Below are 60,948 nucleotides of genomic sequence, written 5' to 3' on the forward strand. Positions count from 1 at the left end.
AAGAGAATTCAGAATGAATTTGTATATTTTTATGGTGTCTGATGTCATTAAAATACTATTATATGGAACTCCAGACAGGGCCCTCTGATACAATCATGGATTACTGCATTTAAATTAGATGTGCCCATTACTCAAATTCCCATTTCTGGACAAAATGTTCCTCTAGTTAAAAAAAACAAAACACTTAAATCGTGGTGAAACTCGCCCCATCTGCGGTAACACTGAGTTTCTGTCACCTTTGCTCATGCGGAGGTGCGGAGTGATCCTCAGCGAGCGGAACCTGTTTATTTATCCGCGACTGATTAATCTTCCAAATGACCACGGAGCAGCGGCCAAACCTCGGGGTAATTACCGCGCACATCTGATCTGTGTTGCCCTCTTTCATGCACAGCCGGCTCCTGTCACGTCTGTTTGCGTGTCTGCGTGCGAAGGTACCGCAGGTAGACCGCAGCACGCCCCTGCAACTTCTGATTACGCGTCGCACGCTGCGGTAAATTGGAGCAGAATATAAACCAAAAATCCACATCCCTGCTTTCACAAACAGTTATTACCAAAATCAAGAGCAGCAAACATTCCCAACCTGGGAGTTTAGAATTCGTGCGGCTGCTGGTGATGCTCACTTTTACCCCTCTCATTATAGCGCAACATCAATGAATAAATAAAGAAATAAAAACCCCTCCCATTTTTACAACACTTCTTTCACTAAAATCCTGACTTTTTTGCTGGCTTCTAAATTCCTCCATAAGTGAATGAGCGTGTGAGTGTTGTGTGTATTGAAATGAATTGGTGAATTAGGGTGGGTGGAGGGATGAATTGTTCATTTCTCTCTTACTTTATCATCAGCGTGAGTGGGTCCGATCGGGCCTATCTGGTCTTTATCTGGATCTAACCTGTCTTGACCTCCTCATTCCGCGGCTCATTATTGCCAAACCAAGACAGACCCTGCACATGTTGGCTGATTACCTCAGAGGACGTAAATCTGACCTCCGCACGTCTAAACGCCAACCGCGGCGCGCTTCCTAGTTTCTCGCTCTGTTTTGTTTCCACAGGTCGGCCAGAAATGATTTATCCGCTCGTGACGTTTCTCGTGAAAATTGATGTGGATCCGGGACCTTTGCAGCAGCTCGTTTCCCTGCTGGCTGCAGTAAAACCAGACTGGGGTCCAGACGCGGGGCAGCACTTGCGTGACTGAGCACACCCCCCCACCTCAGTGCACGTCATGACGCGGCCCCTGGACGTTAAAGCCCCCAGGTTGATAGATTTGATGGCCCGTAGCAAAACGGGAAGATTTACGACAGGCAGTTGCTGCGTGTCAGAGAAAGTTTGCTACTTTTGCACGGAGCGCAGAAAGAGGCCTCTCCCTACAGAAAACAGCGAAGGGGAGACGAAATAAGAGACCCCAAGGTGCTTCGGATTCGCGGGGGGGGGGACTGGTGAAACTGCAAACAACCCACAGGCTCATTTTAGGGGGGGAGGACCAGATGGTGCAAACACCTACGCGGCACAGGGCTGATCCGAAGTGTTTGGGATGAGTATCGGATGCAGGCTCCTGCTCTGTCATGGATCAACGTCTCTCATCGGGTGAAGATGACACGTTTAAAAGGGAGGGGCGGGTCACGACCTGGGGGAGGAAGAAAGGAGGCAGAGGTGACTGATGCCGTGACCTGTTGGAGCACTTAACCCTCTGGATGTCGGCCTCCTCCACCCCCGACTCGCCTTCGCACGTCATGCACAGCGGCGGTGGGATCGCTCCCCTCCTCCGTGTCCCCCCGTGACCCCGGCGGGTCCTCATCCCTCACTCGCCGCCGTCTGAGGCTCCAGAAACAAACCGCCTGCTCACACGCACACAGAGAGGTACATGTTTTATTCAGCTTTGCACACAATTCCCGTTTCACTTCAAACACCAGACGCAATGAACGTGCTTAAAATGAGGTCTTGATTCACGGCGACCGCTTTTATTTGCTGAATGGAACCGCTCTCGATGTCGCGACGGCAAATCTCATGTCGGGACCGATCCCGGAGCTGGTTGGGTCGAGGAATCAACCGGCTACATCGATCGATAATCTCCGACTTTGCTTATTTGGAAGTTCCGGCCGTGTCACATTCTTCAGCTGGTTGTCTGGTCAGGTGAGATTTGTAGTAGCTGTAGTTGATCGTCTACCTTCTTGATATCCACCGTTTCTTTTCGCCTTTTAAAATGGATCTTCAGACACCAACAGACCGCCCTCATCACAACTTGTTTGCTGGGATTCGAGCAGGAAGCGGATGCCTGCGAAGGACCACCGGAAAAGTTTGTTTCTTGGAGGAACAAGTTGAAGAGTGTTTCATCTTTCCCCTCGTCGCTCATTTTTGATGGCTCATGTTTCTCATTCATGGCCGTCTCAGAACATAAGGATGTGGCTCTTTTAAGTGATTCATGTTTCCCTCCCAGTAAAGCGTCCGGCTCTCTGCACAGAGTAGTAGTCGGATAAACCGCACAATTAAGGCCCGACGTGAGTTCATTCGGAAAAGATAAATCTCCCTAGCGTGCTGCTTTGAATGAGTCCATTAAATCAGGCCCTGGAAGGGGGGCTGGGACTCGCTGAGCAAAGGCACATGCAAAAGAAGTTAAAGTGACTGTGAATGTTTCCAGGAAGTCCACCAGGGAGCCAAAACATGTTGTACTTCTTTGTCATACTTTGGTATTTTCTTGAAAAAATTCCTGCTTTTCAACTCATCTGTCATCTCCCACACTTCGCTCTAATTTACTTTCTGGAGATTCTGGAAAGGTTCCCATTCCAAGGGGCTAAAACTTTATTCGGATGCTGTACGAGCGCTGCCAATCTTCCTGTTCGACGGGATCAAACTTGCCGGATCGATACTAGAAAAGATTTTTTTTGCGCTGGGATCCAGCACCCAATTATCCAATCAGAGGTCAAAATAGTCGGTATAACAGGGTATGCGAAACGCTGAAACACACCATCGTGATTTCACAGAAAATAACTTGACACGCCCTAGTTCACTTTCAAGATTGTGACCGGAAGGTCGCCGGTTCGAATCCCGGGGCCAACACTAGATTTGTTTGGAAGCTGCCACTTGCCACTGGGATCACCATCGTAATCATCCTAAGTAATAAGTGAGGGAAAGCAGCAGCAGAACACCTTAGAGCATTTGTTGCTGTTGCTCAGAACTCATAAAAATCCGCTGGTGATGGTGAGTTAACGACTGACGTATTTGTGATGCGGACTGATGCAACTACCCAGCAAAAGCGACTACAATAAAAGCCGTTTTATGATAACTGTGGTGTTCGTTTAAAGCCACAACCCATGGGAAAATGCATCAATCTTCAGCCGTGCCTGGCACGACGCCACGCGTTTATGGGAACTCGTGATGCATCACTGATTCAGGAACGGTAAGTTTCAAAAGGGTCACATAAAAATTTCACGCGGGAGTCCAAAGAGCTGAGCGGCTCCCTGTTACAGACCAGCGTCTGAGTTTACAGACTTCCAGCTTCCAACCCCAAACAACTTGTAGTTGATCCCATCTTCTCCCTGGTAGTGACAGAGGTTAATCCACAACATACCTGGGACTGTGTCAACTGCTTTCCTGCTGTCACAACATCCTGCCTGATTCATGGGCTTCAATCCGCTGCCATTCGCCACGTCTCCTCTCTGTCCTGAGAGGAGGTGCTTTCTGTCTGTCTCATAAACACCTACATGTCTGGATAAATGCAGACCTGGTGGAAATCGCCACATGTACCCTGGTGTGTCTAGCTAATAACGGTCCGCTATCGAGTGTAGAGTGAAGTCAACACAACCAGTAAAAAGCTGCTGTCCCCAGATTAGAAGCACATGGGTTCGGCACACGCTGTGGTGCCCTGCTCTCCGTGACTTTGATTTTGTTATTGTAAAGCTAAAATTGCTTAAGGCCTGTGCAGTTGTTTGCTTTTTTTGAGGGTTCCCTCTGTAAGCTAGATTTTGACCGGCGGCCTTAAACTCGAGGCTAAAAACAGGAAAAGTGCACTGATCACCCGCAAGATTAAAACAAAAGGTAGTTTTGTTATAAAGTAACCCAATAAGTGCTAACACCTTGGGTACCCATGATCGCAGATGCAGTTGTAGTTATTCTGAGGGTCTCTCCCTCTCTTTTAGCAAGACGGTCCAGCAAAAAACACAGCTCACAAAAGCTAATTGTAGTTTGTAGGTTCGTGTGTTAAAGTGCTGTTGTCATTATCCAGAGTCACGCGCCCTCAGTACAATAGAAGAATTTAGCAGGGAGGAAAAAAACGACACGAAGGCTCGCGTGAGCCTCCGTCGGTCTCCGTCAGTGGGAACTGGACAAACCTCAGTGGTCTAGCGTCACCGTCCAGCACCCTTTTCTTTGGCACTCTCTGTGGACGGCTAGCGGGACGGTAAACTCTGAGTGACCCGTCCGGACGCGGCATTCCTCAAAAGCAGTTGCAGTGGGGCAAATTTCCCGTTGACCAGACACGAATGTCACAAATTCAAATAAGCCAGCCGCATAGAGCGCTATCACGCACATGGAGAGCACAGAGGCTTTTCAGCCGCTCATCCTACCATCCCCCTTACACACACACACACACACACACACACACACACACACCTAAGCCATTGCACCACCACTCTAAGATGACCCCCTCCCTGAGTGTGGTCAAAATGTGCCTTTCACACGGGCAGCTGGCCAAAGCAAATAAACCAGCCACATGCCAGCTAACGAGGGCATGAACCGGGTCAGGGGAGGGGGGCTCACCGGGAGGTGCCAGGAGTGACAGAGGGAGGGACATGGTCACGCAAAGAAAACAAGCCCAGCCAGAGCGAGCCAGTCTTCTCACGCAGGGGCCCAGACATGTGTCTTGTCATGCAACAGTCACCCCATCAACCCAAATTAGGGCTGACGGAGGTAATAAAGCAAAGAAGCAAAGGAGGGACGAGAGAGGAGAGGAGCAATTCCCTCTCTCCGATGGTGTAAAAGCGAGAGCAGGAGATATTGTTCGGCATTTAGAGGAGGTTACAAAACAGCTGCAGTGACCTGTAGTCATAAGTTAACCTACAAAGAAAAGAACCCTAAATGACCCTGCAGTGTAGAGCGGGGAGTTCTGTCATTATGTTCAACTATGCCTGAATACTTGTTCAATCAAGGTCTTCTCTGTAACTATTGCACAGATTTGATTTAGTTTCCCACATTAGGAATCAATATGGCAGTTTTGGAATATTAAAGCTGCAGAATTAAGTAATCCAAAGGCTCAAGAATATGGAAAAAATAAAAACAATAAAAGCCTACTAATAATAAAAGCATGAGCTCTATTTTAGACAAAGCACATGCTTTAGAATCAAATACTAGATCTGGAATGCGTGCAGAATTAAACATCCAGGCACCCTCTGAGACATAGACTCCAGAGTCTGCATCCTTAACAGCAGCTCATCATTCATGAGGAAGGTTCCTGCAAGCAACTCTGCAAGAGCAAGTCTGGAGGCTGCACAAGCCGTGGAGGAGCAGACAGGAAGTGGGACGTAGACGTGCAACCAGAAGTCTGGTCTGCTTTTCAAAACTGATCACCCAGCACAGAAATGACAAGATAAGATATGATCTAAGTCGTCCCGCAGGAAATGAGGGTGGTAAATAAGATCAGCATCAGGTGTCCCCGGTCAACAACATTGTTATTATGTAATAAATTAAAAAGTATTACAAGAGATAAACATATTGGTCAGCAGCAAACTGCTCCACAAAATCCTCTGCTAATGAAGTCTTTTTCATTTTTTGCACTGATAATTACCATGTAGCCGTTCCAATAGACTGTGGAAAGATGGTTCGCTAGCCTGCAACTGTGCATGATTTTCGCTTCTTCTGGTGTGAAATCAGGACTTTCATATCGCACGATCTCATCATCTTTGCCCGATTTCGTTTAAGCACTCTGAGGGCTGCTAATGGCTATTAGTCTGCTAACAACTATGTGTTTACATTCCCCCATAAATGTCTGTAGCTTCAAAAACAGAGCAGGCCATATATAGACAAAATCCACTGAGTTTAGCGTTTGAACTTGGCCCAAAAGGGGGGTGGTGGGGGGGGGGGGTCACGGGGGGAGATGGCCGAGATATAAATGGCTGTAAATGTATTTTTTCCTGAACGTCTCAGACTGGTCATACATGAAAGAGAAGGCGCTGTTATGTAAGAGCCATCATGCTAAGCAGCGACTGTGTATCTGTACGTGGGCGTCCTTACATCACGTTGGTATGAATGAGGGGGCCAAAACATTGAGGATTCCATACGGAGGACCAGGTTGACTTGATCATCCCAGTCAGAAACTTCCTGTAGAGAGAGTGGAGGTTCTGAGAGCGATGCTAATCCTGATGCTAATGTGGTGTTCCCTTACGTTCCCCTTAAAAAGAACGAGCCTCTTCAATGCGAGACAGGCCAGAACCCTTAAGAAAGCGACAGATATGTTAATTCTCACTTCCAAAACGCACTGGAGGGCATGAAGAGGGTTTTCTCATCTCTGAAACAGTTATTATTGTATTCATCGCTGGTCCAGCTTTGGGTAATTCTGCTGATTGTGTCTGTTTGGTGTGTCCCACATTTGTCCATATTGTCCTACGAGGTAAAGTTTGGGGTAATTTGGAAATGGTGGAAATGGTTTTGCCAGAATTTTGAATCGGTGATAAGGTTCCTGGAAAGGGGGCTTTTTGACGGGGTCAGGAAGAACCAGAGGTCAAGCTGAGAGATGGAAGGAACAGCTCTTCACTTTCTTGTTCTGCATTAGACATTGGCACAAGTTTCTTTTAGTGATCTACATCCAGATTTTATTCTAGCGAGGGGCCCTGAAGGACACAGGCACGCTACAACCTGTTTCAGGTCCCTAGATCATTTCAACCTGTTTTTGTTGTGTTCCAGCATTTTTTGACTTGGACTTTTACCTCAAATACAAACATCAGGTTAGTTGGAGAACTGGACTCTTGGTGAACTCCTGCCTCACTGCTGCGGCAACGCCACTGGCTCAACTCCACAACTGGAGAGGGTGGGGGTGGGGGGTTAACCCGACCGCTTGCTGACCCCGCTTCATTTTCAGGATGCTAAAATGCACCGAACTGCTCAAGCAGAACATATGGAGGTGCAAAAGAGAGGGAATCACGGAACATTATCCGCCCAATTACACAATGAGAAGAGCAACCCGCTGGTAGTATCCATACTGCACGTCATGTTCATGGGGCCTGTGGCTGAGCCCCCTCAGCTCAGAACCGACCGGCTCAGCCTCGCCCGCATGCAAGACTCCCCGGCTGGGACAGTTTCTCACAAAAAAAACATTGCCTGACACAAAACAGCTCATAAATATTATACGCAAACCCATACAAAATAGGGAAAAGAAACAGGACCATTACGTGTCGTAACCCCCACCTTCACCACCACCACCAAAAAAAATGACTTCATTTCCAATCACTGTGGACTGCGCAGATGCTCGGCAGATGATTTGATGATGACGGAACGGCTTCACGGTGAAGCATTTCAAAGCTTACCGGAGAAGGAAAAGCATATTTAGACTCCGAACATGTGCTGCATTGTTAGAGTAAACAGACTAAACACACAAACATCTTGCACGAAAGCCTCTCGATTTTGTTTTTTTTGTAGCTGGAAATCAGCAGAAAAACCGGGTGGTTGGAGGTGCTCAGTGAAGACAGAAAAGCCTTCGTGCGGAATTTAGAAGATCTTCCGCGTTGTTCCTCAAAGGCGCCCTTTTTGTATGGGAAAGCGATCGTTTTTATAAGCTATTGTTGCTGTTCCGATCCAAAAAAACGTCGCACGCTAGTTGTTCTACCCACTAAATTCAAAGCACAGCAGCAACAAGTGGAATCGGTTAGTGAGCTTTAAGGTGAAAGAGCAGAGCGGGAAGAGAGAAGGACACGGTTCAGATAAAACAGGATAATGCAGTGCAGACAGGTAGCCGTGTCTGGGAAATGACTTTCATTACTGTAATAAAACGTGCATTATTGAGCAGTCCTGACACTGACAGCCTTTATTACCAGCCTTTGAAATCCCAGTATGAAAGTCATCTGCGAGGGCTCTTCTCTCAGTCTCTGGAAGAACTTCTGAGGCCATCGTGAAAGAGACCATCCCTTTTTGTCTCCAGCTGGATGAGAAATGCATGTGCAAGTGATTAATAGCTCAAAACACGTTTGATTTCAGTTTTTGCTTCAATGACCCTAATTACAATGTCTTTAACGAGTCCCTCTTGTGTCAGTCACAGAGGAGCCCTCCATATAAAGCAGGTGAACCAATGTGACCATCACACATTTGTGGCAGATTTTAGCCCCAAAATACTGTAAATTAAGAGCATAAAGATGACATTTAATAACACGTGACTGAAGGCCTGAGATGAGAAGGTTCAGGGTCAGGAACAGGTCGAAATACATTTTCACATTAAGCCTCTTTATTGCTCCAAATGTGGCCGGAGGCCTCCCCCGTGATTTGCTGTACATCTGTGGTGGCACTTAAAGCCGTTCTGTCGCGGGGCAGGAGGTGGGAATCGCGTCCCACTGATTTCCAGCCCGTCTCAGATGAGCTCACGGAGCCGAGGTCATCTGGAAGCCATTTCTACTTGTGCTTTCTCCCTCGTCTCATTTTAATCTCTCAGTGCAGCCCCACACCTCCTCCTCCCAGCCCCCCGCTCCCCAGGGAAGCCGGAGTTCAGTGACCAAGGTCCGTGCACGCCAGGCCATCATGGCACGCAAGCCCATCCTCGTTCCTCTCCCCTAGCACGCGAAAAACTCCATGGGATTAGAGACAAATATTCATATATTGCACATAATACGTGGCTCCTGTCCTGGGTGCCACATTAAGGGGAGATCCATCACGCCGTCTGCACGCAGAGGAGCCGGAAACTGTGCAGCACAGCAGCGTGGGAACGAGAAGAAGAGGCCATTATCCAAATAAATGACATTAATAATAGGAGAAGTCGGGGTTGGGAGACAAATTCATCCAGCTCCGCTTTGCCTGACCCTCACTCACACTTTCTGGAGATCCTCAAGTAAACTGAATTTATAACGAGGCAGCAGAAATCAGGCTGAAGATTCCATGAGAGGTTTTGATCCAGTAGCAGCAGGAAAGGGATGATCCAGTGATTCACAGCATTACGTTTGGGGCTTTTCTGCTGAAATGAGGTAGAAGGATCTGTGGTTGGTAAACAGCTAGGCCGACTCACCTGACTCAGTCAACCGCCGGCGCCGCCGCTGCTGAGGCTGTTCTCCACGCCACCTTGGTGGTTTCACGCTGACCCAAACAGTGGAAGCGGCGCTCTGCTGGGGGATTTCGGATAGCATGCAAGCACTCGGCAATCAAGAGGTGTGATGGCAGCGCTCCAAAGCCTCGCGCTCCAGCATGACGTTATTGGTTGCTTCTCTCCTGCTCCGAGTTAGGAGAATCCCCCCAACTCGGTCAGTCACGAAAACACACGAACTGACACAGGAAATGACAGGCAGGTCGCAAACAAACGCACCAGTGAATCCGAACAAAAACAACTGCTGTAATTGGTTCTGAAACTTGGGGATTGTGTGTATGTGTGTATGTGTGTGTGTGTGTGTGTGGGGGGGGGGGGGGGGGGGGCAGCTTTTAAAAAACAGGGATGCTCCATTATTAAGTTAATTTTGTGTTCTTCCATGGTCCATACCACCCTATTGGCCCTGAAAATGTGTGAGATGGGATGTCCTGGCGAACCTGCCCCACTAACTGCTGGAACACCATCCAGGGTCCCATCTGTGAGGCCCGGACACATAACGAGGAAATCAATGGAACCGTAAAACCTGGTATCCCTTTAGGAGGAGGTCCAGAACAAGGAGTGGGTCTGGAACAATGGCCTACCGCATCTGGAGCTTTGGAGACCTTGCGATTAACCTTTATATACTGTAGGATCTTAAAATTTACTGACATTTTTTTATGCTTGAATGTTGTCTTTTTTTTGAAAGTCTATTAAAGAAAGAGGTTTCTGTTCTGCTCCACAAACTGAAACATTCTATAATGATGATTGTAGCTGATACCTGATAAATTGATCAGTTCTGTCAATAAATACTTGACTTTGTTTTAAGCCTTTTTGTCTTTTGCAGGCCACTGTAGAAACATGGAGGCGCAACACTCTTTCACTCATGGAGGGGGACCCGTGTCAATATTGGTGTAAAACTCTGAAGCTGAGGTAAACAAGAGGCCAGTGACTGCTATGCTAAAGCTATTAAACACTATTAAAACACATTTATGTACATTTTCATGTGCATTACATTCTGTTTCTGACCTCACAAACAGGATCTTAAGGTGTGACAGTAGTGACAGCACTGCTCCGTAGATTCAGCCCTGGAGCGAAAGGCAAAGCCAAAACTTTGACCTGATCATAATGTACAGCTCAAAGTCAATGTTTTTATAATGACGCAGAGGGGAAACTAGGAAAGTTCTCTCCACAGAACCGATACTGCCAGTGGCGACCCGTGTTGTTGCACAGCGGGTCAAACTCAACAGATCTGCCGAAGACCAGCCGATATCTTAAAACAACACTCTGAGGCTTAATCCAATTGGACATGTCAGACCTGTTATATGGCCCGTCTTCTGTGGGTTTATCTTTGGACTTTTATGTGGTTGTGGTCTTTGAAACACGTGAAAAAAATATATAGAGAGAAATTTAAATGAGTACACACACAGAGATATTGAATTTTCAATAATTGAATTTTCTCCAAATCTGGGATTCATTGTGTTATACTGTAAATTATAGTGAAAAATGCTTTTGTTTGTGTGTGTGTGTGTGTGGGTGTGTGTGTGAGTGAGTGCGTTGCGTGCCTGTTCTGAGAAAGATGTTGTTTTGGAAGTAAATGCCAGCATCTAATTGCTTATTTTTGGCCGTGGTGTAAAGCTGGCCAGGCAGGTACCGAGGAGTACTTCATGGTCAGACGATAATTGTCAGTTCCTCAATACAGACAAACACGTTCACATGACGTCACTCGTTTTATCCATTGTTAATAAAAGAAAATGCTGATTAGTGCTGCCTCAAATGATATTTTCAAGCTGTGAATTTCCCCATTTCTCAAAAAAAAAAAAAACACATCTGAACAATCAGTAGGTACGAAGATGACCCGAAACGCTCCTTCGTCCTTTGTGTCGGATTAATTAAAAGCCTGTTTGGTAACTCCTTTGCTTGCCTTTTCTCAGGCTTTGTATTCACAAACAACAATCAGGTCAGACGGCGACAAATTTTTCAATGTGTCTCTGTTTCCTTGTATTGTGGTCTGGCAAGCAAAAACGCTCCCATTTCAAACGCCACCATCCCTAATTAGCAATGTCCGGTGGTTACGTCCTGGCTGCCTGTGACGGTGCAGGCCCACAGGATGCGTATGTCGGGCTCTCTGTTCTGGCCGCTTCTGAGGATATTTAAAAATCATTACTCAGATTCCTGCATCGCTCCTGCTCCTCTCTTTCCCCACCTCTAACTGCCTGTTGGACCCCTTTTTTCTCTACTCTCTGCACACACGCACACCCCCAAAAATCCCTAACCCCCCCCCATCCATCGCTGCTCCTTCCTCCCTGTTGGTGCTGTGCGTGACAGTAGCTCACTGAGAAGTGGAAATGAGACTAGTAAACAATGATTAGTTCCAGAGCCGGAGTGGCCTGTACCACCAGTGGGCCTGCCTCCACACGGGACACGCCATCCCGCCAGCACATGGCATGCATCGCCATATAGACCCCCACTCTCCACCACTACTCCCCCCACTTCCAAATCCTGAGCCAGAGTCAGCGCAGGGTCAGGGCCAACCTTTCACAGCCTGGTTACAAGGGGGTAATCACAGGCAAACACAGCAGCCACACGCAATGTGCACACATGACACCCCCCCCTCCCTCGCCACACGCACTTACATATAAACCAAACAAGGACCCCCCCCCCCAAACTACCCATTCTCCACAGCCACAAACCTGGCTCTGATTAGCATGATGGGGATACAAGTGGCCACATGTGTATGAGGAGCAGACAAGGAGGGGGAGGAGGTGGCAGTGGGGTGTCGGTGTATGTGGAGGGGTTTTTTGGGGTAATGGTGGTGATTTGGGAGGGGGGGGGTATCCCCCTATCGCGACAGAGCGCACTTTTACTACGGTTGCTAAGGGGGAGCTTTCAGGAGGCTTTGGGCCACATCGCATGTCTCCACACAGGCAGCTCTGAGGGGAAGCTGAGAGGCAGCACATCTGTCCACATGTGTAAAGAGCTGCCCAGAGGCCGTGTCCATGGGAACGCAACGTGCAGTATAGCATGCAGTGTTTCCTTTACTGCTGTTGTGTCTGTGCGCAAACTGAGACCATACTGTCATCGTTACGCACAAACAGCGGAAGGGCACCCCACTGCCACCTCTATAAAACGTATCCATCAAATTAAGCACATTTGAATGTATTTTTATTTCAATCTATCTTCTAAATATGTGGGGAAAACAGTAAGTGATTTTTTTTTCAGGGTCATTTTGAGGAGCTTTTGACTTCTGCCAATTCCCATTTTCTTTTCTTTTCTTAATTTTTATTTATTTTCGCTCTCTGTGGGGACTAACTGCAGAGCCGACACGCAGCCGTGGGGCACCAGAAGTTTTCTGTGGTCTGAAGGAAGCTGGAGTGTCATGCAGAAGTGCATCTGATGTGTTCAGCGCTGGTGTTCACTTATCAATATTTTATGAGTTATTGTGCCAGGTTGAAAGAAAGAAAGAAAGAAAGAAAAAAAGAAAGAAGAAGAAAGAAAGAAAGAAAGAAAGAAAGAAAGAAGAAAGAAAGAAAGAAAGAAAGAGAAAGAAAGAAGAAAGAAAGAAAGAAAGAAAGAAAGAAAGAAAGAAGAAGAAAGAAAGACTCTTTTGAGATACAAGGATCAAATTGAATAGTTCTATATAGAATTAGATCATTTTAAAACCAGTTCTCAGCTGTCTGTTGAAGAGGACTTTTAAATATGAATCAAGTGAACTTATTTGGTTGCTTCAATATATTAGAGAATATATTAAATCCTAGATGTGCTGCCGGAATCTGAGCCAAACTTCCTGAACACAGGACGCATTTCGCTGCGTAAAAGCGCGCGTAAAGCTTCTCGATTGATAGCACCAAGGTGGCGACATATTTGCACAACGTACAATAGGATTTAGTAGAATTGTAATAGAGCGTAAACTATAAGTTTGACAAACCGTTTACACTTTTTTTTTCTAGCCAAACCGCGTCCGCCGAGTCTTCTGCAGCCAGAAAATTATTCGCGTTAGAAGAGATACACTTTGAAATGTGCAAACTGAGCCAGTCTTCCAATTAGCAAAACAAATTGGCTCGACACGTTTCCAGCAGAATCGGTCACCAGTTGCTCAGTCGGTTCCTTTCGCTTTGGCTTTCGCTCTCTCTCTTTCTCTCTTTCCCTCTCCCTCCCTCTCCATCTCCCTCTGGAGCGCACGGTGCGTTCACGCCTGGACGCTCGCAAGCGCGCCACTGACAGACAACAGAGACATATTATAGTGGGGTCTGCAGGGCTACCACAATGGGAGGAGTAAGAAAGTTATCCTGAGCCCTGCCCACCAACTCAAAAATATATAAAAAGCTGGAGTGCAGCAATAAACCGGCATTTAATCTTGATGAAAAGACTAAAACTTCATCTTTTCTTTAATATTAATTTTGCCTTTTTTCCCCTCACTGTGACCTCATCTGACTGATGTATTTTATTTTGAATGTGGCATAAAATTATTGTAGTTTATTGACTTTTTTACCCTCATTCTAAATCCAGCTGTCTTCAGGAAAAGTTTCCACGTGTGTGCAGAAATTTTGTGGCGATGGCACTGGACACGGAGTTTGGTGTGAAGAGCAGCAGCATCACCAGGGAATGGAGCGGACAGGTCCAGCCTGCTCTGGTCGCCTCCTTCCTTTTCCTTTTCTGCCTGGAAGCCTGTCTGTGGGTCAGAAATCTTCGGCACAAGAGAAGACTCCCGGGACCCTTCGCCTGGCCCGTGGTGGGCAACGCCATGCAGCTGGGCCAGATGCCTCACATCACCTTTGCCAAGCTGGCCAAAAAATACGGCAACGTGTACCAGATACGACTGGGCTGCAGCAACATCGTGGTGCTGAACGGCGACCAGGCAATCCATCAGGCTCTGATAGAGCACAGCACAGAGTTTGCAGGCAGACCGAACTTTGTCTCTTTCCAGATGATTTCTGGCGGCAGGAGTTTGACATTTACTAATTACAGCAAACAGTGGAAAGTGCACAGGAAATTAGCCCAGTCCAGCCTCAGAGCCTTTTCCTCTGCTAACAAACAAACAAAAACAGCCTTTGAACAACACGTTACAGCCGAGGCAAACGAGCTGGTGCAGGCGTTTCTGCGCTACAGCACCGATGGAAGGTATTTTGACCCAGCTCACGAGTTTACCGTAGCCGCCGCTAATGTCATGTGCGCTCTGTGCTTCGGGAAGCGCTACGGACACGACGATCAGGAGTTTAGGTGCCTGTTGAAGAAGTTGAACAAGTTTGGTGAGACAGTTGGAGCAGGTAGCCTGGTGGACGTTATGCCCTGGCTGCAGTCCTTCCCCAACCCGGTCCGCAGCTTGTATGAAAACTTCAAGAGCCTGAATGAAGAGTTTTTCAACTTTGTGAAAAACAAAGTGCAGGAGCACAGAGAATCCTTCGATCCCAATGTGACCCGAGACATGAGTGATGCCATGATCAATGTGATCGAGGAAAGAAAAGACGGCACACTGAGCAAAGAGTTTGCTGAAGCCACGATCACAGATCTGATCGGAGCGGGTCAAGACACCGTCTCCACCGTCTTGCAGTGGATCATCCTCCTTCTGGTGAAACACCCGGACAAGCAAGCCAAACTGCACGAGCTCATGGACAAAGTGGTGGGCCAAGACAGACTGCCGACAACTGAGGACAGGAGCAGCCTGGCCTACCTGGACGCCTTCATCTACGAGACCATGCGCTTCACCAGCTTAGTCCCGGTCACCATCCCGCACTCCACCACCTCTGACGTCACCATCGAAGGCCTCCGCATTCCCAAAGACACGGTGGTCTTCATCAATCAGTGGTCCGTCAACCACGACCCCCTGAAGTGGAAGGACCCCCACGTCTTCGACCCCTCGCGCTTCCTGAATGAAAACGGCGACCTCAATAAAGATCTCACCAGCGGCGTCATGATTTTCTCATCGGGGAAGAGACGCTGCATCGGAAGCCAGATCGCCAAGGTGGAGGTGTTCCTTTTCGCAGCCATCCTGCTGCACCAGTGCAGCTTCGAGAGCGACCCCTCCGACCCCCTCACTCTTGACTGCTCCTATGGACTCACGCTGAAGCCCCTCAGATGCTTCGTCAGCGCCAAGCCGCGGGGAAAGCTGCTCGGCTTAGTTTCCCCCGCATGAGCACCACATCCTTATACTGTGAGTCAAGACGAAACACTTTGTCACCAATGACATTCATCAATATCAACATACAGTACCTGCACTAAATCCTACTGTTGCAATAGCACCGTATTTAATTCTATTTAACAGATCTCTTGTCACAGACTGTCAATGAAGTATTTTTCCAGGGCAGAGAAGTACAAAGAAAATGATTACCGGTTGTCCTTGAACTGTTGGAATTATCCTTGTTCTGACTAAATAGTCTTACTTGATCAGTATGTACACAATTCTGAGCTGTGTACTTATTTAGGTCCACTATTGAGCATGTACATGTATGGTATGTGTGCAGAAACTATCTAACTGTAAACCTAAACTAATAAAACTCCATATGAAATGTCTGTAAATTGCTATAATGACTGTTGTAATCTGTAAAATGTAAGCCTATATCACGCCTTTTGGCTCTTACAGCTACAAAATACTCTGTTGATATTTTTGTATTTCAGGTATGACGAGAAATGTAATGGAATTATTGTATTTCACCCTCTACTGTACTCAGAGCTTAGGAACACATTAAAGAGCACCGAGTAATGTGGAGCGTCTATTCAGGAGAACATGTTAGATCAGCGAGCATCCATCACAGTCAGGAAGGGACGCTGCCATAAACCAATATCTGACAAACTTCTTGTGCACCCTTGTGAGTTTAATTTTACTGTACAAGCATGAACAGAACATGTGTGTTTGTGTGTGTGCGTGTGTTTGTGTGTGTGTCTTTGGATGGGGGGGGGGGGGGGGGGGGGGATCACTGCAGGACCTGAGAATCAAACAGGCTGGGGACCCATTTCTCTGTGACACCTCTGTTGGCGTTCACGATAAAGGATGCTTTATTGTTACTGAAATGTGGGATTTATATGATGGAAATGTTTAAGAATAAGCTATATTTAACACGAATAAAGAGAAAAGGCCAAGTATTCACGACTCCACTTCATTTTGTCTCCTTTTTGAGATCACCATTAAAACTACACACCTACATTAATGAGCATTTATGTGAAGCACAGACAGACAGACGGACGGACGGACGGACGGACGGACGGGCGGACGGACGGACGGACAGATGATAGATAGATAGATAGATAGATAGATAGATAGATAGATAGATAGATAGATAGATAGATAGATAGATAGATAGATAGATAGATAGATAGATAGATAGATAGATAAGACATTCTTTATTATCACAGAACCGTTCTCTCTTTGCGGCTGCCTTTAACATCTTGGTTGTAAATAATAAAAACGGGCTTCAACAGTCGGGGAAACAGACAAGTCACCTAAACCCAACAGAACCAACAGCTGGTGCGTCACAGCTGGACTTTGGTTCTTTGCTGTAAAATGCTGCTGATCCCGTTTGGTCATTTTTAACCATTAATAAATCCACTTGACTAACTCTGGCAACTCACACCTTTTGGGATAAATGTTGTGTTTTTTCTAGTAAAACTGCCAACAAAATGCAGTAAATCTGACAGGACAGATTAAGTGACGATACTCTCACTTTCCCCTCATCCTACGAGGGGACGCTGCTGGCAGGAGGCCTGTGTGGGAACGGGACGAATGTCTGCTCAGTCTGGTCAAAATGGGAGGGGATCGTTGATAAAAAAAAAAAAAAAAAACCCGTCGATGACCCCTCCCACCATGCAGATACATATAAGCGTTAAGGCTTCAACCTGATCGAGACGTTGTAACTGGGACGGGTGAGAGAGCATCAGACTGGTATTTTCTCCTCTCGGTCTTCATCAGCAGAAATCTCAGAGAAATGATCAATCATTTTTAATCAAATTTGCTTTTTCAAATCCATAGATAGAAGGGAAAAAAGGACTCTTGATTGGGAACATGGAGGAGGATTTTGGTGTGAAGGGCAGCAGCAGCATCACCAGGGAATGGAGCGGACATGTCCAGCCTGCTCTGGTTGCCTTCTTCGTCTTCCTGTTCTGTGTGGAAGCCTGTCTGTGGGCCAAGAACCTCAAGAGAAGGCTGCCAGGACCCTTCGCCTGGCCCGTGGTGGGCAACGCCATGCAGCTGGGCCAGATGCCTCACATCACTTTCAGCAAGCTGGCCAAAAAATACGGCAACGTGTACCAGATACGACTGGGCTGCAGCGATATTGTGGTTCTGAACGGAGCCCGGGTGATACGACAGGCTCTGATAGAGCACAGCACAGAGTTCGCAGGCAGACCGAACTTCGTGTCCTTCCAGAATGTCTCGGGGGGGAAAAGTATGGCATTTACAAGTTACAGCAAACAGTGGAGGATGCACAGGAAAATTGCTCAATCAACAATCAGGGCGTTCTCCAGCGCCAACAGCCAGACGAAGAAAGTCTTTGAGCAGCAGATTGTAGCCGAAGCCACGGAGCTGGTTGAAGTGTTCCTAAAGCTCGGCGCACGGGGGCAGCACTTCAACCCTGCTCACGAGCTGACAGTAGCGGCCGCCAACGTGATCTGTGCGCTGTGCTTTGGGAGGCGCTACGGACACGACGATCAGGAGTTTCGGGACGTGCTGCGCAGGATAGACAAGTTCGGACAGACAGTGGGGGCCGGCAGTTTGGTCGACGTGATGCCGTGGCTTCAGTCCTTCCCCAACCCGGTCCGCAGCATGTTCAAGAGCTTCGAGGCCCTCAATAGAGAGTTCTTTGGATTCGTGCAGCTGAAGGTAGAGCAGCACAGGGAGACCTTTGACCCAGAGGTAACGCGAGACATGAGCGACGCCATCATCAGTGTGCTTGAAAAGTCCGACGGTGAGACCGCGTTGACCAAGGATTACACTGAGGTGACGATGGCGGATCTGATCGGCGCAGGTCTGGACACCGTCTCCACAGCTCTTCATTGGATGCTCCTACTGCTGGTCAAACACCCTGACCTGCAAAGCAAACTCCACCAGCTGATCGATCGAGTGGTGGGGAGGAACAGGCTGCCCTCCATTGAGGACAGGAGCAGCCTGGCCTACCTGGACGCCTTCATCTACGAGACCATGCGCTTCACCAGCTTCGTCCCGGTCACCATCCCGCACTCCACCACCTCTGACGTCACCATCGAAGGCCTCCGCATTCCCAAAGACACGGTGGTCTTCATCAATCAGTGGTCCGTCAACCAGGACCCCCTGATGTGGAAGGACCCCCACGTCTTCGACCCCTCGCGCTTCCTGGACGAGGAGGGCTCCTTGGACCGGGATCTCGCCTGCAACGTTATGATCTTCTCAGCAGGGAAGAGGAGATGCATCGGAGACCAGATCGCCAAAGTCGAAGTATTTTTGTTTTTTGCAGTCCTGCTGCACCAGTGCAGCTTCGAGAGCAGCGCTGACGAAGACCTGACATTGAACTGCTCCTACGGTCTAACACTGAAGCCTTTAGATTTCAGCATCACAGCCAAACTCAGGGGGAAACTCCTGAAAAGTCCTTAGATTTGGACCACAAAGGTGTGGGTGAACTAATCAGATAATCCCATTTCTTCTTTCTGATGACATTTAATATTGTGTCCAAAGATATCAGAGCAACTCCTCTTCGTTACCCAATCCTTTGGTTAACGTGGTAAATAAATTTGCTTTCCATAGCAACACAAACCGCATCACATTTGGAAACAGCGAGGCTGCTCTGTGAGCCTAAAAAAACAGGACAGAAAGTCCAAATATTCTGTGCATCTATACATCACCGGCACGCCGTCAGCAGAGGGAAATCTTTCACCTCTCTGTGGCCAAAGCCGGGAAATTCTCAATAGGCCTTAACTGTACGTTATTGTTAAGTCATTCTGCCTCAGATTGCAACATAAACCAGTGGCAGAGAACACCAGCACTGGTTTTGTTAGTGTTCAGCCCATACTGGCTGTGTGACCCCGGCCCCTGAACGTTTAATCAGTCCTCTTTGTATGTGCCAAACTTGTTTATTTTGTTTTATCTTAATAAAAGTACATTTCTGTTGGCCTAAACCAGCCATAATACTGCTCCATTCTGCCCATTACTGGTAGCACATGTGTAAACGGATATTTCTAGATTTGCTGCACTGAAATCCCAGGATGAATGCAGAAATCATTCCAAGTGCTGTTGAAGATCCGTCAACACACCGCCTGAGTTATTAGCGATGTTCCACTGTCAAGTTTAAATAAGTGTGTGTGTGTGTGCGTGTGTGTGTTGTGATAAGTCGCTCCAAAGTGTTGCAAAGAACGGAGGCCAAAGAGGTCAAAGGGATAATAATAGATCCTGATGTCTGGTCTCGGGGCTTTAAAAGATTAATATGGGTTACGGGCCCTGCGTGTTCTTGTTCTCTCCCCCCCTCACAAGCAGGGTGTACATCAGTTCAGGCAACAGTAAGCAGCCACTCGTCAATATTTAAAAGCGAGAGTGCTGCTGAGGTCATTTCTGAGAAGATGCGTTCGGGTTTTGCCAGGTCAGTGTTATCTTGTGTCAGTGGCGCCGCGCTCCTTCCTCTGGCAGACACAGAAAAACCTACCTTTGTGTTTTTATACCACTAATATAAAAGCGCTGACTAAAAGGTCAAGACTAAACAATGAAAAGAACTTAAGTCTCTCAGCAGTTCCAGTCAACACCTTCCTCAGAGTGATTCCTCCTCACTGGCTGGCTTTATTTTGAGAACGCTGAAGCCAACCAGTTCTCAAAGTCTGTCCCTTTCACTGTGCATAAATATTAGTTTAAGTGTGCGTTGGCAAGCTTGTAATTTTCACCCCCTTCTTCCTTTTATCCGCTGGGGAGCGAGTGTTCCTCAGCCCTGGAGTCATATTTGCCGCAGCGGCACCGCGGTGAAGCTCCAGGGGCAGCTTATTTTCACTGAGGTCACCACAAAGACTGAAGTTATTCTGTGCCCCACCAGCCTCTCTCTCGCTCTCTCTTTCTGGCCCTGTTGGGAGGAAAGGGTCGTCTGACCCTCCCTCCTGCGGCCGCTTCCCAAAACATCCATGAAATTTGTCCAACTAAAAGACTCCCTTTCACCCGAAGTCACCCACTCCTCACGGCCTCCCTCAGCATCCTGACCTGCCGAGTTTCACTCCTTAAAGGAAAACAGAAAAGAACTTAGAGGCAATCAGTTTTCCAGCTCCGAAGCCTTTCACATTCTGCACGTACGCAGATCCGCGGTGACCTCCCAGAAGGCTCCAGACGCTCCTGCCAGATCCAGTCTCGACGCTCCATCCAAAACCCCCTCCGCTGAGCTCGCGGTTCAACGTGGAAAGAGCAGTCACTCTTCGGTAGATGACACACAGCGAGATAGAATTACTTGGCGGCAGACGAATGCAATTGTCCAGAAAATCGTCCAGAAATCTGTCGAGCGCGGTTCGTCTGCTGTAGCGGCGTTGTTAAAGCTGTCCTCGACGCTGAGATGCTGACCACAGCAAATATTGTAAGTTTCCACTCTTTCACTAAAAAAAAAAAATGCCAGTAAACATTTTTCTTTAAAGAATATGGACGAATATTCCATGAGGGGAAGACAACGTCACAGAAAGTTCCGACATTTTCCCAGCAAGCAAAATAGATTGACTGAATGTTTCCAGTGTGTCAGTCACTGGTGATCGCGCAACAGTCAGCAAATTCATGTTAATCGCTCGACTTCTTGTATTTTTTTAATGTAGTTGCTTTTTTTATGAAAATAAGTCATTATCATTGGACAGGATGTGTCCGTTTGCCACTTCTTTCCATGTTTTTCCAGACCGGAGTGATGTCACCCGCTGGATTTTGCTGTCTCAGTGGGAAGATCCAGGCCAGCTGCTGCCATGTTGTTTTTACTAAAAATCCAGTAACGGATTTTATGTGCGTAAAACATTTTATTCTAGCTCAAAAATTTGACATTTTACACTAAACTGGACCTGGAACCAGGGCCTGTTGTCAGATTTGGGTATTTCTAGGCTGAAACCTGAGAAACACCCAACTGACAAAGTTAGTTTCTGCAAATTTCCTTTGATTTATTCTCCTTTTTGATCTCATTTAACTTTTAAAGTGAGAATCGTGCACGGCGCCTTCAAAAGTCCTTAGATCAAGTGCAGCACAAGTGATTCCTTTCTCTGCCAAGACGATAAAGAACCGCCAACACCGCGATCGAGTGACCCAGACGGGAACATCTCCGTGAGGCGCAGACAGATCTGATTTGTTTTGGAAAGCAAGGAAATAAATCTGAATATGGCCTGTGTATTTTTACAGGGAACATGAGAACGGTGGGAGAGCGAGGGTCCCAGATTGAGAGATAATGGCTAATGAGTTTTTATTTTCGTGTCAGAGAAGATGTCAAAGGCCAAAGCTGCTAAGTGTTTATACCTGAGAACGTGAGACAAGACATATAATCACAGTTCATCATCAGATCAGACGGCAGATGGAACTGGAACGCCACAGAGCCGTCAGTCGATAACACAGAGCAGACACGATCTCATGTTCCTCTGGTAAACAAAACCTTTCAAATTGTCACAGCATGAAGAAACATGGCCATCCTGAATTCCTCCACGCACCGTTGCTGCGGTCTCTGCCGCTGGAGACCTTTCATAAAAGTTTAATTAGGCCTTAACGCTGAATAGTGACCTTGATATGATGCTTGTAGGTCAAAAAATGTTCAGCTTTGGATCCAAGTGGCCTTAATTAGCATAGCTGAATACATCACAGATGCATATTAGTACAGCCTTAGTAATGAAGCTGGCATCATTTAGTTTATTTATTGTGGATAAATCAGTTTGTATGCATCCCATTTAGCTTCAGAATGATCCGTTCAAACTTCTGTATGCGTTGAAATCCGTGATGATATCTGTTTTCGTCACATCGCTGGCCGATCGGTGACTTTACAGCCCGGAACAGAAGGACACTTGGTTTTTCGTTTAGTCTGGATCTGGGAATGAGAGTTTGCATTTAATGATCTCTTGTGAAACAAATAAATAAATTGGAAAAGCTGTTCCCGCCATGATCCAACTCTCTTCTGTGGTCAAGCCTCCCTTCTTCACTTTCACGTCAGCCCACTTCAAGCTCTTGTCTTGGCAGCGCTTTGCGGCAGGCCAGAACAATTTGGCTATGCCCGTCAGAATTCCCCCCACTCGCCGAACGAGAGCTCGGCTGAAATGGCCCCCATTCCGGTGAGACTGCAAACGCTCTGGACCGTGTCAGAGAACTGAGTTCTATTGTCCTTATTAGCAGAGCACGCTTCACAACCCTGTGCACACGTGCACCCTCTAACCACAGTAGATGTTCAGACTCATCTTCTGTTGGAAGAGTAGGTTCGTGCTGCGTTCAAGTGTCTGCTGCCTTTGCAAAGGTCTGCTTAAAAAAAGAGAAAATCAGTGCGTTGAGTTCATGTCCCCTTATATGGGTCTCCATGTTCATTATAGGAGATATGAAACGCAATGTTCCCTATTCTTTATTCAGCACTCATTAGTTTCATGACAGCACACAGGGCACCAGCAGTGCAGAAACAACTCTCGTGCACACACATGCACGTTCTATTTCTGTCCGTCTATATGTGCTCCATCCCTCTGGAGCTCTTCTGCCTTTGAAATTCATCATGGGGCAACGTGAGCGGGCAGAATATTACATAATTAGTTGCTGCAGCACCAAAACTGGAAATGAACAGTTTCATTAAGAGAGTGTTTGGGTTTTTGTTCATCATCAGCCGCAGTTTGTGGGCCAGATTGGCCAGAAAACACCAAGGAGACACAAATGCATTAGGCAATTGTGTTGGATGATCTCATGTATGATATAAGACAGCAGGGCCAGACCCAAAGGCCGAGTTCAAGGGAGACGCTCAGGTGCATGCCGCTGAGCACGTAGCCCTCCTCTTTGTCAGCTATGCTTGAAAACAGTCGACGAGCTTTAGTTATATATTTACACATACATATTTATAGCTATGCTTCAGTCTTCAAAGCTTGAAAGGGGGCCTAAATAACTGAATCTTCTCGTAAACCAGACCCACTAATCCAAGCACGTATCCTGGAATACTGACTCATCATATCAAAATTTGACCCACTGTCAGATTGTGGTCTGCAAAACAGGAAATGAGGCGGTGACAGAAAAGAAAGGCACCTGAAGATGAACCCAGGAGCATCACGTAGACAGAAGCTTTAGGTGCTGACTGATCCAGAGGGGGGGAATCAACCCAACAGGAACGTCAGGATCAAAACGGCTTCAGCATCTGCTGGTTCTGTTCCTGCTCGACTTCCCGCTCAGAAAAGAGAAAATGTGGTTGAATCTTTAGCTGTCATCCAATTCCACTCTGGAGAGCTTAAATCAATGAAATGATGCATCGAACTTAAGGGTGGGGGGGCTCTGGTATGAATGGCTGCACGCACACACGATTTCTGTGGTCGCTTTGCTGCCATCTCTCCTGTCACCGAGACACAAGCGTCGACAAACTGTCACCTCTCCCCACGCCAGCCCTCTCGGCTCGATGCCGCCTCGGTACGCAACAGCCCCCCCACCCGGGCAGGAAGGAGTCAGGGTGTCTGCTTCAATTCTCCAACGCGAGATCACATAACAGAGGAGCAGCCCATTAAGTGAGGCCTGGACTTTGGCTGACTCCCTCGTAGTACAGGCCCCTCATCATAGCCCTCCGACCACCTCCCACGCCACTCCCACCCCCCGCTGGCCCGCGTGCCAGGAACTAAGATGTATGGGCCTCTGCAGAGAACCGCCTCTGATAGCTCTCTTCTCCCTCTGCCAGCAAAAATAAGATGTTCCGAGCGCTCTTTCACCTCGTCTTCATCGCGCTCTCAGCAACAAAAGTCCCTCCTCATCGCAGCGGCCCGAACGCTGCCAGAGGCCACGGCCAACAGCTACACTTGACCCCCCCCCAGTTTTAGAAGAAATTGACTTTGCCCGAGAAAGCTTGCGTAGTTAGAGAGTCTGCTCTTTCTCAGCGGCGGCGGCGTCCTGTAAGAGTGCAAAATGAAGTAATGCATTTAAATTTCATGAAAATGTAAAGATGTAATACTGATGATGAGAATCTAGACGCATTTAATGATAAACAGGAGGAAAATGTGAGAAGAATTATTGTTATTGTTGTTATTAGTATTATCTTTAAATGCTATGATATGTAGATTTTGAGTGTTTGAGGAATGTTGACAGGAAAAGAAGAACATGAGAGTGTTTCGTAAAGGTGCTGAAGCTGCTTACAACCAAGCCCAGCACCCAGATGTATCCTGTTGGTCAAGATTAGAGAAGTTCGTTAAGATGGGAGAAGATGTCAGAAGACAATGAGTTACGAGATCCTGTTTAGATCCCATTCTGTTTGCACCAATAAAAGAGGTGAGCGAGCAGCAGACGAGCAGAGTTGACAGAGGAAGCTTGAACTGCTGCTCGACTCCCCCTTGCAAGGAACTCCTGTTGTTTGCGTGGTTGATCTGAGTCTAGTGAACGAACAGCGCGGGTGATCAAAACTTCACCCTCACACTCACTCGCACGGTCCGACCTCTTGAAGGGTCAAAGGTCACTTTGGGATTGATTGGTAGTTTTGATGCTGCTAGTTATTATGAAGGAAGGAGGGAGGGAGAGAACGCAGTCGGCCGATGGGGTGGTGGGTAGACAGGGGGGGGACTTGATCTCCGCCGTGTGATGACATCACTCCTGTCCTGGGACGCTCCTTCCACCTAATCAAACTTTTAGGCCCCTGTCAGAATACTGGCAAACCCGGTTTTTTTGTGTGTGTTTTTCAAACTATGACCCATTCTTTTGGGAAATGTCATCATCCGCCCAACTCTAAAGAAGAAGACTTCCCACAATGTCATCATAGTCCAGAGACGTTTCAGAGAAATGAGGAGAAACCCAAATGTTTTGTTACCCTAACCTATAATTAACAGAGCCTCGTGTCTTTTCATGCAGAATTTGCTGCCCATCTTTTTACTGAACAAACTAAAGGATCCGAGACTTCCAGCAACTTTCCCGCAGCCTGGAAATTTAAACTGAAAGGTCAAACGGCACCAGCGCGTCGACGTATGTTTGACATCTGTCTTTGCATTTGTGGTCGGTGCTCGATATTCAGACCGACCGACGACTGCTGCGCGAGTGTGCGTCGCTGTCATGGATACGTCTCTATTGGAGGCGCGGTGCAAACATGTGGACGTTTAAGCACAAGTGGACAGCTGTCTGCGTCCTCCTGAGCAAACCAGCTGAGAAAACACTGCACGCGGCGCCCTCCTCCATGAAGAATTCAATCCCTCGCCTCCGGCGGCACCCATACGGTTTGGCCCCGACCTGACAACACGCCTACTCGTCATTTCATAACATTCCGGAATGGGAAGTGTTTAACATGCAGTTCGCTTCACCTGCTGGTTTATGACGAGTCCTGGAAGACGGTGCGAGCCAGCTCACGAGTGGGGAAAGGTAGACTGGAGGAGGATTCACATCCAGTCTCACACTGCAGAGGGTCAAAGTGCCACAGTCGTGTGATTTTGGCTGTTTAATAGAGAACTTAGTGAGTGGTGGGATGCTTTAACAGGACACAAATGCTGCATCTGGCACATGCTGATGGTTCAGATGTTTTTCAAGATGTCCATATCCCATCTTGAATGGCGAGTGTGGTCACATGGGGGGGGTTTAATAGGATTTTGGCCTATATGAAACACCCAATCATGTCCACTGACACGTGCCAGCTGGAGAATCAAAGTCACATATCACCACAACACAGATAAGAAGTGTGCTGTAAAATAGCCACAAACCCCTGTTCAGCTTTTTTTTGAACAGCCATTCATCAAATGTGTCACGCAATTACAATTAAATTAGATACACGACGTGCAAACAATGGACATTAATGGGTGCATTAAAAGGTCAGCAGTGCTCCACGCTACACACCCATCTACAAAGACCATCAAACATTGCCTTTCATTTCATTTCCATGTTTAAAGTCTGTAAGGCCATTTTTAAACCAAACCAGCTCATTTTGCCTCTTTTGTTTTAACAGCAGAAGAGAGGAATCAAAGTGGAGGATCAAATCAAAGCCAGGAGCCGACGCTGGCTTTCAAGGAGAGCCAGCACCCTCCTAAAATCAACACATTTCCGGAAATCGTAATCCCCATCGCTGAGATCGGAAGTAAGCCGGACATTTGTTTAGCCTGAATTCTAATTTGTCAGAGTCTTAACTAGACGAACTGATACTCTTGCCAACTAAGGCTCTCTCACCGAAGAACTGACTGGAATCCCACGAAGGCCGGGAATATTCATCACAGGAGGCAGAGAGGCCTCAACACGCAGGAAAGAATCAACTGTGTGGGAAATTTGGACAGGTCTTCGCCTTGGTTCAAATTGAAAATTACGAGCTAGCGCGGATTTGAAGAACCTGGCAACAACATTTCTGGATTCCACATTCAGGCAGGCAGTCAAAAAAATCCTCCCCTCGACTTTGCACGCCATCGAACAGTCGGATTGTTTGTGATGAACATATTATGCACGCTAGCACGTGTTTTATAGGTCTTTTGAGGGGTAATGAAAAAGAATTATATCAAAAGATGATGAATAATGTCTCTTTCCCAGTTTTTCTGGATGAGCTTATGACATCTCTTTCAGATGAGTGTTAAGCGTAAACAGATAAAGCTTTCCATGTGGCATGTTCTCTTTCTGCCTCATTCCTTTTCAGGGCTGCCAGAGACCTCTGTTTAATGTAGTGGTACTGGGAGGACGAGCAGAGGAAATAGGAACTTTGAGGAGAAACACTGAGGGCACACAAAGGAAAATAGTCCTCCCAAATGGGGGCGACGACTATAAAGCCAGAATTTGTACAAAACCAGGCGGGCGGCCAAGAGCCAGAGGGGTTAAAGTGACCAGAAGAGTTCATTTACAGTATGCGTGGGATGGAGACGGCAACAGATGCCATTTAGTGGACAAAAGTATTCAAAAGGAGAGGACCTGGGAGTTGCAGGAGTTTTTCCTGAAGGAGGCGGCTGAGGTCTGGTGGTAGAGCTGTACACAGCCACCTGTTTAATGGAGCCTAACGTGCACAAACATAAACGCAGTGTGCATACAAAAGTGTACTTTATATTGTGCAGCGCACTGCCTTTCTCCCTCTGCCTCGCATAAACACACACACTGGATGACCTCCACGGTTTTTTTTTCTGTACTTTAACGGTGTGTTCTGCCAAGTCACACAGCTTGAGCAGCAGGGAGGTCCAGAAATCCAGAGGGAGATGGTACGTGACAGAGCGCAGGTCGCGTATGAACGCGCGTTGTTTGGACGGGACGAGGTGGATGTTTGAACAGATCGGCATGGGGGGGGGGGGGGGGGGGGGTTTATCATCAGAGGGCACGACATCTGACACAGACATGCTTGTTGGGTTTAAAACCAACCTAATCAAGTTTGGGGCCTCTCGAATCCAAAGAATCTGCCCGTAAGATAAAGAATGCAAAATCAGCTGTGTCTCTGCGATGGCCTGTGTGTGTATGTGCGTGTGCGCCTGACTCCACCGCAGAAAGCCTGCGAGCACCGCCCGGCGTGGAAGTGGCCGCTCGGACCTCTGAAAGGGATTTTTCCCGCCGTATCTTTGAGGAAATGATTCATTAGGCCGCGGCCCAGTTGGGATCACTCTGACATGGAATAAGAAGCAGCCACTCACCCCAGGCTGATGCATTTGGAGAGCAGAGGCGATGGGGAAGACGGGAAACAGTACGCGCATCTGCGTGCATGTGTGTGTCTGTGTGTGTTTCCAGAATAGAAAAGCTGGAGGAAAGAAAGGTTGGAATGAAGGAGACCGGGAAGGAGAGAAGGGAAAAGAGGAGCCTCTGTGGCTTTGGGTCAAGAGTGTAGAGGCTCCCAGTCTTGCCTGAATTTCCTGGAACAAGCCAGGAGGCTCAGCACAGGCAATGATCCTTCTCTAGCGTTCACCTTCTCTCAAACAGTTTAGATCCCCTTTCATCATAACACTGAACTTTATTACGTCTATTAAAAGGCAACATTTGTTTGGTACCAACATACAGGAGGGAAAGCAAAACGCGGTCTAATTTGCCATAATGACTCAGATATTTAAGATATTAAGCACGCTACCCCCCTTTTAAGCCCCACATTGGGCTGGTGGGTGGCTGTCCGGGGTCATTGCGCTGAGACTGAGCCATGGTGTCGATCGCACGGACTCGCAGCTCATCAACAAACCGCTCCAACTCGGTTGCTCTCAGGTTTGATGGAACTTGCGTTACTTTCACATTCAACCAACAGAAGTCTTCAGTCAACGCTTTTCCCCACGCTTGCGTGTGCAATGTCCTTCCAAAACAGCTCAAAAGAGGGAGATTTTACAGCCCTGGCAACCAAATGGAGGAGAAATGCCATCATTCAGGATGTTCCAGCAGATTTACAGGCGCTGACGTGAAAGCAAAATTTAACATCCCGAGCTCACGAAGCCCAAACTCCCGTCTCGGAGGGGAGACGAGCCCACGCTGCAGCGTGACATGCAGAGAGGCCTGAAGTGGATACGCGGATGAAAGCGAAGAGATCAAATTTTGTTTAAGCTGGAGATGAAGGGAGGAGTGGAAGACAAACCAGACTTTCTCTCAGACGTGTGTAGGAGTCAGACGAGAGAACACGAAGACGGGAATAAGCAGAGATAAGAAAAGTGGGCCTGGATTATGAGCTAAGCCTCATTACTCAACCATCCACTTGGGTTAGATGGAGATAGATGGAGGAACGGAGCGAAAGTGCAAAACAGAAATATCACGCGGCACTTTGCGTGCATGTAGCATCCATGTCTTTGTCGTGACCTCATGCTCCACTTGGACGCAGCAAATTCTGAAATAGATAAGTGTCATTGAGCGATCTTTCTGGAAAAAACAAGAGCCTCGACTTTCTGCCCTCGGCTTCATCGATCATCTTACAAACCACAACATTTCCACAAGAGTCACGCAGTTCTGAGGGTGTTCTGAAAGATTCAGAGCGGCTGCGATCGTCCCGGGCCCTCGGCATCACCTCGCTCTCGCTATAAGCACTTGAGTCGCGCTGTTGACGGAAGGCTGCCCCGCTGAAGATCATTACGCGTCTGCTTTTCCATTCTCACACATTTTTCTTCCCATCTGGAGACAGTTGCGCTCCTCGGGCCATGCATACGCTGATTTATTAATGGAAAATCAGGTTAGGCCCTGGACGGGACAGCAAAATGTCCACTTCTCTAGCTGACGCGCTCGTTAAGGATTTAACTGTCCGGAAAAATCACACACACCTCGGGCCTTCGGCCGTACAGGATTTGGAATAGATGAAGGAGCCCAACGGTGCTTTCATGGGATAAATGTTCGCTAAAGTGTGTTTGAAACATACAACAGTGCCGCTACACTCCAGTATCAGCCGCGCATGTGGACAATAGAGCTCTAAAATCTTCCTTTCCGAGGGTTAGGGATACAGAACTTTAGGAATGAGAGCGCAGCAAAGCGCTGCAGACCTTCATGTGCAATAAAGGGCAAATGCTGGGCAGCCTTTGTGCAGCCCTGCTGTTTTTGTTATGCACTAAACAAAGTCAGACCGTCTCCTCGCACTTGCCAGAATCACTGCTGTACTTGTTTTATTTCTGGGAGCAACGGTTGCCTGTGCACTGATGTTGCATCGATACACAGAGCAGACAACCTCTGCCATAAACAGCAACCACACGCTACAACCCGGAGTTACAAAAACAGGAGCCGATGACAACGAGGTGGATTCCCAGCAGCACCGACAGTCTGTAGCCATATTCAAGCTACAGACCCGTCATTCTGCCAGCTGTGAAACCTCAAATTGACATTAATATTCCACAGCACTCGAACTGGCAGCTCTGTGCATTTTAGCTAATATCAAATGTACAATGTAAATGACAGTTGTTTGCCCAATGACCAGCAGTTTAAGTGCCACCAAAGCAAATCTGAGGTTTAATTAAGCTTCAATTAATTAAGCCTCCTTATAGCAGAGGTGTTCTTCACAGTTCTGCTAAACTACACCCAAAGACGTGTGAGCCGGTCGGATCCGATCAGACCAAACTGGAGTTTTTTCCATCAGGCTGCGTTCTTGCAAACCTCGTTCCAGACACCATATGGATAGCTTGATATTAAGTGATTTATTAATCCACCACAAACGGTGTTTATGTTCGCGAGCATTTTCTGCTCAGTTTGCAATAAGCATTACAATCCCAGAAAATCGGCCTGGCTGCGGTCAATCAGACTAGGACACTGGATACAAATGAGGAATGCAGTCCTCTTAAATCATTCCTCGGCTCCTCCGTGTTTATTATATGTTGTTCCCCATTACTAATAACCCAATCGATCCCATTTGTGGCTACACGTCTGAACAAGCGCCACGTCCAGCTCAGACCCAAGGTGGTGAGAGAGGAGAGGCAGCGTGTTAATAGCATGTCACCCCCGCGTTCTACCAGCATTAGTCTTAATCACCGGGGGATAGTCTCCCCAAACAAACCCGTCTACACTGCACCACCATGGTAACCGCATCCTGGTGTTTCTCAGCAGCGTGTCGACACGGCGACCGAGCCCAAAATGTGTGTTGCGTAATCCCCGCAGCCGGCAGCTTCGTCTATCGGTGAGGGCGGCATGGGAAAGTGCACAGAGGTGAGCTGGGGTGAGAGACGCGGGCCTCGCCGAGGCTGCTGGGTAATATCTCCGCAGCGCCGAGACATCTTATGTAAGCCAGGAGCAATCTGGTGAAACGGGAGAGGAAAGGAGGTCAGTGATGTATCTCCTACAGATGAGGGACAGTGGAAGTGTGCAGGAGGGGAGCAGGCAGACGGCAGACAGCGCACATTTCATTTCAAAAGTCTGGGCCGAGGAAAAATGGCTCAGAAATACAGCGATTCTTCACAATTAAGCCGATGTAAACGAATGCAGCGTGTAACACTAACACCCACTCTATCAGAGCCGTGCCCCTTATCTCTGCTGTCCAGCTATTTAGATCACGCTGCTGAAAATATCACGCGATATTGCTCCAGCACCTACAGTAAATCATCACACACTCACGCACACATGCACAGCTGTGGTTATAATTCATTCCTATTCAGTTTCTACAGAGCGATGACGTCAGCGGTGCAGATGCACACCCACACATCTGCAGCGAGGCCATGCATCAGATAAGGAGCGGGAACAATATTTACTAATCCGTCTGGATGACTGGGGGTTTTCACCTGAATAAATACACAAGATGCACGTTTATGTCCATAAATTAGCGTCACTTTGCATCTAATGTCATATTTGACACGCAGACCCATTTTATAGCTGTCAGTTAAAGTCACAATTAAGGAGGAGATACAAATATTTCCCCCAGCAGGGGAAAGACCGGCAGAAATTGAAATAAACCCACTTTATGCTGCCCACTGCCAGGTCATGGGGGCGGGTACCTCATGCAGGAGCAGAAGAACCATCAAAGGAAGACAAAAGACCAGGAAGAGGCTCACAGGAGATGCTGACTAAAGCTGAGGTTACCTGTATCTGGTTACAGAAGACATGTAAAACTAAACAGAGGAAACATCTCTCATCCCCTCATTCAGTTATTTTCTCCCTCAGTACGTAAAACGTCTTCGTCCAAGTGACGGGGGAGAAAACAAAGTAGAAGAAAATGATGTTTGGAAGCCAGCAGGGGGCGATCTTCTCGTCACTTCTCTCGGCACCTGTGAGAAGCCGCTGAGTTACGGGTTTCTGCTCAGCGGGGGGGGGGTGCGGTCATGGCAGACCTTTGCAGTAAACATGACAAACAGCTGAAAACACAAAAGTAACGTCGGCATTGTTTGTTGTCCGACCAGTTCTCAGTGATCCACCTGCCCTGCAGGGGTACCTCCAGATGCCCCGAGGATGAAAGCCATCCATCAAATAGCCGCTTAAGATAAGATTTTATCCAAGGCCATTGTTATTCTCTTTTGTTCTGTCCTCCGCCCCCACTCAGAACGGAATGATCTACTAATAAATAATTCTTGATGTGTTTGGAGCAACTTCCTCGCTCGAGAGGGAACTGAAAGGACAGCGCAGTCATTTATGCGCAAAATACACCTTTAGTGCCATCAAGGAAAAGGGGCAGCTCTCGGAATGTGCAACCTGTTTACTTACACCAGAAGCAAGCACTGAAATAAATTCGATTAAAGCTGTACTGATCAACATCTGACTTGTGGCACCAGTTGAACGGGGCTTTACGCCTACGTCAGAGCCGCTCTGGAGGAGCTGCGATTGGTCCGCAGCGGTGGGTGTTTTCGCCGGGAGCCGACGGACGAAACGGTGCAAGTTGGATCACGGAAACCGACGCGTTCGCGCACGAACTTTCCCGAGTTCCCTTCCAAGAGGGCTGGATTCCACGTTTGGCTGGCTGCAGGGATGCCGTACATGCTGATCAGCACGCAGATCCGGCTGGTGCGTATGCTGCTCCTTTAAAGGGAAAAAAAAAAGACAAGCGCGCTCCATTCGGACCTTCCAGAGGAGGTTCGACCATCGCGCCGCTGGAAGCTGCGTGTTGTTCGTGGCCGCAGGCCTGTGATTGGGCTTCCAGAAAAGAGCGCACATGTTGACGTTGTTTTCTTTTTTTGTCACGCTGTCCTGAATTCAAATCACATGTTGCCCCACTGTCGCCCTCTAGGAGCGCACGTCCGTAACGCCAGTGTCTAATTTTAAACTGGTTATTAGGGATTATGATGCACCTGCCACAGGGCTGCAGAAGGTCCTCCATGCCTGTGATGAAACCCGTCATAATGCGCCCCGTCTGATTCTTGCAGGAAATCGGCCCAACTAATGTGGGAGATGAATACTCGGACCCAGATGTGATGAATTACCTGGGAGCGAGGAAAACAACCATGCTGGGGAACAATTTGTGAGTACTGGAGTGGGGGGCAGTTTTTTTAGTGGGTGTGCCTAAAGTAAATGTGGCAGGTAACTAGTTAAAGCCTTAGCCGAGGGCGCCGCGCACACAAAAACACTGTTTCATAAGCAGAAGCGTGCGAGACCACACAGCGGAGGTCACACATTTGAGGAAGCCTTGCAGCTTGGTGGGTTTAGAGTAACCCGCACATGTCGTGGGAGTGTTTTCATCGCCAGTGTGATTGAGAATAAGGTGTGGAAGGAAGTGAAACGGAACCAGAGCAGCTCACAAAGTTCCGCTCGCCGTGAAATCCCCCAAATGTGGAAGTAACATTTGTTTTGTGCTGCTTCAGTTCAGAGTACCACGTGGACGAGCCTCCCCGAGTGGTGCTGGACAAGCTGGAGAAGATCGGCTTCCGTCTGCTGTCCATGACAGGCGTGGGCCAGACGCTGGTGTGGTGCCTCCACCGGGAGACGGAGTGATCAGAGGGATCGGTGTTTAAAACGGCCTTTTGGGAGTTGTTCAAAATGACGGTTCCCTCATCCACACTTGACTGACAACAAAGAAACCAGGCTCCTGGCAAGAGAAACACGAGTGAGATTATCTCAGACATCAGGTTTCAGATTATCTTTAACAGAGGAGGGAACAACAGACCACATTCCTGGGATTTCCTTTTTTTGAATCCTTTGTGATTAGCTTGTTATTTATCAATGAGACCAAGTAGAGATCTAAGACCGGCGACTTTTCAGCCGTTATTATGTGCAGTGTAATAAACAATCATTGAAACTGTTAATTAAGAGGTAATAAATGTGTGAAACGAGGATGTAAGTGTTAATTATCTCGGCTTGAGGCCGTTCTGAGCTGCTTTATGCTGCAACACACTTATGACCCAGAGTGTCGCTAAAGTCACATTTTCCAGGCAGTTTTGCACCCCAGGGCACTCCGCGGGCGGTAAAGTCAGTGAATTGTGGATGTGATGATCTCTGGAAGCTCTGCGGCATCCCTCTGTGATGCGGAGCATGGCTTCACCATGCAGTCATGATGCCCTTATCGCCCCAAACGTTAATCCTGGAAAGCACAAAACCGTCGCTCAGCCGCAGAACTGACCCCAGAAGACTGGAGACCACATCAGTTCTGTGATCACAAAGACCACCAGAACACAGGGAAGTTGGGAAGAACAGGCTCATCCTCCCATTGTGGTTCACATGCAGCACAGCCACTGCGGGCTCAGGGCAGGGCTGGTGGTGAATGTGTTTCCTGTAATTGCATTTCCTCTGTTGTTATTTGGACAGAGTTTGTGTGTTTGTGAGTATTTTTCCCCCCTCTCCTCTTGATATGAAAAAGCCTCCGCATAAATAAAACCATGTGATGAGGGGATTTTGCAGAAGGAGAGGAGCAGATGTCTCCCACCACACAGCGCCACACCGCACCAATACGCAGCTGGTCATTGTATAACAGCGCTGTGGCTATGCAGCTCGGAACTCACAAGAAGATCCTCCAGTGAGTTAGCTGTTGCAAGCCCACTCCTAAATAACAGGGACCCGCACACACAGACCACCACACCACAGTCCCCCAAAGAAGAGGGTAGAATGAGACGGGGGTGAATGGGCCTGTAATGTCTGGCTTAACGTGGGTCACAGAGTGGTGGCGTGTCACTGGAGAGGGCGTAAGTAAGCAATGCAGATGATCTTTGAGGTATCCGTTACATAAGCATGTTGTGAAACAGATTGAAATCATTTTTGAGGTCAGCAGCTCAGGACAGAACACACACAAGGAAGAAAGCAACATGGCCGCCGCGTTATAATCTAAAACAAACTTCACTCCTGGAACCTCAGAGAACTCCGCAGAGTTCCGAGCTGATTGACAGGCCGTGTCGTGACCCCGTGAGAGAGCGTGCGAGGAGGAGGAACGCTGAGATACCGCGGGCACGTCGCCCACCTTGAACTGTCCAAAGAAACATCCTCGAAAAAAGATGGATGCTCACGCGAAGGGGTTTTCTCGCCAAAGTTGCAAAATAAAGCAAATTATTTGCTTACTTGCTGAAATTTAGACGAGAAGATTGATACTTCTCTCAAGAGTTCTGTCCCATTTCAGGCTGGAGACACATGAAGGAGGTTACGTGCCAGACAAGTTCTTGGCCGACACCGGTGATTTCCCGGACTCTGCTTCGTTGCCTGGAAACCCAATGCTGACTACAAGACCCCAAAAGAGGCTTCCAAGAAATAGTTCAGGACCCCCTGTCGAATCATCACGTGTCATTTCCAACATACAACACTTCAGCTGCTGTTGTTACGTTTGGAGATGCTGGAAGTGATTCCTTGCTCCCATCCTTTCAACAGCTAATCACGTACTGGCTACAGCCGTTCAACGTTTTTGGACCTTTGATTGACAAAGCTCTACAATTACACGATAACGACAATAACAGGGACATCGCGTCCACAAATATGGGATGGTGTGGTGGTTAACATAAGCAGGGTCAGCCCCAAGTTCCAATTTGAGGCTTTCTACATGACCTTTATGGTGTCCAGATACTTTGGATGCTCCCACAGACCAGAAACATCTACAAGAGGTTAACTGGAGAGGAAATTACCAAAGGTGTCTTTGCCCTTGATGGATTCTAGGCCCTCGACGTTAGATATCCCCAGACTCCAGGGTGTACAGGCTCCAGCAACCATGGTGACGCTGATTAGGAATAAGCAGCGGTTAGGATAGATGGATGGACTGACGGATGGATGGAGACCATGACGAGAGAAGTAAAACCTCTCCCTGTCATGAGGCAGCTCGGCCCGATCCACATTCTATCGTATGGAAACGTTAAACAGCTCCTGATTTTAGACCTCATCAGTGAGCTGTAGAAACCAAAAGTCATTATCTCAACCACCGTGTCTCTAATAGAAGGTCTTCAGTCTTCACTTTTCATCGCACAGATTTCCTCAGTCTGATTGCTGCTTCAGCAAGGAGGAGAAATTATTTCCACACAGTCGCATTAAATAGTCTTTGGTTTGGATTTCCAACAGTCGGCCCGCCGAGAGACGGTTGCACACGGCAACAGAGAGGAACAACCATTACGTTTCCCCGAGCTGGTTACAGCGATGAGGTAACGACTTGCGTGACATTTTCAGGCTGTTTCCAAACTCCTCAAACGAACCACCAGAGGTTTTCCAACGGTTTATTTCAATGAAATGTTGTAATCGCGGACGGAAGTGCCAACAGAGAGCAAGGGTGTCCAGGTGGCATTTAAAAAAACAAGACCAGTGACATTTATTTAACACTAATGCACACGGTTTCATCACAAACATTGTTCTTAGAAAGATTTATTTGACCACATTAGGATCATATGTACAGACAATAAAAGAAACACTTTATGAAACTAAAGCCGAATACGCTACAACTCGGCGTCCTCTTCATCTTCTTTCTGCATTTGTTCTGTGAGCTTCTGTCTCTCAGCAGCCTGTCTCATCCTCATCAGCACCAGGGACTCGTAGTCTTTATCGTTTATCAGGGAGCCCTGCAGGAGGAAGGAAAACACAGACGCGTGGCATTAGGCAAGGAAAGATGGCTTTTTCTGGTATCCACACAGAGCCAAAGGAAGAATTTGAATCAACAGGTTGAGGGAAGGAATGACAGCAGGGTCAGAGGAGACCATGTCCAGAGCATCAACACTGGGTGCATGAGACACGGTAATTCTGCTGCCTCCAGTTATTTAACCACGAAAAAAAGAGCTGGAAGTAAGCCTGCAAATCATGTTCGTGCTTTCGTGTGTCTGTGTGTGATATTTGGAGAGGAGGGGGGTGAGCAGAAGGCTGCGCTGCGCTGCACGCACGCACGAGATCTGATCACGATATGCCACAAGGAGGCCAGAGGACATCATAAATTATACTGCAGCATGTGTGTGTGGATAACATGCATGTCTATCGAAACAGGGATCATTTGGAAGCCAGCGGGACTGCAGAGGTGTTATTTTATTACGGCAGCGAGTGGCAGGAGACACGGAGTGTGTGTGTGTGTGTGTGTGTGTGTGTGTGTGTGTGTGTGTGCGCGCTAAAGACTGGGAAAGAACGCCAGGAAGAAGAGAGGTAGCTTTATATCAATGTGCTCGCCAAGCTGGGGGCATCTGGAACACATCACGGGGACTCCGACATCCATGTGCTGAGAGAATGAGGGCAAGAATGGAGAAAGAATAGAAAAGGGGGAAGGGGAAGTCCCCCCGCCCCCGCCCCCCAGCCCGCCACTCAGCCCGTGGATTCAGGAAAGCTGCTATTATCATTCCAGCAAAGTGAGCTCAAGCCCTTGTCTGACACGTAACTCTGAAATATCACGCTAACGCCATTAGGTAAATAAACAAGTCTCGCATCTTCAACTTCAACAAACAAGGGCAAGTTGTTGTCACGCTGCCTTCCCTCAGCGGCCCCATCGCCACGCTGCCCTGCCCTCTACTGGACACGGCGGGAAATACACAGCCTCGCACACAGGCACGCTGACGTCAGCCTGTTCTGACCATTAACAGGTGCTTTATGAGCAATCTAAGGCAGCTTTAGGAAGTTTCCTTGCCTGGGGTGTAGGCCAGGTACCTGCTCTTCCGTATGCGTGCCTGCATCTTGCAATTAACAGCAGGGGGGCCCAAAGTTAGCAGGCAACCACAAAGCACAAGTCAGCCCCAAAACAATGCCGAGAGGGCATGAGGCCATTGCTGAGGTGAGGGGGGGTGTGGGCAGTAAAATGCAGACACACAAACAAGCTGATGACATCATGGCTGTTTCACCAAAGAGCCTGACCTGCGCCAGTCGTGACATCATGAATACCAGTACCAAGCTGACTCAGGGAGCGTAACACACACACACACACACACACACACACACACAGAGCGGGTGTGTCATGCAGAGCAGGTGGCCGCGGTTCCCAAGAAGCCCGTTGTTGAATCAGCTGCATGTTACCCCACTCTTTTATATGTTCTTGTGTAACTGGAGTGTGTGAGGTTGACGTTTCTACAACAATGTTCGACAACGAACATTTCCAGCCGATGTCTCATTTACTCCACCTTAGCCATTAATTGTGTGTTTTGCATTTAGATGCAGATTCAGGGATGATCCTAAACAGATCAAAAGACGTTTTCATCATCATAAATACAGAGGCAATGTCCACTTTTGTTTCTGGTCCAAATGAAAAAATGTAATCAAGAAATCCTCCAAGATCATAACTGGAAATAACGTGTGTGTGTGTGTGTGTGTGTGTGTGTGTGTGTGTGTGTGTGTGTGTGTGTGGTGTGTGTGTGGGTGCTCGAACACCGTCTCTAACTCAAATAAACTGGCCATGCAGCCGCAGTGCTGGAGGCCAACCCATAGCCAAGCTGGAATTCTTCGACAGACAAAACCTGACTATTATAAAAGGATGTGGAATACTCATCATTTATTATGACAGACATTAAACCAGAAAACCTGGTCAATTATACTGTTTTTGTTAGTGAACAGATATTACATTCTACTTCCTGTATTAAAGCCTGTACATTTACAACTACTGTAAACATCTGGCTATTGCGTGTGACAAACAAGACCTTCTTTTACTTAAACTGAAGGAAAAAAAAGTGATTTTGTTGAATTATAGAGTCTAGCTGCATAATGTAGAGCTGAAGACAAGCTAAGCCTGTTTTATGGAGACTGGGGGCACATTTAGAAGCAGAGAAAATGAAATAAACAGTGTAAAACAGAAATGGAGGCCTGAACTCTCGGTGCCCTGGTGTTTCTCTTTTTGATGAATGAGTCAAGAGAACCCAAGAAAAAGGGAGATGTTGAGGTTTGGCCTCGCTAATATCCAACAGAACAATGTTGGGGAGGCAAAATCACGTCTCGGCCTTCTGGGTAAGGCCCAGAGAACGTAGCATATTTCTCATTAAACCCCAGAACTGGCCGCAAGAACAAATAGAAAAAACACGCCGCTTGAACTCGGGCATATAGGGATTCCTATATTAATATCCTTGTTCTTCTAATGTGTGTTTACCTTCATTCCCTGAGCTTCAGTGTAATTAAAATATTCCACACACGCGATCTTATAATTACTGGTGATTCAGTGCCAGGAGGCACGGCCGAACATTTTCAGACGCTTAATAACACACGTGCAGGAAAAACAGTGTTTTAACTACACATCTGTACATTAAATGCCAATTTTTAATGTAAACATTCCGTATGTTAAAGCAACAAGCCATTAAATGTGTATTTAATACTGTTTTCACATCCGTGACATAGCTGAACCAATGTCAGGAACCTCTAAAGTTTCATCATCGTACGCTCGCTATGTAAAACCGGACTTGCAGTCTTGACTAGTGACCGTTTTATTTCCTCAGATCTGCCAGGTTTCTGTTGGAGCGGCTTCAAAGGCCTAGCGAGGCGTCTCTTCAGAAACAAAGCCTGGCGACAGGAGTCAGCGTGGTGACAGACGTAAACACGGATCATCCCACCACAGAAGACAGGAGAGAGTAGCAGGCCCTGGAAATACTGTATGTCTGGTTTTATGGCCTTAAAATCACAGACCAGTTTTTATTGAGCAGAACAAATCTGAGTGAAGGCTCATTTCTATTTAATTTTTATGACTCCCCTGAGTCGCTGACTTTAGATGTAAGAAAAGACAATATTCATGATATCGGATGAACCAACAGCTTTAACTCATTCCAACTTTTTGACCCTCAGGTTGTCCTCTCGGCAGAGGCTGATCAACACCCCACAAAGCGAACCTGAGTTTAGGCTTCTAGAACCAGTCAAAGCAATATCTGGAAACAGTTTGATGCTGCAACAACACCACGCAGCATACTTTCATCCGACCGCACCAGCCACGATGGTCGGGCAAAGGAAAGAAAGAGGCTTTTACGCAGCTTCAGCTGGGGCTGAAAGCATCGGTCCAGATGGGGAAGTGCACGGCGCGGCATGCTCGGCGGGACCACCGGTCTCGTGAGGTCAGGCCTGATTTCAGCAGATAACGCTCTGCCCGTCTACAGCTGCTCTGAGGACGTAGGAGGAAGCTCCACAGAAGAAATATAGCAAGTTACAACCCCCCCCGTGCACTGTAAACATTCTAATATCATTTGTGTCAGTAACACAGTCTGGTCCCACTAATCACTTTCACTGTCGGGATGCAGAGCAAGAGGACACGCCGGGGTCACGCAGCTCACCTCTGTGACTCCGATCCATGTGACTGAGCAGCAAACTAAACAGTTTAATTGCATCTATCATCTCAAGCGTTTTTATGAGGAAGCGTGCGCCAACGTTCAATGGCCGACCTCACCTGCAGCACCTGCGCTCTCATCGGAAAAAGGTCACTAATGGAAACGTTGCTTTTCAAACATCCAGAACGCTCAACATTCCAGTGGGAAAGACTGTTGCCGTGGGCGTGGCGAGTGGAACTGCGGCACGTTGACATGCGTGCCTGTACATGCATGTTTGGGTGCTACTTATTGTGATTTGGTGTGTTGATAGCATAGAGAACCTCCAGGCCTCCAGTCAGGCAGAAGAGCCGGTGGCAGTGGGCTGGACTCCGGATTTAGACAAACCGTCAGCAAGCAGGAACTCAGGAAGGCAGCAGAGCAGAGGGACAATGAGACAGAGATTAGAGATCAGTTAACCCCCACCTATGGGTGAGTGGCCTGTTTGTTCACCGTCTACAACTTCCTTTTTGACACAATCGTGCAAACCTACGGAACGCGCGCCGTTTGCTCGTTATCACGCTAACGGCTACGCTCTTTTAAGGCCTTCCGAGCTGGGATGCGAGCTGTAATTTCTCACTCGGCGTGGCTATTCTGAGTATCACGGGAATATATTTCACCAATCTGTGGGCACTGTGCGCTGCCAAACTAAGAGCGGGACAATCATCTGGAAATGAGTCTGAAGGAAGAGGAAAGCAAACGTATCTAAGAAAAAAGCTTCCTTCAATCTGAAGAAAAGGCTCCACCTGATTGCTTTTGCACTCTGATCCCACCCGTCTTATCTCTCAGGTGAGACATTTGAATAGCTCACCAGGGAAAACTTTACAAGAGGCTCACATGACAACAGTGAGGAGCAACAAATACTCAGGTACGAGATGCTTCCACGGGTGCGAAACTCTTTAAATAAAGAGGCTTTGCTTGCGTTACTGGTGGAAATACCTCGCCTGCTTCTGTGAGGGCAGAAAGGCTTAGACCAGGACAGGTCTCATCATGTCGAGGTAGGGACTGTCAGGGTGAGCGGGTTGGTACTGCCTCATTCCTCTGACAAAAGACGGGCGGGATTAGGATCCCACACAGGATCAGCAAGTCAGGTAAGAATCATTAATCTGAGCAGGACTGCAGGACCCAGCGGTCTGAGGGTAATCTTTGAAAGCTTGTTGTAATGAGCCTTTTTAAAGGTTCTTTTCCTTAAATGTGATCTTGATGGTTTATCTCAAGACTCCTCCTTGGCCAAACTGACATGTTTGGAAAGGAATGCTCGTGGGCCTGCACGCTCCGGTCCCCCGCTGCTCCAAATGTGCCGGTAAAACCTTTACAGGCCAACAAAGGCTGTTAGCTGCAGTGAGTTACAAATTTACAGAGTGAGTGATTCAAGTCACGAACGCAGATCTGCTGCGAGGCGAGACTGAGCAGATTAACCGATAGAAGCGTTGATCAAAGGAGTTCTGTGTAGAACTGATTACAGGTAACGCAAAAATAATGTTATAATTTCAAGCTGCCAACTTTAGTTTAAGTTTGTCAATGTGGCTGTTTGTGGTTGCTTTTGTGTTCGTGTCTAGCGAGGCGCGTTGATCACGGTATAGCATCGTTGAACTAAAGTGCACTGCTAATTTTATGTAACTAATCTATTTTTACGGACTTTACATGTTATTTCTGCACTAAACTAATGTGGCCAAGATTTCAGAGGTTTAACCCAAATTAATGAGTAAGAATAAATATAATTTGTTGTCATTTGCTGTATTTGCTGTAACCAAACACGAGATATTGGCTGAAACTGTATGACTAAACACAGACCTAGAAACAATTAAATATTACTTGGTACTGGTATATTTATTAGCCTTAACCCTGTATCTTGTGCTTTGTTGCAGATGCCATGATGCATTTACACTTCGCTACATTCTGAGGAGTCCCAATCAAACGCTGAGCGATCAAACCACCAAGGAGCCGTCTAAACGTCCGTCTTCTAGGCCTCTCGAGATGCCCCTCAGAACGTCGCTGTACAGGAAGCCGCCCTCTGGTCGCTGGGCCAGCAGGCTCTCTAAACGCAAGGAGGTCCTCTCCGTCAACATGATCAGCCTGCCGCTGGCTGATTTCCGCCACCTTTCACATATCGGCAACGGCGCCCACATGGACAGCTTTGGTGACCTTTCCTTCTTAAAAATGGGCCACGGTCTGCTAAGGCAGAGCTCCCAGAGCGAGCAGAACATCTTCATGGCGTGCTCGCCGCCACCCAAGCCCCCCCGACTGAAGTTGGACGAGGCTGACGGTTCGGAGAGCCCGGAGTGGCGTCTGAGCCACCAGCTCAACGCACCCCAGAAGAAAAAGAAATGCAGCTCCATGCCGCTTCTGGACACCGAGGATGGAGAGATGGACGAGGAGAAATGGTGCCAAAGAGAAAATAAGGATAAGACTTCTGTTGACAGCAGTGATAAAGGTGTGGGACCGGAGGAGGACAGTAGCTTTTCATTTAGCCTTGACCTGGGCCCTTCGATCCTGGAAGATGTTCTCCAGGTGATGGAGAAACTGCACAAATAGACAATTTGGGAAGGCTTTGAAAAACCAACGCAGGAAACTTCAATCAAGCTGGAATAGTGTGGAGACATAATTTATACTTTAAGGGCAAACACTTTCTCATAAACCGGAGATTTCGCTTTAATGAAAAGTCTCTCAGAGGAAGAAGTCATTGGAATGAGTGCTGCAGAAAATCCTGTTATTTAACTTTTTCTTTTCAGAGTTCGCAGCAAATTTCTAGGTTTCTGGGGGACATTAGGTGAAAAGCAAACATTGTTAACCTTCACTTTAAAATTAAATATAGTATAAAGTTAATGTTTTCCATTCCCTTCAGTCCACTCGGAGGTCAAAACCGTCTGCCTGTTATTAATTGAACTCTGATGTCGAGTCAACGATTTGAGCGCGGACTTCCCTCCTTTTGCTACTTTAATTCTCAACCTCACATGGCACGACAGCGGCTTAAACGTTGTGTTTTGAAAAGCTGTGGCTGAATTCCAAGGTCATCGACTCGGGATGTCTTGGCTCACTGGAATGCTTGCCGGTACATTGTGTGTAGAGGGCAATTTATCCTCCGCACGCACCCTGAAGGCCCCACTCAAAGGTAGCCCAAGGTACCCCCCATCTTTCATTCCCAACAAGAGCAGTGAAAACAAACACACAGCTCTGCTTCCAATAAAAGCGCGCCAGCAGTGGCGGGGCGGGCGGCAGGCCAGGCCAGGCCACAGGTCCAAGACCTCAGAAAACAAAATAAAACCAAAAAAGCAGCGAGAGCTGACTGTTTTCTTAGCTGCAAATCAAAATCTAATGCTCCGCCGTGTGGCACACGAGAGGGAAAGTGGTAGAGGGAAACACGATACTTCCACATATGCGGGGGGGTGTCGAGGGAATTGAACCAGACTTCCATTACAGCAGCAAAAGTCTTGATGAGGGTTTAAACACTACCTTCTGACAAAACACCCCCCCCCATCAAATCCAACAAGATTCACACATACACTGACAGTAAAGAAGAGCACGCGTGGGTGTGCTTGTACGTGCTGGGGTGAAAGTCGGAGTCAGCTCAGTCTGGGCCTCAGCTGGGGGCAACCAGGAAAGGCTACATTTAGACTTCCATGTGGTTGCAAACAAAAACATTTGTGGGCAGGCCTGCCCTGCCTATCTGTCCCGGTTCTCCCCACCGCTGTCTGTTGGGTAACATAACAACACATTCGCAATCTTTTTTCTTTCATTTTTTTGCATTGACTTTTGCATTCCCTCGTTCTGCATGTTGGTAAAGATAAATATCTTTTAAATGCCAGACTGGCAGTTTTGTTCATAAATCCCGCTCATGTCGGGGCTTTTTTTAATGAGCTCATTTTAGAGTGTTTATATAAAATGATGGATAGACATTTATTTGGAAGCAGCAGCAGCTACTTATAGGCCTGTCTCACAATAACAAAAACCACTTTCTATTTGGAAGGACAGATGTGCATAACTAGATCGGTGGGGTCATTTCAGAATAACAGCACATCATTTAGATACAAATGATGCACTGCAGCCAATCTAAATTTAAAGCAGTTGCAGAGCTAAGAACAACTTAGAAAGAGGTGATACTCAGAGACTAATCAAGCTGTGGTTGTCAGTGCTTTCTACTGGTTTGTCAAGGCACCGATGTCAAAATAAGATGAATATGTGGTTGCACCGTGGGCTCTGGTGGCCGACTACTTAGCTCACTCATTAATAAAACATTTACAAAAGAAACAAGTAAATATATATTATCTCAATCACAGTATTAAAATCAAAAAGTCAACCATAATAACAAATAACAAATGTTATAGCCTCTATTTGTCTATGATTCACACATGTTAGTGTATTTTATATTCATCTTGGAAAAGCCTCTCTGCAGATGGAGAAGCGCGAAGATGATGTGAGAGGAGTCCATAATTGAAGACAAACTATCTTGTCTTTGTCAGCCAGATGGGCTGCAATGTGTAACAAATTATCGCTGTCTAAATATCCTACTAAATACCCAGAAAAACTGTCATCTCGTTGGAAAGTGAATCTTTGGACTAATTTGTTTTGTCAGATACTAACTGAGAACTAAAAACATATATGGTGAATACACAGGCTCCTCTACGGAAATCGCTTCCCTAGGCACAACTTCTGAGGCCATCAAATTGTTCCCCTGCGATGGCATAAAGGGAAACTGACAGTTTCTGGCTGTAGCACGTCAAAACACATTATATTCAAGTGGTGGAAGTGTTTCATGAAGTGGCAAAGGAGGTGATCGATGAACAATATGGACTCATGCTGAAGCCAACTCAGAGTCAGACTCCACAACCTCGCTCATTCATCAGGCTCTCAACATCTAAGCATGTCCTGTAGAGCAGCTTTGCTAATTTCACGCCAGCAAAAATAAAACAAACAGGATCCAAATGACAGAATATGACAAACGTCAGTGGGGGTTGAGCTGAACCCTTCGGGTCAACGACAGCTGACTGACGTACGTGCTTCCATCTATATAAACTGTTATGATTTCTGACGCTTATTTGACAATTCCTGTTAAATTCTCTCATATCCAAACACGGTTTTGTCAAACTGAACTTCACAAGAGCTGTCAGTGCTGCGTAAAAATCATTTGCCTGCTTTCTGTCATCACCGGGTTTATTTTTTTGGATGTCTCTCGGATGTGGGGGCCGATGCGCTGTTTGCCCTTCACATTGAATCCAGACAGAGGAGCTGGAATGTGAAGGCTGAAATCATATGTCCGAGTCCAAAGTCCCTGCGGAGAAACTCTCAGAGCATAATATTTGGCTTGATGAGGTTATAAAAAGTGCGTCCTAACCCAAGATTCTTCAGTGTGATTGCAGCTGGATGCTGTGAGGGAGTAATGGTGGGATGGCCAATAGGAAAGGAACATGAATATTAGATCTAAGATACACTCGGACAATTCTCTGGCTTCTGATTACCTCTGTCCCCCCATTTCCAATACCCCCCATGTCCCCTGACCCAAGGCCAGATGTGGAGCGCGTATAGCAATAAGGGTTGTACCAGGATGTCAATAGAGGCCTGTTTTAGTGAATATTCTAGCTGGTGGGTAATGAAAGACAAAATACACATCTATAGGATTATTTGCATTCTCGAAGGTTTAAAAAAAAACATGAAGAATTGAATTTGGATACGTGTAAGACAGAGCAGGTTAGCATAATAACATTTGAAAAGATTAGTACACTACAGTCCTGCTGTGAAGGAGCTCGCATGCTAGCCTTGTCTAAAACACCGAGGGGGTTTAGGGAGTGACGTGAAGTTGAGCCTCGGGAAACATATCCCTGGATGAAGAGGGTCGACTCACAGGCAAAGATAATAATGGAGGATAAATAAAATGGACACTGAGGAAAAATACATGACTTCATATGAACTAAATGAAAGGAACCAACAAGAATCACTGACAATTCCTAGCGGACATAACAAAAATGTAACTGTTCTTGAAGGGCGAAAGAGCTGCCTGCAAATTTAGGCCCAATGGGGGGGTGTGAGGTGAAGTTTAGAAGGGTTTACATACATTTTTGTGAGAGCGATTATTATTTGTGTTGCGACGGGAGGAATTACGAGAGTACAATCTGGGGTTTGCTCATACCTCACGATCAGACTGGAACTGGCCTGGCTGAGCTTGTGACGAAGTAGCTTCAGGCTTCCCGTCCTGCCACGAAATCTTCAATGGATTTTCACTCAGCCCTCTTTCATAATTCACTGCCATCTCCTAAAAACACACACACAGCAAAAAAAACCATCAATGCTGAGACCAGAGTAGCAAAGTCTCCAAAACCATTCCGCACATTTCCAGCCTGGGAAATCGGACTGCTGGTGCAACAAATCTACACAAAACACATGCAGACGGGAACAAAGACAAAGACAGATTGTGACGGAGCCAACTCCTGGAGCAAGACTGGAGAAAGGGAAGTGGACTGTAGACCGGCAGACCTGTTTTCTGAAGGGAAACCAAATGTCGGGGTGAGGAAGTCACAATAATAAAGTATAGCTTCACAATTACGGGCCTGAGGGTGCAGACATTGTGGAACAATGAAGCGGATTATATGCTTCGATCCACTGATCCCCGCCAGAACAGCGGCTGCTACATCACAGCAAACATTAACCTGGGCCACAGCAACTGTCCCAGGGCTGTAATGTCTACGACGGGTGTCAGCAGGTGAGGCTTTGAGGCCAATGAATGATAAACAGATGAGCAGTAAATCTTAAAAACTGCTGGGGGAAGGGTTTTCATTGTTGTAGACAGAACCAGGACACCAATGGGGGGAGTGTTAGATACTTACAGCTGCTTTCACAGTTGCAAATTCAACTATAGCAAGTCCTTTCTTCTTGGTTGATACGAGCACGGTCAAAACATCCCCATACTAGAGGTAGAAAAGAAAAGAACAGTTACCAAATGGAAATGGAGAGGCAGAATATGTTACTTCCCATCTTCCAATTCATGCAAATACAGAATGGGGAGAGAGGAAAATCATTGGAGCAAAAACAAAAGATTCAATATATTTGTGCTTATCTGGGTGACAGCTAATGAGTAACACTGCAACACAGATCCAAGTCAGTTTATGTAACTTCTCTGGGAACAAACCAGTGATGGATTGTAGTTCAGCGCAGCAAAAAAGTTTTGGAAGCTGAAAACTGAACTGGCTGTAGGTCTGATTTCTAACTCTGACACATATTAGAACGGGGACCAAAAATGGGAGCATGCTGGAAATGCTCCATCAGAGGAGCGCAGCTATTCTCTACTTTATCAAGCATTAGCAGAACATGTTTGTACAACCAAAACCAATAATCCCAGTAACTAAATCAGCGGCTTGCTTGAGGAATAAGAGAGAGGTGCCTTGTCTGTGTAAATGTAATTTTCTGGGAAAGTCCAAGAATTCTAATGTTTCATCAGGACCCACAAGAACAAGCCAACAGTGACAAATGAGAGTCTCGGTGGGCCTCTGTTTCATAAAATATAAATATCTCAAGTTAACATATTTTCCCTTTAAAAGTAGATGTATTATTTTAAGCAGCCAAAGTACACAAGTTTGCACACGTACGCAGAAGTATGCGTGCACTGTGCAAGCGTTCCCAGACACAGTGGCTCATCCCACTAGCAACTGCAAGCCATCATAAACATTTTTTTTCCTGAAAATGTATTCTCTTTGTAAAAAGAACATGTTATTTCCCCACTCTGTTGTGACACAGCTCTCCTGCCTGGGAGAGCGTGGACCACATTCGTGCGGAGCAGAAATTCAAACGCCTTCTTTGCACAGTTTGGCATCAACAACACTTGACCTGTCTTCATTTGTGGCCAACCCCTGTCCCATCAGAAAGCCCTCACAACAGCTCATAGTGGAAGTGGGTTGCATGAGAAGAGCACATTTCCTCGTCTCTCCCCCAGCGTTGCTTAATCACCTGGTTAAAGGGGCACACACAATGGCGTGCGTGGCTTTAAATGGGCACTACATCATTGCCCTCAGCACTTTCACTGCAACAAAACTTAATAGGCCACATTTAAAGGGAAGAATATAGTGCTGATGTCATGCCAGGGCTGAACTGGTTCATACAGAGCTCTGTTTTTGGACATGGAGCTAAATGAGCTCAACACCAGATCACAATGTCCCGTGTAACGTTCCTTTTACACCAAAATGTGTCACAATGTAAAGTGTGATTAGAACACAGACCCCCACCTACGTATTTTATTTACCTTTTGCAGAAGTTTGAGAAGAACGTCCTGAGAATAGCCTCCATTTGTCTCGCTGTCTTTTTTACATTTCCACTTCAACTGGAATGGAAAAAGACAGAGAAGCATAAGAGCAATTTATTCACAGTGGCGTTTAAAAGCTTTAAGAGCGAGTGCGTGATAAAGTCTAATCAGGGGAGCAGAACCACAAACAAGCATGAAAGACACGCTTGGCCCTGATAACACAGTTTCAAATAAACATCAGGCTAGACTGAAGCTACAGGAGAAATTAGATTGTTAAGCTCTTGGATCATCAGCATGGAAACCACCTGTGAGACAGGAAGTCCATTTGAAGAGGGCTTAAAGCTGTGAAACTTTAAAAAGATGTAACTGCTAGGGTGGAAATATAACAGCTAAAAATCAGCAGTACATGACGCTAATGCTGCCTTTAGCCTGAATGAATAAATAAACATATATGCTTCGAATAATTTTTATATAGCCTGTAACACAATAACGTAATGTCCTCGTTCTTGACCCCCAAGATGGTGCGAGCCTTACAGCTGCCGTTTGTTTTGCTAGTTGATCACATAATTGCTGGGGAATACACTGCTGCACTAGATGGCTATCGCATTTTTAAAAGCAGATTTAATGTCTAAGTGCATTAGCTAACATCCCCAGAGTCTGGTAATATGTGCATGCTAGTCTGTTTCCAGGAGGAAATACAATAAGGCCTCTTTTGGCATAGTATCAGGTCTCTTGATGATGTTGGGCCTCCTCTGTAGGAATGGGCGTTAGATCAGGCTTGCACTTAATGGTGAGACAATGTATGCAGTCTACAAATAATGAACTACAAATGTCCAAAGCTCTATCCTTATCCCCATGAGGTTCTGCACTTGCACTCTAGCGGAGCAGTTTCTGCCAAATCTGACTGTATTATTTTTCTGGAATAATCACCCTGATCCCTTCTCCCAGTCTGAAAACCAACGTTAAAATAGCTAAAACCCTTACCTTTAATACAGGGGTCACATTACCCCTGGAATTTCTATCTGCTCCTGGGGCTGAAGGGGATAAAATTGGATAGGAAAAAGTTCAGTAAAAAGTGGAGTTTTGTTGAGGCATGACTCCTGACATGTAACACCTCACAGCAACCTGAAAAGAGATATTTTACACGTACTAAATGATCATACGGCAAATATGTAGGTCTTCTGGCATTCTTTGAGAAGAAACAGACTGAGCTGGTTTCAGAAAGACTGCACGCAAGTGGAAGAGACTGAAATTGCCAAATTACCATAAAGAATAATTATCCTGGCACAAAAATGTAGCTTTTGGGGCCAAATATGCCTCTATACTTTTATTTCACAACACAGAAATAGCTCTTAGAGGCTAAAAGTCTAGTTTAACACATTGGTTTTTTACCGAATAACTAAAATTATGGGGTAAATATTCAATAAAATCTCAACTTGCTCCACTGGAGGCAAGTTCTGTCCTCAGCTGAAGCTTTCAGGACGCTTTTCACTGCAGAACGAGTTTTAGGACGAGGACAAACTGGACAAAGCTAAATCTTGGACACATCTCTCCCGGTCTAACCTTTAGCCTGCTTCTGTGCTTCTCTCCATCGCTCCGTTTGCTTTCTGTTATGCTCCTCAACCATCATGCGTCCTTCCTCTCTCAAACGGGCAATCTGGTGAAAACAGACACAAAACATGTAAAAATGTCTGCAGGCAGAGATGTTAATGTGTTTAGTCCCTGTGAATCATGATTACATTCAACCACCTCTTCACTAAAGCCAGGAATACTTCAACAAAACATTTTAAAGAGCGCCACCTACTGGTCACGACATAATTCTCTCCCCCAACATAGAGCCATAAATTCACATCCATCGAGAACACATGTTGTGACTCAACACAGGAGCATGCACGCTATTTTTATTCATTGCGGGTTTCTGAACACAGTGCACCGAGTCATGCGACATCACCTAATGGTTTACTGATAATTACACAATGTCAGCTTGAGATGATATAGATGGTGATTGTGACCCGAGTCTTTGGAAAATTTGATGAACTAGAACACCTGGATGAACTTCAGCTCCCTGGATGCTTGTTTCCAGCAGACAGCTGGCTTGGCCCGTGTTATGTGGTGAAACTCTTACTGTTTTGTTGTATTTAAATCTTCTCCAAACACCATATTTATTAGTACTTTGTTAGTACCATCTCATATATGGATCGTCTTACCTCTTGCTCACGCAATGTGGCCTGAAGCTCTTCCTGGCGCTGAGCTTCAGCTTGTCTCTCTCTGGCCTCCAAATCTGTCAAAGCAGAGGATGCAAACACACAAGTGCGTCATTCACACTTCACTATTTTTAGCAACATTGCATACAATAACTTACTCTTTTTAGACACTATTAAAAGTTTGTAGGGAATTTGTGTTGTGACATGTAATTGTAGCTGAAACACTAATTAGAGAGTTCATTAGATTTAGTCAAGGGGGGGGGGTCTTTATATTTAATTGTTTCCAGACTTAAAATGAACAAATATTTCAAATGCATTAATAAAATGATAAATGAATCAACGCCGCAGCAACAACTCACCCTTTTTGAACTTTTTCCTCTTGTCATCAAGTTCCCTGTCTCTTTCTTCTGCTCGTTTCTTAGCAGCACAGGTCTTGTCGTAAGCAGCCTGAAAATCATTGCGGGATATGAGGATGACATGTACATGTAGGTGTTTGAATCTGCTCACAGGCATACGAGATCAAATCCTGTCTTGGTTTCACCTTGGCAGCTGCATCTGTCAGCACATCCAGAGCCTGGGACAACTGATGGAAGAGCTCCGCTAGGAGACGGGAGAAAGAGGAAGGAAGACTGAATGTTTGTGATCATTAAGAGAATCATGATGAGTTTATGCTGAGTTGATGCTTTAAACCTCAAAATTCAAAAAGAACTTGTTTATTCAAAGTTATGGCGAGACCAAAATGTCTCAATGGACCCCCTTCCACAGCACACACACACACACACACACCAGCCCCTGCACCTATCATATATTAGAAGCTGCAATCACCAATAAAATGCCAGGATGCCCCCTCCCTAAATGTCATCGGAGGCACACAAATGTACACGGCAATCCCATAATCCCTCTCTGTAACGCACAGTCGCCGCACTACTGCAGCTCCGAGCCTGTTTTAATCATTCAATTACAGGAGGCCTGACGGACTGATACTGTTACTCCCTGTGGTCGACTGGCAGCAAACACTAACAGAAGGCTCTGGGGATGAGCTGCCAGCACAGAGGGTCAAGTTACCCACACTCAAATCATGGCCTGGAATTAAACCTGACTGGGAGAACACTACCATCCCCGCTAGGCAGCTCAGAGTGTCACAATATGGAAGATTACTGGGAAAGACTGTGTATTGCGTGCGTGTCTTCAGCAAGTGAAAACACCATGACCTCCAAATCACCTCTAACATTCAAGCAACCTCTCCCCATGGGACAAAAAGTCCCAGAACCTGCTCCACTCCCGTGCAATAGAAACCCTGTGCAGGTTCAAGTGTTGAGGCCCTCTAAACCACTTATTTTCTATTTCTGGGAATCTGGCCTCGTGCATGCACACACATACACCCATACCCTCAAACAATTTTCCTTTTTTGCCTTAACATAATCAGAAATCCAGCAATCACAGAAATTTAAACTTCACATGCTTTGTGAGCGGTCCTTCATCCAAAGTGATCCTCTTCCAACCAAGAGCTATGTTCATATCTCGGGCCTGATTGTTGGCAGGCTGGTTGGCAAAAGCAGGGGGAGGAGGGACAGGTTGCCAAAACATGTGGCGATGTTCTGTTGGTGAAGGGTTGCCTGACAACAAAGACTTCCTAAAAAGCAGTGCAGGTATAAATGTGGGGTCTGAATCTGTTAGTTCTGATTTCAGAACCAATCGGTGGCTGTTCTTGAGCTGAGGATCAATAATTCTCTGTATGCGAGGATTCTTTGAGCGACACTGGGGAGAAAATAAAAATAAAACCTTGACAAACAGTTTACCTGCTTTTGGGTTGTCTGGATTTTTATCCGGGTGGCATTCCAGAGCTTTCTGTCGATACGCCTTCTTGATCTGCAACAAATACAAGGGAATTCAATTAGTTATGCAAGTGAAAAACAGAGAAAGTCACAATCTGAGATGTCGCCCTGTCCTGACCCACTTTTTTCCTCCCTCTATTTTGTACATTGAGAGAAAGAATATAAAAGGTCCAGATCCATCAGCAGAACTTTCAGCAGCAAAACAATCACTTAATTCAGGCCTCCATCTGTTCGACACAGCGTAACTGGTGAGACCCGTTTTTAAAAATCCTGCAAGAATAGAAGCGAGGCTGCCATCAGTAATACTGCCAAAAGATGATATTTCAGACACGTTTGCTATTGAAGGGTGAAAAATGAGCCACTTTTGCTCGATCTTTTAAGGGGCCTCATGTCAGGACATGAAAAGAGCTCTGGTTTAAAAGCAAAAAAAACACCTCAAGATCATCAATACTTCTAATGAAATGCATCTTTAGATGTTCCGATGCCTGCCGAGGTTGCCCAGACATAAAAAAACCAAAAAGCTGCTGCATTCAAGGAGCGGTCAGGAACCGTGAAAGCCACCATGGAACATGTTCTGCATGGAACTGAAAATCAAGCGCTGCTCCCTGGACCGATACCGGAGCAGATCCATGCTGGTGTCTAACCGCCACGGCACTCGCTGCACCGCACGGCGAATGACTCGCTGGAGAGCGCCCAACCGTTCTGATATCGGCTGCCAGTTTTCAAGACAAATGCGGCCTAAGATTTAGAGTCGTATTAATTTCATCTTTATTCAAATTGGAAGAAAAATAAAAGAGACAAAACACGACCATTGTTCATGACGATCTACGGAGGGAGCCATTAATATCTTAGGCTGTCATCCAAAACGTTTGGGAAGCAAAGTGGAAAAGAGGAATAATACATTAGGGTGTTTGTAATGTCATATGAGGTTTTAGTTGAAGTTGATTTTTTAACTCTGGGTCACTGCCTGTGTGCTAACCAATCACTGGTCCTCCTGGAGGAACAGCTCATGACAAGGTGGTTTTCATTAGATCTCCGTTCCTCTGCAGAAAGAAGAGAAGCAGGAAACATTTCAGGGGGGAGACCAGAAGGGGCTGCAGCAGCATTCTGCACGTACGCATTGCATGCTAAAGATCTGGCACACATCCTGACTTTATGGCTGGCTCTCTCACACGCACGCACAGTCTCACCTCTCTTAATCAAGGATGCTAACGTTCTGCACACACGCAGTCTGCCTGGGAAGACCAGAGGATTTAACAGCCCCTTTCTTTTCCTTCACAGAAAGGTTGCGCTGGATGCTTCGTCCCCGGTGGGTTGTTTTGCACAAGCTCTCCGTGCGCCTGCCAAACAATACATGGCTGACTTTACGGGGGAAAACAGAAAACTCTGAGGGAACTGATTACAGCAGTGTAATCCATCAGTGTCCCGGCCATTTAAACAGCAACACCAATGAGCCCAACAGTCAACTGAGTCACATTCTGCTGCGTTCCCAATGTTCAAATTTAAAGCCAAAGCAAGGATCACGCCTCCAGCGAGCCCTCTGGAAGTCAGATAAGTTCTAAATGTCAAAATTTATTTCCAACATCTCTTGGCCAACATTGGCTTTATTTTAAATTTAATTCAACAGTTAAATAAAGGCTAATTCCTCCATCACGTTTGGCTCGCTATATTCACTCGGCTCGTTTGTCTAAAAGGATTTATGCATAAGAAGATTCAACATGCCAAATGTCAAATTTATCACAATATATCAGTCAAGTGAAGTAAATGTTTGAGTGTAAAGGATTTTTTTAAAAAAGGGGTTTTTTGGTTTGTCTAAAAAGGCCAGACTAATTAAATTGATATCAGAATACACTGGGCTGAAAGACAGTTCAGCTATGATGATTTAAGAGCTGGAATCGTTGGTCACAGTTGCTCTGAAGACAATGTTCCTCATCACCTGCAGTCCCCTCATGGCTGAACCATGTGTCCATGTCATGAAGATGTTTGAGTAGTACAACATGGCATCACTGATCAGGACCCAGGCTGCACCTCATTATCGAACTACAGTAAATGACTTTAGTTAATACAGTTAATTATCCCAAACTTTCAGGTCATATTCTCTCTGAATGCTGATCTTCTCATTTCTCATGGTTACTCATTCTGTAACCTCCCCCCAGTGACTGCATGTGTACAATCTTCTGTGTAATAAAAAGAAAAACAGTCCTGAGAACAGTAGTTTCCCCATTGTGAGATTAATAAAAGATGGCTTCTTGTAATTCTGAGAAGTTTGGTACCAAATGTGTGTGCAAATCGTGTTTTATCATGAAATCAACATATAAGCCAGGTTGTCCTTAAAGGTCATCCACGCAGCGAGGCATCCTTTCATCCACAGTTAACAATGACTGGTATCATCCTGGAAATCTGCACCAACACTGGGAAAAGAAAGCTATTGTGACAGTATAATAATAATATTATAATCGTCAGCATCATCAGTCTATAGATAAGAAGTTGTAAAGCTAATATCGCTCCTTTAAACCAGCCCCACTGACCTCTCCATGCCACAGTCGTAACTGCAGGCCCACATCTCGTCCTCATTATACCAATCTTCAGTGGCAATTACAGCTGACAAAGTGGCCCCGGTGCAGCCGCGACACAGAGCGGATATAGCCTGTGAAGCCTGTGAGACTGATTAGCTGATATGGTAACGGTCCATCCTCCTTAATTACAACATCGTTTTTCTTTATGGGACCTTATCAGCTGGATAACAAGCAGCACAGGGGCAGAAAAGGACCGAAACAATAATACAATGGAAATGAGATTTAGCGCCTGTGTGGGATTCAAATAGCACTGTTTTAATGTGTATTTGGTGGTAGAATGACACTTGAACAATAACAAGGCAACTGTTAATGTTTATAGGTGAATGCTCTTTAAATGGTAAGCGTTTAGCTTACACCCCCCCCCCCCTTTGGCAGGACAAGGATAACTGGCAAACATAAATTAAATCACAGCCCATGTGGTGTCAAATTCAACACAAGGTCAACAGCTTATTAATTTCATCAGAAATAAATAATAAAGAGAAGAGGCAGGCAGATGCATAGCTTAAATCCCTTCTGTCAATTCACTTTATACATTGACATTAAAAGCTGCAGACAACCTCTCATAAGGCGCTATTATGAGCTTCTTTTCCTCAACTAATCGAGCCCAGAGCCAAACAGGAGTGATAAATAATCAATGCCACGGCATCTGTCTCCACAAACTTAATTGTTGGCCCTCAGTGCACTAAACACGAAAGACATTCCAACATTTATCTCCCTAAACCATCAACAGCCCTCAAAAAACAAGTCACTTTGGAGCTGCCTTCTTCACAACTTACAACCACTAAATTCCTCTTAGACAATGCTCTGTGGATCACAAGCTTTGAAATCAAATGAAGGAATTCAAGGCCGTCCATAGCTGGATTCCAGATGCTAGACAAAGCAAAACAGGTTATTATGATATATGGATAGCATAATTAAATACTGCGGAGAAGAACATTTAAGGGGCATTGGAAGTGCTCAAACCACATATTCTGAATCCATGATACGAAAGTAAATATGGTTTCCTTCTATCTGCAGTCATACAGAGCTACTCTAATATATTATCTTTGTGAATAGGATGTAGCAGAACACTGCTGTTTGAGCCTTCTGTAGACAGCGCCTCCTCAAAAGACAAAACTTTCAATCTACAAATTAACTATCACATAAACTGTAACATTTATCAGTAATGTTTGTGGTCATCTATTATGAACAAGCATGAATTATTCTATATGGTTAACTTCATCCATGGACAGGAACACCTTGGCATAACTTGTGCAGCTAGCTGGTGCAACGTCTCCGCTCAGTGGCGCTTTTGCTGTATCACACTTTAAAATGACGCCGTTTGCGAGTCTTTTATCACCTATATAGGCGAAAAGAACCTAACATTTCATTCCAAATAGTATTTTGCCTTTACATTAGACAACAGAAAATACTTTTACATATCATAGGCATGAACAAATCCCACAGGATTCAAACAAGCTGCCATAACATTCCATACACAAACAAAAGCGTCGTACACTACTTTTTATTTCACTTTTTTCCCAACTTTCCTTTTATATTGAGTTACTAATATGGTATTACATTACATTAAATACATTTAGAAGCTTTCTTGGTCAGCCCTGACCAGCTGTATAGCTAGTCAAATTTACCTACCTCTTTCGGTGTAGCGGTGCTTTCTATACCTAATAAACCATAAATGTCCATCTTTAGGATATCCTTTGCTTTCAAGGACATTTCTGCGACGGTAGTTTATAGGAAAAGCACAAGAAAAGAGAAGATTTAAAGGACGTCTATATAAAACGTTTCTGTCAACATAGGCAGCAGGAATATGACGTCATCATACTGGCAACTTGGATGCGCAATGTCATTTGGGAAATGTAGTTTTTTCATTGTCGACGCATTTTGACGGTAATCGGCAAAGCATAAACTGAATAACATTTAATCAGTACATATTTTGAGTACACATTGTAAAACCGCATACATTTCTGCAATACAATATAAAAACATTTTTAAAATGTCCATATGCACAGAGTAACAGTAATACAATGTTGCATAGAATGAAAGTAAAAATACACATACATACACACACACACAGATGTAATTGACATGTATATTTGACATGTATACAATAAGCTTTGGCACAAATGAAGTAAAAACATTTCTTTCAGTTGAGTATCATTCACAGTCTTCAGTCAGGCTTGTACCCATAGTTCTGTTTCCCTAAAACCCTAAAATGCATCTACTTTTGCCCTCACTCCCATTTACAACTGAGCAGTTCTGTATGTTTCCTTGGAACTATCATGTAAAAAGCAGCACAAATCCATTTAAAAATACACCCCATGGCAATAAAGAAAGTCGGACCTACGGTTGTTAAGTATCCATATTGAGTTTCATAATTGACCCTGCTGAACAAGTTCAGCCTAGTCTACTGTACATATACCTGTTTACTCAGTAGCTGTTGCTGCTCACTGTAAAACAAAAAAGTATGTGGAACCATTATAGTCAGTGGGAAAGGTTCAGCCTTTGGTGGCTGCCTATAGAGTGGTGGCTGAGAAGCCACTTGTATTGTTTAGTGTTGAAATTTGAGTAACGATGCGGCAGATTTCATCGTCGTGCTCCCAGCTGAAACCCCAGTTTCCAGCATATTAACAAAGCCATGCTAACACTATGGCATTAGGAGCCACTCAATAGAGGTATAGTTCAGCCAGAACTTGAAACTTAAAGTTAAAAAAAACCTGAGGCACCTAAGGAAAGGCAATAATTGCACTGCAACATTTAAATTGGTTTCAAATAAATGTTTAAACTTACAAAACTGTGGGAACCAACTAGCAGCTTGGATTCCATCCACTCTAAAATCCTTCACATTTTTTTCTGTTGGGAAACAATTACTATATCTCCTCATCACTGATGCTATCTGAAGTGCTGTTTAGTTTGGGTGGAAACTTTACACATGCCATGCAAAATGACACTGGATCACTTTTAATAGTTTATATGGGAGGAATTTCACTCATGGATTATCAGATAGCACGGGCCGTTACCCCGGCAACATACCTGTGTCTTTAATGCTGAAAGGTTAACCGGATGTTCTTCTCCTGTAATATTTCCGGTTTGACGATGCCAGACTCGCAACAAAAGTAAAGGAGGCCGTGGCGACCGGAGCGCAGCGCCATCCACCCGATATTACCCACAGAAGATCTGTCACAGTGTTCAGATAGCAAATTCATCTGTTTCCTTCGAGTGTATTATTTCGCTACGGGCAGGTAAATAGTCCCGTTATGCCTCCTGCACGCCTTGCTATTAGTGGTACATGTGAGGTTCATCTCCACATCCGCCCATGTAAGTTAGGTTGCTGTCTGACAACTGCGATTCCTTAAAGTCAGGCTTTGTGGGTGATTTCTCTAGACTGGCCAACTGCAGATCGCTCTGAAATCAGACAAGATTACGTGGGGACATTTGGCAGATCTGGTGATGACTGGACTGCTGACATCTTTTGCTCATCCACAGAAGTGCAGAGCTGTCTTTTTCTATTCTGCTGTGTGTTCTGATAAAGTTCATCTCATTTCTGTCTGAAATGAGGGCTGCGCTCAGGGATCGCCTGGGCTCCTCTCAGGACTCAGACACTCAGCTGGACGCCAACCTGGAGAGTGCTGACCCGGAGCTGTGCATCAGGCTGCTGCAAGTTCCCACCGTGGTCAACTATTCCGGACTGAAGCGGCGCCTGGAGGGCAGCGACGAGGCATGGATGATCCAGTTCCTGGAGCTGAGCGGGTTAGACCTCCTCCTGGAGGCTCTGGACCGACTCTCTGGGAGAGGATGCTCCCTGTTTTAAAAGATAGTCATATTTAAAAATCGCCCTCTGTACTTGAAATTAAGTCTAAATCTAATTTTATTTTATGATTTTTTATCAAATTTTATCCACAAAAGTTGTCTGATATAATGGAATCAGAATCAATGGTTGTGACACACTGTTGGGCTTTTCAGTCAGCAGTAATATACGGGGGCAACGTTGCATAACTAATAATGACCTATCCCAGAATGCTGCTGATGTAGGAGTTTCTATTCCTGTTAACCCATAATTTACATATTCTATCAGGAGACAGGAGCTTGAAGCATGCCCTTGCTTTAAACCGATGTGATTTTTACTGTGTTAAGGAAACTTTTACTTACACGTCCAATGCACCGTTTGTTTTTTAGGAAGAAATAGACTTTCAATTCTGAATGAATGAAGTGTTCTTTTTATTTAAAACAGAAAAGTGGGATTAGTTACAGAAGCTTCTGGGGTCTTGCCACAGGTCCCCAAGCGCTGCGCCTCAGTTCATGAGGAAGAGCCCATAATTTTAGTTTATTTTGTATTTTATTTTGAAATTCAGGTCAGGTAGGAACCTTGGTTTCTTAGGTTGGTTCCAACGGTGTGTTAATTTAAGGCACACGCCCAAAGGTCGAGCGTGGCAAGGCAAGCTTGTTATTTACAATCAAATGTTTATGAAAGACCTCATTTCTACCTCGAATGGTGGTTAACCAGGGAGGCATTTTATTTATTTATGTTTCTGTCATTTTATGTGTCAATTTAAGTGTATTTATTCATTGTAATATGTGTCATTCTTTTAGTTTGACGGTGGCTTCGTGACTTATGATTGATGGCTTGGCTGAAGTGCATAGCAACCAATAAAAGGTATCAAATAGCATCAGTACCACAAACCTTTTTTTAACAATGTTGAGACAGAAGTGATCGTGATCACCACGCTCTGCAGCCTTGGACACGTCTAATACAATGGTGAAAAAGCAACTGTTTTGATAAGTCTCAATAGCACCCTCTAGTGGCCGAAACGCGGGTCTGTTAATCCGGGAAAAATCCAGGCCTCCGTATTGGCGCTGAAGCATGAGCTTGCACTCACTTTAGTGTCCCCTCCAGAACGTGAAGATGCAGCAGTATCGCTTCAGTGTGATCATGCATGAGCTGCAGGCCACCGAAAACGCCTCGTACATGGCCACCGTGCTCAGCGTCATCAATGCCCTCATCTTCGGGATGGACGATCTCAGGCAGAGAGACAAGCTGAGGAAGGAGTTTGTCGGTAGGTTCCGTATTTTTCCGTGGGTTCCTCATGGATGCACGTTGCCAGGAAGAGTGTTTCCCTCCTTTGCTGGGCGTATACAGGACGGGGCAATTATCTCTGTGGGTCTACTAAGAATAGGTCTCCGGCCTCATTTTCAGTTTAAAAGATATTAAAGAAACAGAATAAAACCTGGAGTTTATCGAGCGTGTGTTTGCTGAGCTTTTTGAGGTCAGCATCTCAGGACAGAACACACACAAGGAAGAAAGCAACATGGCCGTGGTTCTCTGAAGTTGCAGGAGTGAAGTTTGTTGCAGATTATAATGCGTCTAATCTTCAGTTGCAAAAATGGCCAATCCCTGAAGACAGCAACACGCTTCCACCACTGTGGTTCACCACCTCTCACTCTCTCCCCTTCTCTCTCAATGTCCCATGTAACATTCCTGTTCCACCAAAATGTATCACAATGTAAAGTGTGACTATAACACAGACCCCACCTATTCTATTTGTGATGACATGTAGCAGAACGTCCCAATAGCCTCCCTCCGTCACATTTTTTACATTTCCACTGGAACTCAAATGGAAAATGACAGAGAAGCAGAAGAGCTATTTATTCCCAGTGGCTTTTAAAAAGTATTAGGAGTGAAAACCAAAGGTAAATAGCTACAACCCTTACCTTTAATACCGGGGTCACTTAACACCTGGAATTTCTTTCTGCGCTTACGGCTGAAGGGGATAAAATGGGAGAGAAAAAGTTCAATGTGCTCAATGATCATAAGGCAAATATGTAGGTC

At 46.1% G+C, this 60,948-nt stretch overlaps 6 protein-coding genes and 1 long non-coding RNA gene across 15 annotated transcripts; 5 read left to right on the forward strand and 2 right to left on the reverse strand.

The window, feature by feature from the left end:
* Positions 1–13,581: 13,581 nt before the first annotated feature.
* LOC130513165 (cytochrome P450 1B1-like) lies at positions 13,582–16,321 on the forward strand. Its single transcript, XM_057011814.1, has one exon. The coding sequence runs from the start codon at positions 13,797–13,799 to the stop codon at positions 15,372–15,374; it is 1,578 nt and encodes a 525-aa protein (XP_056867794.1). The 5' UTR covers positions 13,582–13,796; the 3' UTR covers positions 15,375–16,321.
* Positions 16,322–17,071: 750 nt separating this feature from the next.
* On the forward strand, positions 17,072–19,331 carry LOC130513167 (cytochrome P450 1B1-like). Its single transcript, XM_057011815.1, has one exon. The coding sequence runs from the start codon at positions 17,238–17,240 to the stop codon at positions 18,798–18,800; it is 1,563 nt and encodes a 520-aa protein (XP_056867795.1). The 5' UTR covers positions 17,072–17,237; the 3' UTR covers positions 18,801–19,331.
* A 2,696-nt stretch (positions 19,332–22,027) lies between these two features.
* Positions 22,028–23,635, reverse strand: LOC130513188 (uncharacterized). Its single transcript, XR_008946640.1, has 2 exons — positions 23,397–23,635; positions 22,028–22,212 (listed from the first exon to the last, which is right to left on the reverse strand). It is a non-coding gene; the product is annotated as an uncharacterized LOC130513188 (long non-coding RNA).
* Positions 23,636–32,435: 8,800 nt separating this feature from the next.
* Positions 32,436–33,914, forward strand: gchfr (GTP cyclohydrolase I feedback regulator). The gene is made up of 3 exons (XM_057011849.1): positions 32,436–32,651; positions 33,011–33,105; positions 33,446–33,914. Exons 1-3 carry the CDS (start codon positions 32,616–32,618, stop codon positions 33,573–33,575), a joined length of 261 nt encoding a protein of 86 aa, XP_056867829.1. The 5' UTR covers positions 32,436–32,615; the 3' UTR covers positions 33,576–33,914.
* Positions 33,915–36,391: 2,477 nt separating this feature from the next.
* Positions 36,392–56,948, reverse strand: dnajc17 (DnaJ (Hsp40) homolog, subfamily C, member 17). Its single transcript, XM_057011828.1, has 11 exons — positions 56,757–56,948; positions 52,513–52,582; positions 51,255–51,313; positions 51,073–51,160; positions 50,717–50,790; positions 50,073–50,166; positions 49,494–49,543; positions 48,510–48,587; positions 47,101–47,181; positions 46,407–46,529; positions 36,392–36,601 (listed from the first exon to the last, which is right to left on the reverse strand). Exons 1-11 carry the CDS (start codon positions 56,835–56,837, stop codon positions 36,479–36,481), a joined length of 921 nt encoding a protein of 306 aa, XP_056867808.1. The 5' UTR covers positions 56,838–56,948; the 3' UTR covers positions 36,392–36,478.
* Positions 39,415–45,613, forward strand: LOC130513178 (cdc42 effector protein 2). Of its 9 annotated transcripts, XM_057011832.1 has the most exons (3): positions 39,416–39,583; positions 39,774–41,373; positions 42,151–45,613. In XM_057011832.1, exon 3 carries the CDS (start codon positions 42,260–42,262, stop codon positions 42,815–42,817), a length of 558 nt encoding a protein of 185 aa, XP_056867812.1. In that variant the 5' UTR covers positions 39,416–39,583; positions 39,774–41,373; positions 42,151–42,259; the 3' UTR covers positions 42,818–45,613. The 9 variants fall into 9 exon arrangements, with proteins under 9 accessions (XP_056867814.1, XP_056867816.1, XP_056867812.1 ...); XM_057011834.1 differs by having other exon boundaries at positions 39,415–41,071; XM_057011836.1 differs by having other exon boundaries at positions 39,415–40,714.
* A 1,227-nt stretch (positions 56,949–58,175) lies between the features above and the next one.
* Positions 58,176–60,625, forward strand: inf2 (inverted formin 2). Its single transcript, XM_057011573.1, has 3 exons — positions 58,176–58,918; positions 59,474–59,478; positions 60,016–60,625. Exons 1-3 carry the CDS (start codon positions 58,675–58,677, stop codon positions 60,328–60,330), a joined length of 564 nt encoding a protein of 187 aa, XP_056867553.1. The 5' UTR covers positions 58,176–58,674; the 3' UTR covers positions 60,331–60,625.
* Positions 60,626–60,948: the final 323 nt, after the last annotated feature.

Source organism: Takifugu flavidus, chromosome 16, assembly GCF_003711565.1.
Source record: "Takifugu flavidus isolate HTHZ2018 chromosome 16, ASM371156v2, whole genome shotgun sequence".
Taxonomy (NCBI): Eukaryota; Metazoa; Chordata; class Actinopteri; order Tetraodontiformes; family Tetraodontidae; genus Takifugu; species Takifugu flavidus.

Coding starts and splice junctions, on each gene's coding strand:
- LOC130513167 (XM_057011815.1), top strand. CDS start 17,238: ATGGAGGAGGATTTTGGTGTGAAGGGCAGCAGCAGCATCACCAGGGAA.
- gchfr (XM_057011849.1), top strand. CDS start 32,616: ATGCCGTACATGCTGATCAGCACGCAGATCCGGCTG. Junction 32,652..33,010: donor TCAGCACGCAGATCCGGCTG/GTGCGTATGCTG, acceptor TGATTCTTGCAG/GAAATCGGCCCAACTAATGT. Junction 33,106..33,445: donor ACCATGCTGGGGAACAATTT/GTGAGTACTGGA, acceptor GTGCTGCTTCAG/TTCAGAGTACCACGTGGACG.
- LOC130513165 (XM_057011814.1), top strand. CDS start 13,797: ATGGCACTGGACACGGAGTTTGGTGTGAAGAGCAGCAGCATCACCAGG.
- inf2 (XM_057011573.1), top strand. CDS start 58,675: ATGAGGGCTGCGCTCAGGGATCGCCTGGGCTCCTCTCAGGACTCAGAC.
- dnajc17 (XM_057011828.1), bottom strand. CDS start 56,837: ATGTCCTTGAAAGCAAAGGATATCCTAAAGATGGACATTTATGGTTTA. Junction 49,544..50,072: donor AGCACAGAAGCAGGCTAAAG/GTTAGACCGGGA, acceptor TATCCCCTTCAG/CCCCAGGAGCAGATAGAAAT. Junction 47,182..48,509: donor TTCTCAAACTTCTGCAAAAG/GTAAATAAAATA, acceptor TTCTACCTCTAG/TATGGGGATGTTTTGACCGT.